Below are 60,948 nucleotides of genomic sequence, written 5' to 3'. Positions count from 1 at the left end.
GAGGTGGTTCTACTGGTTCTACACTGTGAGGTGACAATGGGATCTGCCCGATTCCACCTAATAAAATGCCTCTTAACCAAGTCGGTGGTCTTTCTGGTGGGGTTGGTGGAGACTGGTCACCTCCTACATCTGACGGAGTTGCCAGTGTGTCATTAGGTGTCATGAGGGCCGTGCCCTTGGTGTGACGGAAGGAAGGGTGAGCACTGATGGCGGGAATCCCTGCTGTGGGTGCCGGAGGGCCTGGGTTCAAATCCCGGCTCCAAAAAGTTGTGCAGTCTCTCTGACCCTCCGTCTCCATGTCTTAGATGGAAATAACCACACACACAAACACACACACACACACACACATGCACGTGTGTGCACTCACATGCACACAGGTTGTCTTGAGAATTCAATGAGTTAATTCACATAAGTGCTCAGAGCAATGCCAGATAGGTAATTAATGATTCAACAATGTAACCCATTTATCCATTGTTATAACAACCACTGTTATGTGCTGTGATAGTTAAGTTTATGGGTCAACTGGGCTGGGCTATGGTGCCCAGATATCTACTTAAGCATTATTCTGGATGTTTCCATGGAGGTGTTTTTTTGGATGAGATGAACATTTAAATCAGTGGACTTTGAGGAGAGCAGATTACCCTCCATAATGTGAGTGGGCCATATCCAATCAGTTGAAGGCCTTAACAGAACGGAGACCCGTCTCCCCCAAGCAAGAAGGAACTTTGCCAGTGGCTGCCTTGTCAGCGCTCCAGGCCGCTCCAACCACCATGTCAGGGGGGACAAAGGAAGTTTAGGGAAGCCCCCTCCAGCCCAAAGCAAACTTGGCCAGTTCCTTTCTGTAAGCACCCAGGGAAGCAGATGTAAGGCAAATGGGCAGCATCTCCCGGGCCCCTATTTCCATGGCTCGCCCCTGCCCCATGAACTTTGCATAAGTCTGTCATGGTTCTCCATCACCTTGGCAACCAGTAGCCACACAGGTGTGATCATGGGGACCTCGGGCCCTGGACTGGGCCATGAGGATGGCAGTGCGTTCAACCTGGGCCACCTTGGGGCATGTGCTCTGGGTGCAGCCCTGAAGGAGAACTGCAGGGCCTTGGTGTTCCTGGACATTTGTTCTCAGGGCAGCCAGTGCCCTAGCCTCACCCACTTGCCCTTCTTAGGTGATGTCAAGGCTAGAGGGGACCGTGGAGATCATCCAGCCCAGGGCATCTCAAGGGTCACGGACTGAGCCTTGTGTCATCCTGGATCTGGGCGCACGGCTGCATTTGTCGGTGTGTGCATTAGTGTCCAGGGCTTTCATCAGAATCTCAAAAGGATCCTTGCCCCTGAAATGTTAAGAAGCACCGAGTCCATTTTACAGGTGGGGAGACTGAGGCCCAGAGAATGGAAGCCACTTGTCTGAGGGCAGCCTTCAGGTTGGGGCAGAGCTGACCCAGAAGCCAAGACTTCTGACTTTCCATCCAGAGCTCCTTCTTCAGATTTTAGTCTTCAGAGAAGATCATCCATCTGGACTAATAGCCCCCACTAAGCAGGGGGACCCCATCATTCCTTCCTCATTGGAGCGCCTTGGTCAACACCATTCTCATGAGCCCCCATTAGGGTCTTGGATTCCTCCAATCCACGTACTTGCCATGTGGCTTTGAATAAGTTACTGTCCCTCTCTGAACCTCAGTCTCCTCATCTGAAAAATGGAGAGATAATAACAGCACCTCAAAAGGTAGTGAGAATAAAATGGGATGGCAGCCTGGCGTAGAATGAGCCCTCCAAACATGTTAATGATAGAAATAACTTGTGCTCATTATCACCATCCTCCTCCCATTCTTCGTGGCACAGACGCTGCCTCCCCCGTGGAGCTCTTGGCTGGCTCACACCTTCCCTCCTCCTTACCCCTTCTTGGCAGCCAGCACAGCGTGGGTCATCATAGAGCTGTCCCAACATGCTTTTGACTTGATTGGAGTCCAGGGGAAATCCACCTGATTTTCTGGCCCTTTGGCGACTGGCCCTCTCTGGGCCTCAGTTTCCCCATCTGTATAATGGGTAGGTTTGTGGAGCTCTGCAGACCCTCTCAGCTCTGATACAATACGCCACACTATGGATGGCCCTGGTGCCCCTGGCATCTTCCAGCATGTGCTGCTTTCATGAGCACATGGCCCTGATTTCTGTCTCCAGACGGCAAGCCATATCCCTTGTGTGTCCTGGCTGTGTCCCTTGTGCCCCACCCAGCCCTGGCACATAGTGGGCTCTGCTAGTGCCCTCTGGATGCATGGCTTTCTCAGCCACTCTTGTCCTCCACAACGCCACACCCAGGGGGCTCCAGTTAACTTAGATGCTCTTTTTCTCTACCATCCCCTTACCCCCAAGCTTTGCTAAATAATCTGACTTGACTGGGAGTCTCCAGAACATTCCAGGGCCACCCAGCAACTGGAATCTTTATTCTCTCTCTTCAAACTGATGTACACACTCATTGTGCCTGGAACTGGTCCTTCACCAGCACCTTGGCCTTGAGGTGGGACCTGCATTGGGAGAGGGCGGCACCAGTCCCCACCCCCATGGTGGGTGCAGGGTGACAGCTCCTGAGGGCAGAACACACCCAAATCAGACAGTACAGGGTTGAGAGCTTGGCAGCCTGGGTCTAAATTCTAGTGTCATTGGGAATTCCCTGGCGGTCCAGTGGTTAGGACCTGGTGTTTTCACTGCTGTGGGCCCGGGTTCAGTCCCTCGTCCAGTAACTAAGATCCTGCAAGCTGTGCGTTGTGGCCAAAAAATTAAAATAAATAAATAAATAAATTCTAGTGTCACTACCTATTAAATGTGTACTTTTCGGCAAGTTGCTTAACTGTTCAGCTTCAGTTTCTTCACTTTAAAAGTGGGAGTAATAATGGCTGCTTTGCAGGGTAGCTAAACGATATGATGCATAAAAAGTGCTTGGCGTTGTGCCTGGCATATAATACACCCCAGAAAAGTGCTATTTAGTTATTGTCCTCACGACTCCCTAAGAATCTGGCAGGGCAGAGGACAGTGGTCTCGGGGGCTCCTAGAAAGCCACCAGGGACCGCATTCCAAGGAGGCCAGTGTGGCTGTAGTTTGGGGCACACAGTGCAGGAGAGAGCAGGCGGGGAAGGATGGGTGAGCTGGGGCCAAGCTGGGGAGGCCTTGAAAGCCAAGGCCAGGAGCTTAGCTGTGATCCTGCAGCAACGTGGAGTCCCAGGGGCTGTTAGAGCCAAGGTATGATAGACTCAGAGCTGTCCTTCAGAGATTTAAACTGTCAACCTGAGGCAGACAGGGAGGTCCAGACAGGAAGTTATAAGGGTCTGAGCTTGGGGTGTGGCAAAAGGGGGAGGAGTCTGGAGGGAACCGATAGACACTGTGAATTAGTGCTGGGGCTTTTGACCTGCTGACACGGAGGGTGAATAAGGGCAGTCCAAAGAGGACCTCCCCATTGTACAGATGAGGAAACTGAGGTCAGGAGAGGGGAGAGCTAGGACCAGAACCCACACCTCCAGACACCCCGTGCAGGGCTCTTCCTTTCATTCTATGGGTTGGGTCTCCCCCACCCCCCACTGGTTTACATACACCCAGAGAGGGCCAGGGCCAGGCCCCAAATCACGCAGCAAATCCTGCATCTTTCCACAGCACCCAGAGGCCTCTCCCTGTTGTTTTCAATGTCTGTGGGTGGACTCCACCCCAGGGGAGGTCAGGGGCGAGGGAGGGGGTGCTCCCTCTGGAGTTGCTAAAGACACAGCCAGTATCTTTCAGGGTAACTTCAAGAAGATTTGGGCTCTTTCAGCTGGGCTCAGAGCCCGGGGTGCCCCCCGGGGCAGTTCATTTCATTACAAGAAAGGACAATCTCGCACTCTGCCAAATTCACCTTTCTCCAGGGTCTGCCCTGCACCCCGCAGTTCACACATGCCTTTTTATTTAATCCCCACACCGATCTCATGAGGCTAGAATTATTATTCCTATTTCAGTAGCAAACAGAGGCTCAGAGAGGTTAAGTAACCTGCCCATTCTCACACAGCACACAGAGCTGATGTCCAGTCCAGGCCGGCTGGAGTCATGCTGCCTCAAGGTTCCTCGAGTGTAGACACATACGTCAGCAGGAGCTGGTCAATGATGTCGGTCTGTTACCAGGGGCTCAGTGCTGATACAGATGGAAGAGTCACTGCAGCGCAGAGCAGAAGTGGTTCCCGTGAACTGGCACCAGGAAAGGGTTCTAGGAGGAGGTGAGGCTCCAACTGGCCCTTGAAGGAGGATCGGGGCTTGGCACGGGTGGGCAGGGGGACAGTACTGAGTTTCCAATCCCCTTTTTGTCCCTTGGAGCCTCCTCCCCCCATGAGCCTGAGCCCCAGGAGCAGCATTCAGACCTGTGACATATCCACCTAAGGCTGGGCATTTTAAAGCAGGCCCCCAAGGCTCCTGCTAAGCCATATTGTTGGGGCAGGAAAGGACCAAAACAGCATTCCGTGGACAAGGGTCTTTGATTAAAACAGGTCCCTGATTGGCTGGAACCGTCTCCCTCCATTCCACTCCTTGGGGGCAGTCACCTTCAACGTTAGGAATTTTCAACTTTCCTTTCTGCCAACACCCCTGCCCCAGGGTCCTGGATCCAAGGGGGGATACCTAGAGGGGGCTCCCTCTGCAGAGGTGATGATGGATTATTGGGCTGACAGATGGCCCCCCTTCCCCGCTCCCACTTCCCAATCCCTTTGCTGCTGTTCTGCTGCTTTTACCAAAAGCAAGGTGCTTGCGATGTAATATGGCATGGAGGTTAAGAGCCAGGCCCTGAGGTCTGGCTGTGGGATTTGAGTCGCAGCTCTGCTGGTTGTGCAACCGACACTGAGTTTCTATTTTTTTTTTTTGTGGTACATGGGCCTCTCCTGTTGTGGAGCACAGGCTCCGGACACACAGGCTCAGCGGCCATGGCCCACGGGCCCAGCCACTCTGCGGCATGTGGGATCTTCCCGGACCGGGGTAGGAACCCGTGTCCCCTGCATCGGCAGGCAGACTCCCAACCACTGCGCCACCAGGGAAGCCTGACACTGAGTTTCTTAACTTCTCTGTGCCTCAGTTTCCTCACCTGTGAAATGGGGTTACTAATAGTCCCAGTTATTGTGAGTGTTAAATGAGATGGTGAGTGACAAGCACTCAGCGTGATGCCTGGTTCTTAGTATCAGTGGCTGCTGTTTTGGAACAACTACTGTGGGTCAGGGGAGGGACACATGACCACGTGCCAGCCCCAACTTGGTCAGGCTCTGGCGTGTGGACTCCATTTGCCCCCCTACTCTGTCTCCTGATGGGAGCATCTATGTCCTTTACTCCCAAATGCTTGAAACATCAGGGAGATGTGACCTGACCTCATCTGAATGGCAGAAGGCGTAGGTGTGGCCAGGTTAGCAGGACATGCTCTGTACACTGCCAAATGGGGTTCTCCTGGACCACCCAGGCTCTGCTGTGCCCTAAGAAGGGACCATCCTAATCCCAGCCTCCTCCCCTTCCTTCAGAGCCCTCAAACCTCTCTACCTGTCCCAGGTGCTTTCCTGCTCCTTGGACAGAGACAGGACCCATATGTAAATGTCTGTGCAAATCCCCTGGTGTTAGGTTGCCAGCTCTCCAGGGAGGCAAAGCCACCTCTGGGACCTCCACTTCCCAGCCATGGGAGCCCAGGGCAGGGTGGTCTGCTCTCTGATCTTCCTGCTGCGGGCCCTGGCTGAGCTGACTGAGAACTCGGAGTTCTACTTGCTTGGGGATTACCTCCTGGGTGGCCTCTTCACCCTCCATGCCAACGTGAAGGGCATTGTCCACCTCAACTAGCTGCAGGTGCCCAAGTGCAAGGAGTGAGTCTCCAGTGTGAGGCTGGAAGTGATGGTGGGGTCCGGGTGGGAGCCGAGGATGGTCCTGTGGCCCTGGGGAGGCCAAGCCAAGACCAACGGGTCAGAATGTATCTCCCCATTCATTGCCAAACCCCCATCCTGGATGCACCCCACTGGCTCTCAGGGAGGCCCGGTACAGTCCATGTTATTAAAATCTATGGAGACTATGTCCTGAAATTTTGAAAACTGGTGTCTCAATGTCTCGTCTCTTACTAAAGAGTTATGGGATGTTTGAGCCTAGAGGGGTCTTAGAGACCATCAAAACCAACCCCCTTCCCTCTGGCAGCAGCGGGACTCCCCATGAGTCCATGCCAAGGCCCGGCTGTTATACCTTTGGGAGGCAGGTTCTCAGACTGGAAGGAAGGTTTGTATTTTCCCAGGGCTGTCGTTGGGTGGGCAGGGGTGTTTCCAGGATCGGGGGGGCTTTCCTCTGCGCTCCATCCCCTGTGAACCCACTGGGGTGGCAGCATCATTCAGAGATTGAGTGGGCCACCTTCGGGCAGGCATGAAGTCTGGGATACTGGAGCCAGTCTGGGATTATAAAATAGTGATCTTGTGCAGAGAGGGCGAGGCATTCTGAGAAAGAGAGAGAAAGGAAGGAGAGTGCAAAGATGATTAGAGCCTGACTATAAGAAATGAACCATTTATAAGATGTTGGGGAAGATTGTATGCTGGCTTGAGAATGGTGAGGGTGACTGTACTAAGCATGATGTTGGATATTTTGATGCTTGTGATGATGGTGGAGAGTCTAGTGAAATGATGGTGGTGATAGAAGTGATGGTGATGTTGATAATGTTGGTAGTAGTAATACTGGTGATAAGGAAAATGGAGTACGGTGATGATGGTGGCGGCAGTGGTGATGGTGATGGTGGTGGTCGTGGTGATAGTGAAGGTGGTGGTGGTAGTGATACTGGTGATGGTGGCGGTGGTGATAGTAGTGATGGTGGCGGTGGTGGTGGTGATGGTGACAGTGATGGTGGTGGTGGTGGTGATAGTGATGGTGGTGGTGGTGGTGGTGGTGGTGATGGTGATAGTGATGGTGGAGGTGGTGATGGTGACGGTGATGGTGGTGGTGGTGATGGTGATGGTGGTGGTGGTGATTGTGATGGTGATAGTGATGGTAGTGGTGATGGTGATAGTGATGGTGGTGGTGGTGGTGGTGATGGTGATAGTGATGGTGGAGGTGGTGATGGTGACAGTGATGGTGGTGGTGGTGATGGTGATGGTGGCGGTGGTGGTGGTGATAGTGATGGTGGTGGTGGTGACAGTGATGGTGGTGGTGGTGATGGTGATGGTGGCGGTGGTGGTGGTGATGGTGACAGTGATAGTGGTGGTGGTGGTGATAGTGATGGTGGTGGTGGTGGTGGTGATGGTGATAGTGATGGTGGAGGTGGTGATGGTGACGGTGATGGTGGTGGTGGTGGTGGTGATGGTGGTGGTGGTGATTGTGATGGTGATAGTGATGGTGGTGGTGGTGGTGGTGATAGTGATGGTGGTGGTGGTGGTGGTGATGGTGGTGATTGTGATGGTGATAGTGATGGTGGTGGTAGTGAAGTTGATAGTTGTGATGGTGGTGGTGATGGTGATAGTGATGGTGATGATAGTGATGGTAGTGGTGGTGGTGATGATGGTAGTGGTATTGATAATGATGGTCACAGACATGGGGTGACTGTGATGGCAGTGGTGATGATACCCATAATAGGAATAGTAGGTGTTGATGGTCACAGTGATGATAGTGATGATGGAGGCTATGGTGGGTAATCGTGGTCACATTGGTGGACATTGATAGAGTGATGACGGAGGTCATAGAGACGGTAGTACTGGTGGCAGTGGTAGTGACTGATGGTGGCCACAGAGGTCATAGCGTCAGAGGTGGTCATAGGGACGATGGTGATCGCAGAGCTGTGGGATGGTGAAAATGATGTGGTAAAAATGCCAGAACCCTCTGGAGTGGTTCCTTCTTGGGCGATGCCTTGGCTTTCCTACTGCAGGCAGGAGGGACAGGCTGGCTCTCCCCTCCCCGCACTTCCCCTCCCCTCCTCACTCTGGACCCATTGCCCACTCCATCCTACTGTGGCCTCTCCAGGTACGAGATGAAAGTGCTGGGCTACAACCTCATGCAGGCCATGTGCTTTGCAGTGCAGGAAATCAACAATGGCAGCAGCCTGCTGCCCAGTGTGCTGCTGGGCTATGAGATGGTGGACACCTGCTACATGTCCAACAACATCCATCCTGTGCTCTACTTCCTGTCACAGGACGACTATTTCCTGCCCATCCAGGAAGACTACAACTACTACATACCCTGCGTGGTGGCCATCACCAGCCCTGACAACTCCGAGTCCCCTATGACCGTGGCCCACTTCCTCTCCCTCTTTCTCCTTCCACGGGTGAGGCTTATGGGCCCTGGGGGAAGGGGCTGGGAAGGAGGGCAGCCGAGTGCTTTTCCTGAGGGCTCACCACCCCCACCTGTCCCTGGGGTGTTGGATCGGGGAGCAGAAGCAAGGTCAGGACATCCACCCCAGCCCTGGCAAGGTAGCCAGCCTATTGGTTAAGAGCTCAGGCTTTGGAGGCAGAAAGACCTCGGTGTGCATCTTGCCTCTGAGTCTTGGCCATTGTGAGACCTTGAGCCAACCTCTTAACTTTCCCAAGCCTCAGTTTCCCCATCTCTAAAGTGGGATGATGAGAGTCCCATCCTTGGACTGTCTGAAGATTAAAGCGTTCAATTTAGGTAAGAATTTCTAGTGCACAATAGGTAGTCAATAATGTTACTGTTGTTACGTAAAGCATCTTGCACGAGAATAAAAACTCAGAAAGTGCTCAATATTATCCTATATAATTGCCTAGCACAGAATCTGCATCACAGCAGGTCCTCAGAAAAGTGCTATAGAATTACTACTGCTATTCTAACTATTTTCACCATCATGATCAAAAAGGCATAGTCCAGAACTCGCATAAAATATATGCTCAGTAAAGAGCAGCTAGCCCAAGACTTGGCCCACAGTGGGTAGTTACAAATACTGTAATTTTTGCTGTTGATTTTATTATATCAAGCACCAAGGATCTGACTCAGAGTAGGTGCTCAATCAGTGTTAATATTCTTATGTGAAGAATCTAGTCCAGGACTGAAGTAATTCTTTCATTCATTTAACAAATATTTATTGAGCACCGACTGTGCCAGGTATTGCTGTAAGTGTTGGGGATGCAGCTGGGGAAATGCACAGAAATTTGCCCTCATAGAGTTTATCTTCCAGTGGGGAGAGACAGACGATCAATGTAAATAAGTATGTGATATAGGATGATAGGAAGTGAGAAGTGAAATGGATAAAAGGAAAAGTCAAGTCAAGGTTAAGGGAGGTGGGGCACGTCGATGGGCAGGCAGAGTGGGTACAGGGAGATTGGATGGAGACTTGAAAGGGGTGAAGGAGGAACAGCATCCACGACAAGCGGTCAGCAAATGCAGAGGCTGGGATGTGCCTGGTGTGTCCATGGAACTGGGTGAGCAGAACTGGGACTAGTGGGAGAGAAGGAGATGAAATCAGAGTGGTAAGGGCTGGGGTCAATGATGGAGCCCCTTGGGGACCACTGATGGACTCTGGCTTTTCCTGAGTGGCATTAGGAACTGTTGGAGGGTCTTGAATACGTGACTGGTATGTGTGTGAGCAGGATTGCCCTGGAGCCACACTAAGTGTAGATTGGAGAGGGGAGAGGGGAGAGGATATTGGGGTAACTCATAGCAGGAATGTTGGTGGCTGGACTAGGATGGTGTGGGGAGGTGTAGGCACTGAATGGACACACTTTGAAGGTAGATCCAATGGGATGTGCTGATGGCTTGAAGGTGGCATGTTTGAGAGAGACAGCCAATGAGGACTCTACAGTTTTGGCCTGAGTAACTGGCAGGATGGATTCACCATCAGAGGGAGATGGGGAGATTGTGGGTGAAGCAGGTTCAGGGGAGACAGGAGTTCAGTTCTGGCTATGTTAAGTTTGAAATGTCAAGGAGGCAGTTGCAGGTATGAGTCTGAAATTTAGCAGAGAGGTTCAGGGCAGGGCTATTGGGAGTTGTCAGCATGGATATGGTATTTAAAAGCCAGGAGCCTGGATGAGATCACCAAGGGAAGGGGAGCAGATGGAGAGACACAAGGACTGAAGGCTGAGCCCTGGGGTCCTCCAAGGTCAAGAGGTCACAGAGAAGAGGAGAAGAAGCAACCAGTGAAAGGGGAAGAAAACCGAGACTGTGCCATCCCAGAGGCTGCAGAAGGAAATGTGACTAATCTGAGGATGGTGATGGTGAGGAGGAAAGCTTTATGCTCAGGGACACACAGTAGGCACTCAATAAATGTTACTAGACTATGAGAATGATAATGATGGAAATCACCTAGCCTAGGGCTTGGCACACAGTAGGTGGTCAACAGTGCTGCTAAAGGATGAGGTGGGGCTGACGTCGATGAGAAGCATCTTGCCCAGGGCCTGGCACGTGGTGGGTGCTCACTAGAGGCTACCAGGCTGATGATCATCGTGAGATGGTGTACATCACTTAGCCCAGGGCATGGCACACAGTAGTGCTTGGTAAGTGTTACTACAAGGATAATCATGATGATGTTAACGTAAAGCACCTAGCCTAGGGCCAGGCACATGATAGATTCTTGTGAAATGTGATTTCAGTTATGACCATGGTGATGATGGAGTAAACCACCTAGTTCTGGGTCCAACACATAGTAGGTCCTCATTCATTGTCATTACTGTGACATCCATTGATGATGGTGGACTAAACCACTTAGCCCTGGGCATGGCTGGCGCTATGTGCTCCTCAAATGCCATAAGGATGATGGTGGTGGGTGGAACCCCCCTGGGGGGGGGACCCTGTGAGGCCCTCGCTAATACCTGCTGGACCCTCCCCTCCGGCAGATCACCTACGGTGCCATCAATGACCAGCTGCATTTCCCAGTGGTGCTGCGCACGGCGCCAGGTGTGCATCACCAAATGGAGGCCATGGTGCCGCTGATGCTGCACTTCCGCTGGAATTGGATCCTTGTGTTGACAAGCAGCGAAGACTATGGCCGCGGCCACAGCCAGCTGCTCAGCGAGTGCCTGGCTCACCGTGACATCTGCGTCGCCTTCCGGGAGACACTGCCCATGCCGCAGCCCAACCTGACGATGACGCAGCAGGAGCAGGAGCGTCTGGAGGCCATCCTGGACAAGCTACAGCAGAGCACGGCACGTGCTGTGGCCGTGTCCTCGCAAGACCTGGCCCTGTTCAACTTCTTCCGCGAGGTTCTGCGCCAGAACTCCACGGGCGCAGTGTGGGTCGCCTCCAAACCCTGGGCCATCGAGCCGGTCCTGCAGCACCTCACCCAGCTGCTGCGCACAGGCACCTTCCTGGGCATCCCCACCCTGGGCATCACCACCAGAGCAGAGTGTTCCCATCCCGGGCTTCAGCGAGTTCCGCGTGTGCTGCTTCCAGGTCAGCCGGCCCGCGCACAACAGGAGCAACCTGGGGGCCACCTGCAACCAGGATTGTGACACCTGTATGGACACCACTGAGTCCTTCAACACCATCTTCACGCTCTCCGGCAAACGTGTGGTCTACAGCGTGCACTCCGCTGTCTGCGCCGTGGCTCACGCGCTGCGGAGCCTCCTGGGCTGCAACCAGACCGGCTGCCACAAGGAGGTGGTCTACCCTTGGCAGGTGACGTCTGGCCTGTGGAAAGCCAGGGCCCCACGGAGCAGGTGCAGAGTCCGTGGTTGCCATGGAGACCACAGAGCTGCCCACTGCTCTGCTCTATCCTCCCCTTCCCTTGGTGGGTTCTGGGCAAATGGGTGGGAGAGGCCGTGGATCACGCCCTGCCTCCAGACACACAGGAGTCCTTTGTGGTGACAAAACAAAATTCCTTTAAAAAAACAAATTAACTTACTCATCACCATCCATGATAGTCTGTCCTTGGAGATTTGGGTGAAATCCCCTAGAATGAAGCCCCGCAGGCCGGAGCCCCAGTTCTCCCCGCAGCCTCTCCAGGGTGGAGGCCCTGGGGATGAGCTTGTGTATTCCCATCAGCTCTCAGGTTCATGGTCCCAGTTCTGCATGCATCACCTAGATTCAGACCTGGAATTTAAAGCTGTGTTTTCCTGGTTTATGCACAGGCACACACACACCCTACCTTGGGCCCGTGGAAGGTGTAGGAGGTTTTACTGAGGATCCAGAGAAGAGGAGATACACACCCGAGATGTACGCTTTCCACTCAGCATTACACATCTCTGCTTAAACGGTTCACTGACTTTCTCAGAGTTTGGAACCGGCTGCCTACTCTATCGCTCAGCCACCCCCCATCCCCGTCTTTATTCTCCCCTGATACCCCTCAGGCATCTCTGACACAGCCCACCTGTTAGGAGGCAGGTGGTGATGATCTGAGCAGAGCTTTGGAATCAGGCAGCCTGGGTTCAAGTCCCAGTTCTGCCACCACTAGCTGTGCAACTTTGGGCAAGTTATTTAATATCTCTGAGCCTCAGCTTCCTCATTTATTAAACAGAAGGAGTAATATGTATGCTGCTGAGTGATTATGAGGATTAATAATAATGTATGTACATTACCTGGTGCAGAGTAGAAGCTGAGTGTCTCCTCCTGTTTCTGACACCAGTGTCTGGCCTTAGGAGAGAGGCTGGGGCTTGGGGGTAGAGCCACTGCTGGGGTTGGGGGTGGGGCTAGGTGAGGAAGGGGAATCAAGGCTCAGACCCAAAAGGGGAGCCCGGAGAGACCCAGGCCCCTGCCAATAAAAGGCCCCACCTACTCAGGAGAATTACAGGGAAATGCTTTCTGGCCCCATGTATTGGACCCCTGGAATCCAGGTTCCTCAGCCCAGCTTGGCCAGGTCGCTGCAGGGGTGTGACATGGACACTAGTGCTGGCTCCCCAGGGGCCGTTGCCATCCTCATCCTCATCCTCAGGCTGACCACCGGCATGGAGCCTCCCCACTCTCAGCTCCCAGGACCATTGCTCCCAGACCCAGCCACCTGTGCACACGCGAAAGAGACTTCAGCCAGGTCCTCACTCTCCCGGCAGGGCAGGGAGAAGGTTAGAGATCAAATCCCTGGGCTATCTGTCTATCAGTTCCTGAGGTGAGGTGAGCTCTGGGCCCCCAAGATGTAGTCCAATAGACTCTCTCATTTATGGGGGAAAGACCTAGGAGCCAGATTGATTCGATAACTAAGCAGGAAGCCCTTTGGGGATCAGCCCAGAGAGGTTCAGTGACTTGCCCAAAGTCACACAGCAAATTTAGGACAGAGCTAGGACTGGAATTCAGGCCAAAGGATGTCCTAGCATGCTCTAGTTCATACCAACTTCTGCATAGTGAGAATGATGGGGGATGGGGTGGGGAGGGACTGAAAAGAGAGTTGGCTCCAAAGTGTGGGGCAGCAGGCAGGACCCAGGGGGCAGGGGAGACCCCAATAGGTGGGAGAGACAGTGGACTCTAGACCCCCTGTATTGGATCCCAGAAGGATGGCCGAAGTGACTTCTAGGGAAAAGGAATAATATTGACATCTCAGTAGAAGGTGAGAGGTGACTATTTTCCAAGCACTGTTCTGAGCCCCTAACGGAGATTCACTCATTTATTGCTTCAGAGCCCAGAAGGTCAGGCCATTTTGGCCCCCACTTTGCAGAAGAGGAATCTGGGGTTTATAGAGGTTAAGTGCCAGGTCCAAGGCCTCACGGCAGGTGGTAGATCTGATGCCTAAACCCAGGTGCATCTGACTCTAAAGCCAGAGCTCTCAGCCACTGACTCCAAACTGCCACATTTTTCAGAGTTTTGGAAATCAAGGCCCGTGGGCTGGTAGCATTTCTCCCAGGTCTGGCCCAACCTCTGATGCCAGCTCCACTTCCCTTCCCTCCGGCTCCTTTAGCTACTTCCGGAGATCTGGAAGGTCAACTTCACCCTCCTGGGCCACCAGATCTTCAATGAGCAAGGGGACCTGTCCCTGCACCTGGAGGTCATCCAGTGGCAATGGGACCTGAGCCAGAACACTTTCCAGAGCATCGCCTCCTACCAACCGTCGAAGCGGCAGCTGAAGGACATTTGTGACATCTCCTGGCACACCCCTAACAGCATGGTCAGCTCTCGGGAGGGGGTGGGGGAGGGGGCTGGAGGCCGGGCCCCAGAGCTCATGCTGGGGTGGCAAGGACCCTTTTACCTGGGATTCGTTCTCGACAGCTGGTGGCGTCTCTGTTTGTGGGTGTACTGTCTGGGGTACCAGCCTTTCTCCTCTGATGGAGAACTGTACAAGTTCAGGGCTTTCTGGCTTCTCAGGACCAAGGGGCTCAGGACATGTGTGTGTTAAAGACTTCAACTCTCATGCCAACCCTGGGAAATAGAGGCTACTCTTCTCCCTATTTTATGCGTTAGAAAACTGAAGGCACATGACCTGCCTAAGGGCACACAGCTTCTCCGTGTCTCTCTATACAGCATTCAGGCTACACCCTATCAAGGAATACTCACATTCTGAGAGATGATAACTCTGCTCTCCACCATGTCCGACATCTGTCAGTCTAAAGCTCCTTTGTTTTACCCTCTTTCTATAATAAGCTGTCAGAATGCTGCTGGGGAGGGGAGGATAGAGACCCAGCCCTGTGAGGTGAGGGAGGGAATCTAAAAACTTTTCAGAGTCTTCATCACTCTCCCCACCCCCACTCGACCCCTTTTCCAGAGGCATTTGGTGCTGCTAGTTTCTGAGCTTCTTGGGGATTTTTATGGAGTACATTGGATTGGTGTCTTTTTAGTGTGCTAAGGCTGCCATCACAAAGGACCACAAACTGGGGGGCTTAACCAAGAGAAACATATTGTCTCAGAGTTCTGGAGGCCAGAAGTCCAAGATCAAGGTGTTGGAGGGTTGATGCCTCCTGAGAGCTGTGAATGAGACTCTGTCCCAGGCCTTTCTTTTGGTTCCTGGTGATTTGCTGGTCCCTGTTGGCTTTCCTTAGCTCCTGCTGCATCACCGGATCTCTGCCTTCATCTTCACATGGTGTTCTCCCCGTGGGTGTGTCTGTCTCCCAATCTCCCCCTTTTATAAAGACATCAGTCACATTGGAGTCGGGACCCACCCTCCTCCAGTATGACTTCATCTTAACCAATTACATCTGCAGTGATCTTACCAATAAGATCACATTTTTAGGTCCTGGGGTTAGGACTCTAACATAGGAATTTTGAAGGGACACAAGTCAACAAATAAGTGTCTTAGCCTGGCTTTCCCCCAGAATGCAAAGCCTGAGACAAGGGCTGATGTGCAGATGGTTTATCCCAGGATATGATCTGGGGGAAGAGGAGTAGGAGGCTGGGGAGTATTTAACAGGGAAAGAGGGAAAGTCAGTATGAGGGAATGTTCTCAAGCTGGACGCTGCTGTGAGCCATGGGATGTCAGTCTTACCTGAACCTTCTCAGAAGTCACTTTAGAACGGTCCCCAAGGGTGGGCAGAGGATGGCACCGATCCATTGGCTCCGTATCTCTCAGTGGTCAAGGGTTGTGCCAGGGGGGATGAATTCCCTGGCATTTCCAGGTCGCGCTCGTGTGATGCCCAGCAGCTCCCTGCGGGCGTCTCACCCTGCAGCCCTTGGGCAGAGAGCAGCCAAGTTGGTCTCTGCACGAGGGGAGTTGAGTGAACCCAGCCACGGGCCCTGCTGCTGCCCTGGGCCCCGGGTGGACCTGATTCATCCCTCTCTTTCTGCCACTGTCCATTCTGGATTCCTTCACCCTCAGCCATTGGCTGCTGTAGGTCATTGGCATGTGGGGTGTTCCAGACATTCATCCCCAAGGTGTCAGAGGCTGTTGTCACCTTGTCCTTGCTGGCTTGTGGTCCAGTGGCTGTCTATAGCAGTCATCACTGGGCTAGAAGCACCAAGTGCCACCTTGGGGAATCACCTGGATCCCAGTCCTACGCCTTCCTACCCCTAGCAGCACTCCTAGCCCCTCCTGCTAATCCAGGTCATTTACCTCTCCTTTCTTGGCTTTCTCGTTCGCTGGCATGAGACCCCCTAAATGACCAGGTGGTAACCATAGAGCCCTATTGTGTCTGCTGGTGGGAGTATTCCCCCTTTGGAGACCATGCTTTATTCTAGCAGAATCTAAGGTTCTGGAGATGAGAAGCCCTGATTCTACAATGGGCCTCTGCAAAGAATGGTGAGTGTGGCCAATCCTTTTTCCACCCTGTGGTTGCTGGACCCACGTCTTCTAGAGTGATCAAGTTCCATGTGGATCCTGTCATGACAGACAGTAGCAGAGTACACAACTCTGCAACAAGGTAGTGAATGTGATTTGAGATCTTTCTTTTTTAATGTGGGCATTGACAGCTAGACACTTCCCTCTAAGTACTGCTTTCATTGTATTTCATAAGTTTTGTTACTTAAAAAACTTATATTTAATTATGGTAAAAAAAAAAACCCATAAATGCTACCATCTTAAAAGATTTTTCCCAATGTTTTAATTGTGGTAAAATACACATAACATAAACTTTACAGTCGTAACCATTTTTTTTTTTTTTTTTTTTTTGCGGTACTCGGGCCTCTCACTGTTGTGGCCTCTCCCATTGCGGAGCACAGGCTCCGGACGCGCAGGCTCAGCGGCCATGGCTCACGGGCCCAGCCGCTCCACGGCATGTGGGATCTTCCCGGACCGGGGCACGAACCCGTGTCCCCTGCATCGGCAGGCGGACTCTCAACCACTGCGCCACCAGGGAAGCCCCACAGTCGTAACCATTTTTAAGTTGACCGTTGAGTAACATTAAGTACATTTATACTGTTGTACAACCATCACTGCCATCCATCTCTAGAATACTTTCATCTGGCAAAATTGAAACTCTATGCCCATTAAACAGTAACTCCTCCTTCATTCTTCTCCTCCAGCCCCTAGAAACCACCATTCTACTTTCTATCTCTGAATTTGACCACACTAGATACCTCATATAAGTGGAATCATACAGTATTTGTCTTTTTTATTACTGGTTTATTTCACTTAGCATAAGGTCCTCAAAGTTCATCCATGTTGTAACATGCATCATAATTTCCTTCCTTTTTAAGGCTGAATAATATTCCATTTTATGGATATATAATATTTTGCTCATCCATTCATCCATAATGGACACTTGGGTTGCTTCCATATTTTAGCTATTGTGAAACTAATACTGTTATGAATAGGAGTATACAAATATCTCTTCAAGACTGCTTCCATTTCTTTTGAGTATATACCCAGAAATGTAATTGCTGGATCAGAGGTTAATTCTATTGTTAATTTTTTGAGGAACTACCATGTTTCCCACAGTGGCTGTACCATTTTACATTTCCAGCAGTTCACAAAAGCTCACTGTTTGAATTCCTCTATATCCTCACCAACACTTGTTATTTCCTGTCTTTTCAAGTCTATTTTTTTCATTTTTGAATCAGGTTGGGTTTTTGGTTGTTGTTGAGTTTTAGGAGTTCTCTGTATTCTGCGTATGAATCCCTTGTATATCTTATTTGCAAATATTTTTCTCCCACTCTATAGGTTGTCTTTTTACTTGGTTGATAGTATCTTTTGATGCATAAATTTCAAATTTTTCATTAAGTCCAATTTGACCATTTTTTTCTTTTGTTGCCTGTGCCTTTGGTGTCATCTCCAAGAAACCATTGCCAAAGTCAATGTCATGAAACTTTTGCCCTGTGTTTTCTTCTAAGAGTTTTTATAGTTTTAGATCTTCCATTTAGGTCATGGATCTGTTTTCAGTTAATTTTTATATATGGTGTTAAGTACAGGCCACTTCATTCTCTTGCCTGTGGGTATCCAGTTTTCCCAGCATCATTGGCTTTAAAAACTATCTTTTCCCCTTTGAATGGCCTAGAAACCTTTTTCAAAATCATTTGACCATATATGTGAGGTTTTATTTTTGGACTTTATTTTATTCTATTTGTCTGTGTGTCTCTTTAGTCTGGTACCACACTGTTTGATTACTGCCACTTTGTAGAAAGTTTTGAAGTCAGGAAATGTGATTCCTCCAGCTTTGTTCTTTTTCAAGATTGTTTTGGCTATTCAGTGTCCCTTGAGATTCCATATGAATTTCAGTTTTTGTATTTCTGCAAAAAAACCTCATTGGAATTTTGATAAGAACTACATTAAATCTGTAGATTGCTTTGGGTAGTATTGACATCATAACAATATTAAGTCTGCCAATCCATAAACATGGGATGTCTTTCCATTTATTTGTGTATTCTTTAATTTCTTTTAGAAATGTTTTGTAGTGTTCATTGTACAAGTCTTTCTCTCCTTGGTTAATTTCTAAGTATTTTATTCTTTTTGATGCTATTGTAAATAGAATTATTTTCTTAATTTCCTTTTTGAATTATTCATTGTTAGTGTGTAGAAAACAACTGATTTTTGTGTGTTGACTTTGTGTCTTGATACTTTGCAGAGTTCACTTATTGGTCCTAACAATTTTTTTGTAGAATCTTTAGGATATTTTAACATATAAGATATCATCTGTGAGCAGGTAATTTTATTGATTACTTTCCAGTTTAGATGACTTTTATTTTTCTTGCCTAATTGCTCTGGCTAGGACCTCCAGGACTGTGTTAATAGAAGGGGTGAAACTGCACATCTTTGCCTTGTTCCCGATTTTAGAGGAAAAGCTTTCAGTCCTTCTCCATTGAATATGATATTCACTGTTGGCTTTTCACATAGAGCTTTTATTATGTTGAGGTAGTTTTCCTCTACTTCTTGTTTGTTGAGTGTTTTTTTATCATGAAAGAGTCAAATACTTTTCCTTCATCAACTGAGATGATCATGTGTTTTATTAAATTTATTTTATTTATTTATTTTTGATTGAAGTATACTTGATGTACAATATTATATAAGTTACAGGGGCACAACATAGTAATTCACAATTTTTAAAGGTTATACTCCTTTATAGTTATTATAAAATATTGGCTATATTCCCTATGTTGTACAATGTTTCCTTGTAGCTTATTTTATACATAGTAGTTTGTACCTCTTAATCCCCTACCCCTATATTGACCCTCTTCTCTTCCCATTTCCCCATTGGTAACCACTGGTTTGTTCTCTATATCTGTGAGTCTGTTTCTTTTTTGATATATTCACTAGCTTGCTGTATTTTTTAGATTTCACATATAAGTGATACTATACAGTATTTGTCTTTGTCTGACTTATTTCACTAGCATAATACCATCCAAGTCCATCAATGTTGGTGCAAACAGCAAAATTTCATTCTTTCTTATGACTGAGGAACATGTGTTTTTTTTACCCTTCATTTTGTTAATGTGGTGTATTACATTGACTGATTTTCGTATGTTGAACTATCTTTGTATTACAGGAATAAATCCCATGTGATCATGGTGTATAATCCTTTTAGTATGCTGCTGAATTCAGTTTGCTAGTATTTTGTTGAGAATTTTTGCATCAATATTCATAAGGGATATTGGTTTGTAGTTTTCTTGAAGTCTTTTTGACTGATTTTGTTATCAAATTGATGCTGGCCTCATAGAATGAGTTAAGGAGAGTTCCTTCCTCTTTAGTTTTTGGTAGAATTCACCAGTGAAGCCATCAGATCCAGGACTTTTCTTTGTGGGAGATTTTTTGATTACTGATTCAATCTCCTTATTAGTTATAGGTCTATTCAGATTTTCTATTTCTTCATGATTTAGTATTAGTAGATTTTGTGTTTCTAGGAATTTGTTTCATCTAGTTTATCCAATTTGTTGGTGTATAATTGCTCATAGTACCTCTTACAATTGTTTTTATTTCTGTAAAATCAGTGGGAATGTCCTCACTTTCATTTCTGATTTTCGTAATTTGAATCCTCTCTTTTTTTCTTAGCCATTTTAGCTAGAGGTTTGTCAGTTTTGCTGATCTTTTCAAAGAACCAACTTTTGGCTTAATTGATTTTCTCTAATATTTTTCTATTTTCTAATTTGTTTCACTCTGCTTTAATCTTTATTATTTCCTTCCTTCTGCTAGTTTCGGGTTTAGTTTGATCTTCTTTTTCTAGTTCCTTAAGTTGTAAAGTTAGGTTGTTGATTTGAGATCTTTCTTGTTTTCCAATGTAAGTGTTTATAGCTTTAAATTCCCCCCTTAGCACTGCTTTGCTGTATCCCATGTTTTGGTTCATTGTGTTTTCATTTTCATTCATCTTTAAGTATTTTCTAATCGCACTTGTGAGTTCTTTGGTTCGTTGGTTGTGTAAGAGCATTGTTTAATTTTCACAAATTTGTAAATTTTCCAGTTTTCATTCTGTTATTGATTTTTAACTTCATCCTATTGTGGTCAGAGAAGATACTTTGTGTGATATCTATCTTTTAAAATTTATTCACACTTAATTCATGGTTTAACATAAGGTCTGTCCTTATCTGGAAAATGTCCCATGTGCACTTGAGAAGATGTATATTCTGTTGTTGTTGGGTAGAGTGTCCTATGTATATCTGTTAAATCCAGTTGGTTTATTGTGTTGTTCAAGTCCTTTATTTCCTTACTTATTTTCTGTCTGGTTGTTCTATCCATTATTGAGAGTGAGGTATGGAAGTCTTCAATTGTTACTGGGGAATATTATGTATTGAATTGTCTTTTCTCCCTTTAATTCTGATGGCCTTTGCTCCATGTATTTTGTGGCTCTCCTGTTAGGTGCATATCTGTTTGTAATTATTATATCTTCTTGATCTAGTAACCCTTTTATTGTTATAAAGGTCCTTCTTTTTCCCTAGTAAACCTTTTTGTTGGTATTCCCCCCCACCCCGGCTGCCTTTGAGACTTTATCTTTGTTTTTTTTACATTTTGAATATTGTATACCTAAGAGTAGTTTTTTAAAAGTATTTATCCCACTTGGTATTCTCTGAACTTCCTGGATCTGTGATTTGGTATTTGTCATTAATAATTATAAAACTCTCAGCCCATATTCCTTCAAATATTTCTTCTGTTCCTTTCTTTCTTCTCCTTTGGGTATTCTCATGATATGTATGTTACATATTTCACAATTGTTCTATAGCTCTTAGATATTCTGTTCTCTTTTTTTCACTTTTTTTTTTCTCTTTGCTTTTCACTTTGGGATGTTTCTATAGATATATCTTCAAGCTCACTGGCTTTTTCCTCAACTGTGTCCAGTCTACTGATGAGCCCATCAAAGGCATTCTTTATTTCTATTACCATAGGTTTTTTTTTTTTTTTTTTGCGGTACACAGGCTCCTCACTGTTGTGGCCTCTCCCATTGCGGAGCACAGGCTCCGGACGCACAGGCTCAGCGGCCATGGCTCACGGGCCCAGCCGCTCCGCAGCATGTGGAATCTTCCCAGACTGGGGCACGAACCCGTGTCCCCTGCATCGGCAGGCAGACTCTCAACCACTGCGCCACCAGGGAAGCCCCTACCGTAGGTTTTTAAAAAATGTGTTGCATTTCCTTTTGGTTCTTTCTTTCAGTTTCCATTTCTCTGCTTACATTACCCATCTTTTCTTGAATGTTGTTCACTTTTTCAGTTACAGCTCTTAGCATATTAATCATAGTTATTTTAAATTTCCTGTCTGATAATTGGAAAATCTCTACCATATATGAGTCTCATTCTGATGCTTGTTTTGTCTCTTCAGACTTTTTTTTTTTGGTCTTTTAACATGCCTTGTAATTTTTTGTTGAAAGCCAGACATGATGTATTTGTTAAAGGAACTGAGGTAAATAAATTTTAGCATGAGGTTTTATGTTTATTTGGGTAGGAGTGAGGCTATGTTTACTCTTTGCCATAGCTGTGGTGTCAGAGGCTAAAATTTCCTCTAATGTCTCCCCTTTTTGGTCTTCCCTGCTGGCTTTGGGTTTCCCTAGAGACTCCTTCTTAAACAGAATTTGAGCCTTACAGTTCTTTTGGTTGTAATCCCCTGTTATTATACAGGAGCCTGAATGATGTAGTGGTAAGATGTGGGAGGAGGGGAAGAATTCTGGAATCATCTGTGACCAGGTTTTATTCTTTTGGTAAGCCTGTGCCCTGGGCTGTGCCCTTCACACGTGCCTCTCAGCTCTCCCCACCTTCGGTGAGACAGGAAGGCTAGAGGGGGGCTGCAGTTGGGTACTTCCTTTCCCCTATGTCAATTCAGCTGTGATAAAATAGTTTCCCTTGAGGGCAGGCCTTTGTTAAGGAGAACAGAATGCTCTGGGTGTGTTTCAGAATGGTTGCTTTTTCCTCTCCCCTTGCTGGAGAGCAGTCTTTACCCTGAGAAGCTGGTGGGGCTCCTGAGGTTAAGGATGCACCCCTAGAGGTCTCTCTCAAGCTAGTCTGAGCTCAGTCCCAGCAACTGGTCATTTGCTCTCTAGCTGCTCCTACCCGTTGCTGCTTCCAGCAGCATTTCCTGCTCCTGCTAAGCTGTGACTCTTTGTGTGCACCTGTCTCCCCAATTTTGGGATCTGTAGTTTGCCCCATGACCCCAATTCTCTGATGGACCTAAGAAGGGTTGTTGATTTTTAGCTTGTTCAGCCTTTTCCTTGTTGTGAGGATGGAGGTGATGACTTCCAAGCTCCTTACATGCCAGACCAGAAACCAGAAGTTCCCCACTCTCTCCTGAATCTACACCAACAAGGCTTTCCACCACATCACTCTTCTGAAACTGCTTTTGTGAAGGTCACTGATGTCTAGATATTGCCAATCCAACCATCATCATCGTAGTCAACCTGTGAACAGATGTGACACAGCTGATTACTTCCTCTCTTTGGAAACAATATCTTTACTCGAATTCTGGGCCAGTCTCTCTCTTGGTTCCCCTACAGCTATGACTACTCCTTCTAGGTCTCCTTTCCTGGTCCCTCCTTATCTCTTTGACCTTTAAACCCTGGGGGGTACAAGAGTTCAGCCAATGGACTTATTCTCTTCTCTGTCTACAGGGCTGGAAATATGATCCATAGGTTTATAACTTCCAACTTTATATCTTCAGACTGGACTTCTCCCCTCAACTTTAAGTCAAATGTTCACCTGCTTATGCAAAGTTGCTCCCCCACGGTCTTCCCATTCCAGTAAAAGGCAACACCATCTTTCTGTTGTTTGACCAAAAGCATTGAGTCATCCTTGACTCCTTTCTTTCTCATCCAACCCAGCAGTAAATCTTGTCCAGCCTACTTTCAAAACACATCCAGAATCTGACCACTTCTCACCTCTTCCACAGCTCTCTCTTTAGTCAGAACCGCCACCATTTCTCAGCTGGGCTATTACAATAACACCCTGCCTGGTCTCCTGTTGTGCCATTACCCTTGTGCCATTACCCCTCTTGATCTATATTCAGGCAGGGCAATCCTGTTAAAATGAAGGTCAGATCCTGTCACTCCTCTGCTTGGGATCCTCCAGTAGCTTCTCATTTCATTCAGAGTAAAAGCCAAAGTATTTTGACTCCAACTCTTTGAACAGATCCACTGTTCTTCCTCTTGCTCATTCTGCTAGAGCCACGCTGGCTTTGCTGCTCCTCGACTATGCTAAGTCTCCCAACCGCAGGACCTTTGCACATGCTGTCCCTGCTGCCTAAACAGATATCTTCATAATCTGCTCCCTCCCAGCCTTTACATCTTTGCTCCAATGTCACCTGCTGGATGAGGCCTTCCTTCCTCTCTCACCCAACGTGAAAGTGAAATCAGCTCCTCCATCATTTTCCATATCCCTTGCATGGCTTTATTTTCCTTCACAATATTTATCACCATCTGTTGTATCACAAATTTATATGTGTGTTGTCTTTCTTCCCCATGAAAATATTCATTTCATAAGAACAGAGACTTTGTCTCATTTGGTTCACAACTATATTTCCAGTGCCTGGCATCGGTATGTACTCAATACCTTTTTGAATGAATGAATGTGTGCATATCAGGTTGAGACTCCATGGATAAGAGGTAGGATTAATTTGGTTACTTAGGGGCTCAGAGTTAGTGTAGAGATGAATTTGGAGGAGGGGGAGAATACATGGCAAGGGAGTGGTGGGGTGTAGGTCTGGATAAGGTGTGTGTGCGTGTGTGTGTGTGTGTGTGTGTGTTGGCGTGCATATGCCTGCACATGTGTGTGGTCCCACAGGAGGCAGAAAAGACCACAGAGGGAAGGCTGGCAGGGGATCAGACTTAACTTGGCTGATGGAGAGGCTCTTCCATGAGGTTTCAGGGAGCGAACAAGACATCCAGAAACATCATCTGATGCATGTGCAAGAGAGACTAGAGGGGTGGAACAAGAAAGCAGGTGATCTCTGAGAGGCCAGAAGAGAAGGGCTCTGAGGTCAAGTGGTCCTACCATGGCTCCTCTTGTCTGGGCCCTTGGTCCTTTATCTGTGTACTCTTGCAACACCCTCCTCATTGGTTGTCAGAATGATTTTTATACAACCTGAATCCAATCAGGCCACTCCCCACTCAAGAGCCATGGCTGCTTCCCACCACCCCTACATTTTTAGTGTCATAGTTCAGTCTTCCACCCTCTCCCACCCTCTCCCCATGCAGCCTGACTTCAGCCAGGCTCGGACACACCCTCTTCCCAAAAATGCCATCCCCATCCTCTCCTCCACCTCATTGCTTTTACTGTTTCCTCTATTTGTAATTCATTCACTCATTTAATAAACAATCATTGGGGCTTCCCTGGTGGCGCAGTGGTTGAGAGTCTGCCTGCTGATGCAGGGGACATGGGTTCGTGCCCCGGTCCGGGAAGATCCCACATGCCGTGGAGCAGCTGGGCCCGTGAGTCATGGCCACTGGGCCTGCGCATCTGGAGCCTGTGGTCCGCAACGGGAGAGGCCACAACAGTGAGAGGTCCGCGTACCGCAAAAAACAAACAAACAAACAATCATTGGAGGCCTCCTCTTTGCTGGGCACTCTTCTAGTTTCTAGAAATATAGCAGGGACTTCCCTGGTGACAGAATAGTTAAGAATCTGCCTGCTAATGCAAGGGACATGGGTTCGATCCCTGGTCTGGGAAGATCCCACATGCTATGGAGCAACTACTACTACTACTACTACTACTACTATTATTACTACTACACGTTCCACAACTACTGAGCCAGCGCTCTAGAGCCCACGAGCCACAACTACTGAGCCCACGTGCCGCAACTACTGAAGCCCGCATGCTTAGAGCCCATGCTCCACAACAAGAGAAGCCACTGCAATGAGAAGCCTATGAACCACAATGAAGAGTAGCCCCTGCTCGCCACAACTAGAGAAAGCCCACATGCAGCAATGAAGACCCAACACAGCCAAAAATAAATAAATAAATAAGTAAATTTATTTTAAAAAAAAGAAAAAAGAAATATAGCAGTAAAAGCAATAGACATGGCCACTGCCTACCTGCTCTTGCTCACCTGAAAACCCCTGCCCCTCCATAAAAGATGTGTTAATTAGGACTCTTGGTGGTAAGTGACAGAAAGCAATATAAGCAAAAAGTTAGTTTATTGCCTCACATCATTGAAAATCCAGGAGTTGACCTGAAGGGAAGCTTCAGGCAAGGCTGGATCCAGGGTCTCACTCTCTCCATCTCCCAGATCCTTCCACAGGCATGTTCTCCCCCAGAAACCAGTGGGCTGCTAGCAGCTCCAGAGTTATATCCTATTCACTCAGCAACCTCAGAAAGTCTCCATCTCAACAGCTGGGTAATGTTACCCGAAGAAGGTGGATTAGGTCTTTGCTGGGCGAAACTAAGAAGGTGCCTACTGAGGTCCAGTTCTAATGGCAATCCCAGCACCCTTCCCCCTCCCAGACAGAAGCCAGTTCCCCTCTCCTGAGCATCCTGCTGGGGATGAGTTAGAGAGGGTAAGGGAGCCCCCAGAGAGTGGGAAAGAGGACTCAGGGTCTTTTGCTCTCCTCCCTCCAGATCCCTGTGTCTATGTGTTCCAAGGACTGCCGTCCTGGGCAAAAGAAGAAGCCAGCTGGCATCCACCCCTGCTGCTTCGAGTGTATTGACTGCCTCTCTGGCACCTTCCTCAACCGAGCTGCAGGTATGATGCATGGGCCCACATGCTTGCCTTGCCACTGCCCTGCCCTGCGAGGGGGGTGGTCTCCAGGGCCCTTCACCTTTGGCAGGGTCTCTGGGGTCTCCCCCATGGTACGTAAGTGTCCAAAGGCCAAGGATTATGTCTTTCCCACCAGAGGGTGAGGTCTTGGGAGGAAGGAATTATAGTTATTAGACTCTGAGTCAAGGAGTCCTCGGTTCAAATCCTGCCTCTATAACTTCCTGGCTTTGTGACTTTACCTGGCTGAGCCTCAGTTTCCTCATCTGTGAAATGGGGTTGCTGTGAGGAGTTGATGAGTCAGGGGGTGTAAGGGACTCAGTGAGCACTGGTAGCCCTTAGCTCTCTCTCTCTCTCTTTCTCCTGCCGTGGCCTGGCCCAGTGCAGGCCCAGTGGATGTAGATGCTGAGAAGGCAGGTTCGGCTGATGGGAGTTGCTGTGGGCTCTTGCAGGTGAATTCGACTGCCAGCCCTGCCCAAGTTACGAGTGGTCCCGCAGGAAAGACACCTCCTGCTTCAAGTGGCAGCTGGCCTTCCTTCAATGGCATGAGGCACCCACCATCACTGTGGTCGTGCTGGCTGCCCTGGGCTTCCTCAGCACCCTGGCCATCTTGATAATCTTCTGGAGGCAGTTTCAGACGCCCATGGTTCACTCGGCTGGGGGGCCCGTGTGCTTCCTGATGCTGACGCTGCAGCTGATGGCATACGTGGTGGCCCCCGTGTGTGTAGGGCCGCCCATGGTCTCCACGTGCCTCTGCCTCCAGGCCTTCCTCACGCTCTGCTTCACCGTCTGCATCTCCTGCATCGCCGTGCGCTCTTTCCACATCATCTGCATCTTCAAGATGGCCAGACGCCTCCCACGTGCCTGTGGCTTCTGGGTCCGCTACCATGGGCCCTCCGTCTTCATGGCGTTCATCACAGTGCTCCAGACGGTCATCGTGGGGAGCAGCATACAGCCCGTGACCACCAACTCCACTGGCCACACTGACCCCGATGACCCCAAGGTCACAACCCTGTCCTGCAACCCCGGCTACCACCGGGGGCTGCTGATCAACACCAGCCTGGACCTGCTCGTCTCCGTGCTGGGCTTCGGCTTCGCCTACATAGGCACGGAGCTGCCCACCAAGTACGACGAGGCCAAGTTCATCACCTTCTGCATGACCTTCTACTTCACCTCTCCGTCTTCCTCTGCACCTTTGTGTCTGTCTACGAGGGGGTTCTGGTCACCATCCTGGGCCTCTTGGTCACTGTGCTCTACCTCCTGGGCATCACCCTGGGCTACTTCGGCCCCAAGTGCTACATGATTCTCTTCTACCTGGAGTGCAACACACCAGCCTACTTCAACAGCATGATTCAGGACTACACCATGGGGAAGGACTAGCACTCCTATCATCTGCCCATTGGGATGAGGGCCTCAGCGTTGGGAGGTGGAGGCCAGGGGCTTGCTTGTTCAACTCCAGATGGATGCAAGGAAGCCACCCCCAACGATTACCAGCATGCCCTGGTATCTGATTTGGCATTCCTCCGAGGTTCTCTGTGTCCTGGCCATTTTTACCCACCTAGCGATGGATGCCTAGAAACATTTGTCCTTCGTTCCTTTAGCTTGCCAGGCAATGCCACCCCGTTCTAGAAAAACAACCCAAGCTGACCTATTGGTCTCCAAGGACGGAGTCCAGTTTGCCAGCCTACAGGCGCCATCTGGTGGTCACTGTGGGTACCTGCAGGTTCACGGTGAAGGGACGCCTGCTGGAGGGCTGGGCTGGGGTTGGAGGATGTGAGCTCAAATAATGCGGCCCTGCCTCATTCACAAGCTGCCCGTGTGTCCGCGTCTCATCCCCGAGATTCCCCCAGAACACGAATCCCCGGCTTCTCTGTTGTCTCTGAGTACGGCTGAGCCCATAAATGCTCGGGAATAAACCTCGCTTGGGTGAAACGAATGAGTTTCCTTCTTGTTTTCCGGGGGTCCCCTAAGAAGATGTGGAATTGGAGACCTCGGTTTCAATCCCAGCATTGCCACTTCCGAGCTGTGTACCTTGGGCCAATTATTTACTGCCCCTGAGCCTACACCTCCCCGTTCCTAAAATGGGAACATTGAAGGATCAGAGATAAGGGGTGCAAAGTGCGTATATTAGGTACTCAGTAAATGCCAACCGTTGCAAATTCACATGTCCCTGGAACCATCAGGGGCAAAATAAGACTGTGTTTCCTTTTTACACCCTGATGTCCGTGGTATATCTTCTAGTCCATGGCACTAGCCTCTGTTGGAAACTGGCCCTCACTCAGTAAATTCTGGGTGTTGTTATGGGGTGCTTGAGCCTCTCACGTGCTCCAGAGCCACTGGGTACCATGGCACTGCCAAACCCGGGAGAGGCTGCTCTGCTGGGTGTGGCCGTGTGCATGCCAACCACCGCCGATGGAGGGCCTTAGCTGCAGGAGGGGCCCTGTCTCCCATGTTCAGGGGTCAGACCTGGCCTCTGACAGCTCACCAGGGAGCCACAACTTCCATCCTGAGGCCTCCAAACTGCTGCCTGCCCAGAGAGGTTGAGTGACCGGCTCAGGTGCACCCAGCTCCAAGTTGGGAGAGGGAGTGTCAGAGCCTCAGTGCACTCTGGCAGGGAGATGGGGGCCCTGAAGAATCCATAGCTGCGGTGATGGCCTTCTCAGAAATCCCCTGGGAGTGACTGAGAGCTTGGCCAGCGCCAACCCTGGCAGGAACAACTTCCCTAAGCTTATTTGCCGCTGGGAGGGCAGGACTGAGCCCTTGTCCTGAGTTTACCTCTTTCATGCTTCAAGGTGGTGGGTGGGGGCTTCCCTGGTGGCGCAGTGGTTGAGAGTCCGCCTGCCGATGCAGGGGACACGGGTTCCTGCCCCGGTCCGGGAAGATCCCACATGCCGCGGAGCGGCTGGGCCCGTGAGCCATGGCCGCTGAGCCTGCGCGTCCGGAGCCTGTGCTCCGCAACGGGAGAGGCCACAACAGTGAGAGGCCCGCGTACCGCAAAAAAAAAAAAAAAAAGGTGGTAGGTGGCAGGATCTTGGCTTGAACCATCTGGGATTTGGGGCAACGGCCTAAGCCTCTTTCTGGAGCCTGGCACAGAGCAGGTGCTCCGTGGATACTGATGAACCGCTACGTCACTGTTGGCTTCCTCCACCATCTCCTCCACCGTCCACCGCCCCTTCCCCAAACCATCACATCGTTCATTCAGTTCATCCTTCGTGGCCTGGGGTACTGGAAGGCCGCAACAAATATATTTGTACTTACAACTAATGAGGACAACAGCTAACATTTATTGCCCTCCCTAAGAACTGTACTGTAATTTTATCCATTTATTCCTCACCAAACTCTATGCGTTGAGTGCTGTTAGGGTCCTTATCTTACAGATGGGGAAAAAAAGAGACTCAAAAGTGTTATGAAGCGTCCTCAGCCCCACACAGCTCACCCCCGGAACCACGGCCCTCTGTGGAGTGAGACCCAGACAGCCCTGCCTGGAAAGCTGGTGCAGGGGAATAGCAATCACGGTTGGGTGGAGGGGATGCAGTGTCCCCGCCAGGGCACTGTGGTGTGCTGTGGGGGCTTCAGATTTTAGAGAGATGGCTGGTGGATGCAGTGACCAGGGAAGACTTTGGGGGAAGCTGGCATTTGAAAAGAGCCTTGAAGGACAGAGAAGTTTGGGAAGGCAGGAAGTATGAGTGTTGGGGGAGGGGCGGGGTGGGTGGGACAGGCAGCAGAGCAAAGGCAGAGTGGAGGGAGGCCCCAGGAACAGGCGGCTGAGGGTGGCTGTGTTGTAGAACCGAGCGTGGAAGGACAGCTGGGGTTACATGGGGGGGACCCTGACCTAGGTATCTGGACCTTGTCTTCCCTGGTGGCCACTGTCGGCGTCCCCTGCGCAGGCTGGCTTGCCCAGCTCCTGGGGTTGCCTGAGGTGCTGTCCCTGGATGTCCCTGACCTCTGTGACCCCCTCCTCTCTGGCTCCATCCTCTTCCCACAGTCTTGGGTGTTGGCCTGGTGGGCTGGAGACTTGCTGGGACAAGCCCCCAAGGACGGACTATTGGTGTGACCATCCCTTTTCTGTAGCCTCCGCTTGCCTCGCAGGGGAGCCCAGAGCCTCGGCTGAGACCCCATCCAGCCCTGAGTTTCTGGGCAGCAGCTCTGTGCAGTCTGTTCCTGAATGTGCCTGTGTTCCGTCCCACCCCCGCCCTTGGGACCAGCTTGTCAGAGGCTCAGGGAGTTTTAAGCTCTTAATTCTCTTTTCTTGCAAGCTTCTGATGCCTTGGTTTAAACATTTTTTTTTAAGAGATAATGACCTCATTTTGCTGGTTCTGCCTCACAGACCACCATTAGAGAAAGAATCCTGGAATCCCACTGACCTCAGAGGCATCTGCTCCGCACCGCCTTCTATAGCCACCGCGAGCGGAGAGCTTAATCCCTTCTTGTTCCCCTCCAGTGACAGGAGGCTCACTGAGTACAATGCCAGTTACTATGTTGATAAAATTCTTCTTAGATCAAATCAAAACCTAACTCCCCGGGATTCTGAAACATCTGTGGCCACTAGTTTTACTTTTGGGGACCACAAATTAAATCTCATTCCTCTTTCTCATGAAGGTCTTTTATATGTAACAACAAAAAGCATATTGCCTTTGAAGGAGCACCTACTGTGTGCCATGTGCTTCATACACATTATCTCTAATCCCCATGATGACCCTGCCTGATGGGTACCTGTGACCCTCGGTGGCCACGTGCTGATACCTCCCAGCATCCCCTTCCTCCCTCCCTCCCTGGCAGCCCCTGGTTTCCCGAGGGAAATCTACGTGGTTATAGGGAAGCTGCCTCCCGTGTCCTGGCTGCAGGGGATGGAGCAGGTGACCCAGGCCAAGCCAATCCACACACACCCTTCCTTTGGCTGCAGTGATTGGCTCAGGGGTGGGCACATGACCTGGGTTGGTCCAATCAGAGCGACTTTCAGGATGCTTGCTGGGATAGCTTCTTTCTGAGGAACCAGCAAGGCTGTTGACTGAGGAGCTGGGGGCAGCTCCTGCAGGACCACAAGGCAAGTCAGCCTTAGAGGCAAAGTGGAAGGATGGAAAAACTGGGTCCTTGGAAACCTTTCAGCCCCACCTCTGAAATCTCCCAATTCACGAGTCCATTAACGTCCACTATTGCTCAAGACAGTTTGACTTGGATTTTCTGCCCCTTGCAACCCAATGCGTCCTTGCCCTAGGGAAGAGGAAACTGAAGCTCAGAGATGCTGATTAACTTGCCCAGGGTCACCAGCTCATAAGTGAGGGAGCTAGGATTTGGGTTCAAGGGGTGATTGGGGTGGGGTTCAGCTATTGTGCTCTCCTCGGATCATTTCTTTTTTTGGTCTAGACGTTCTCAGTTGCTCTTAGGACCTGACTGTGACCACCGACCCGGACCTCTCCTTTGGTCCTCTCCTTACTCTCTGACCCGTAACCATCTCTCCTAGAGCACCTCTCCAGCTTTCCTCTCCAAGGCCCCTGTCATCCTGCCCGAATCCACACTCTGGCCAGCTGATTGACGTCCCCTTATTCCAATCACAGTCACAGGTCTTCCCTGCTCAGAAACCTTCTGTGGCTCCCCAGTGCCTACACGATCGTGCCCCACCCGCTTCGTGTGCCAATCAGATCCTTCAAAATCTGGACCCTGCTCGCCTCTCCAGCTTCATCTCCAGCAGCCCCCAGCTAGTCCCCAAACACACTGCTTGGTTTCACACCTTTACTCAGGCCCTTCTGTCTTTTCCCCAGTGGACTTACATTTGTCCCCTAAGGCCCAGTTCAAATGCCTCCTCCCCTGGGAAGACTTCCCTGCCTTAGGCAGAGGGCTTCCTTTGTGCTCCCATAGCTGCTTGAGCTTAAGCTCTGTTGGTCCAGCACTTGTGACATGGCTGCTGCCTTTCTGGTCTGCTACCGCCTGCGGGGGAGGGCAGGAACTGTTCTCTGTGCAGCCTTTTTCTCCCCTGTGGTCTCATCTCCAATGCTTTCATTGCTCAAGGCATTGTTGGCTGAGCAGTGAGATGCCCGGGGCCTTACGCAGAGCTGGAGTGGACCTGGTGGGAGATGGCTGTGATCTGGGGCCGGGCCAGGAGAAAGGTGCTGCTTTCCCCAGTGGCAGGGGCTGCAGGGGGAATGGAGAGGGTGACAGAGGGGAGCCAGCAAGCTGGGACTGAGCCTCCCAGCCAAGCACAAGTCTCTAGTGCTTCCTCGTCTCCAACAGTTTACTTACCTCAGGTATACTTTATATAACTCTTAACTTGGAAAGAGAAAATCCCGAAGACGAAATTCCATTGTTTTAAGAAAGAAAAAGCAAATATCTGTTCCAGTTTCACCAGTTAACAGTTTTACTTGGGAAATTTCATAGAAAGAGTAGGATATCTTTCTCTAAATCTCACTTTCTGAAGAAAAAAAATGGCAGCATCTCCATCACTCAGACCAGAACCCTCTGCATCATCCTGACTTCTCTTTATCTCTCATCCTACATCCTATCTGTCAGCAAAACGGTTGGCTCTACCTTCAAAATCTATCCTGGTTTAAACCTACGTTCCAGCAACAGCCTCCTAATGGCTTCTGCCTTCGTCCCCATAGTGCCCCAAATGGTTCTCTAAAAACCTAAGTCAGTTCATCGCCTTCCTCTGCTCAGTACCCCATGGCTCCCCAGCACCCTCAGAGGAAGAGCCAGAGTCCTTATGTGGGCGTGTGTCAGACCCACAGGGCTCCCCGCCACCTCCCTCCTACACTCCTCTGCAGCCACAGTGCCCTCCTCAACATCCCCCAAACATGTCATGTTTCTGCCTCAGGACCTTTGCACTGGCCGCTCCCTCTTTATTTTTATTTTTAATTTTATTTTAATTTTATATTTTTGGCCACGCCGTGCAGCACGCGGGATCTAGTTCCCTGACCAGGGATTGAACCTGGGCCCCCTGCATTGGAAGTGCAGAGTCTTAACCACCGGACTGCCAGGTAAGTCCCTGTTCCCTCTTCTTGAAATGTCCTTCCTGATAGTCACATGTCTTGTTCTCTCATGTATTTTGTCTTCCTGTTTAAATTTTTTTCCTTAACACTGGCCACTAACACACTATATATTTTACTTCTTTGTCTTGTTTATTGTGTTTCTTCCCCAATAGACTATACATTGCACAAGGGCAGGGAGTTTTGTCTGTTCTGTTAACGGATGTATCTCAAGCATCTAAGTAAGTGCCTGGTACAGAGTAGGTGCCCAACAAATTCTGGTTGAATGAATGAGTGAAAGAAACAGAACTATAATGGGCTGTGAGGTCAGAAGCCAGAGAAGCAGGGGCAGGTCGGGAAGTGTGGACGGTGATGGTCAGGCTGAGCAGTTCGGGTCTGTGAGTGAGGTGCATTCACTCGTGCACCCCTTCTCTCACTCCCTCATTCATTTATTCACTCCACAAATGCCTACAGAACACCACGAGGGTCAGGCACTGTGTGGCCCCGAGGAGACACCACCCCAGGCATCAGTCCCTGCTCCCAGGCACTCATGTTCCAGTGGGGGACCCAGGACTCCATGTGACACTGTGTGAGGGGTAGGCTCCAGGTGCTGCAGGGGCACCCAGAGTAGACGCCTCGCCTTGGGACGGGGAGGAAGGTGCCCTGAGAAGGTGACATCAGGCCAAGACCTGAGGGGTGTGCAGCCGTCGGCCCAGAGAGGGGGGCTCGGAGGGCGCACCAGGCAGGGGCCAGCCTGAGCAGAGGAGGACCCGGTAGGTCCAGAAAATAGAGAGAGGGGACGTGGAGCCGAGCTTGAGAGTGAGGGTGAGTTGTGGAGGGGGGAGGGGAGAGGAGGAGGGAGGGAGATGGAGAAAGAGAGAGAGGGAGAGGAAACTAAAAGGATAGACGAGAGGAGGGGAGGAAGGGAGAGAGGGAAGGAGAGAGAGAGAGACAGAGACAGAGAGATAAAGATAGAGAGAGATACAGAGATAGAGAGATAGAGAAAGAGTGAGACAGAGATAGAGAAACAGAGAGACAGAGAGATAGAGATAGACAAACAGAGGCAGAGACAGAGACAGACAGAGACAGAGACAGAGAGAGAGAGAAAGAGTGCACCTATCCAGCTGTGTGGCTCTGGGAGAGTGAACTCACCCCTCTGTGTTGCAGTTTCCTCTTCTGTGAAATGGGGGGATGATCACAGGACCGCTGTGAGGATGACACGAGCTGCCCTTGTGAAGCACTCAGCAGGCTGCCTGGCACAGAGTGAGTGCCCGGCAGGGGTAAGCCGTTTGGTCCTAAGAGGGAAGTTTGAAGGGTTTCTGAAGGGACAAAGCAGGCCGTGTGGTGTGAGACAGGAGGCGGGGAGGCCCCTTGGGCATCAGGTCCAGGTGAGTGAGGACACAGGTGTGGACCTGCGGCGGCCGTGGACGTGGGGCGGCCGTGGACCTGGGGACAGCTTGGCCCTGGAAGGAGGAGGGGGCTCCTGATGTGGGCAGCCACTGGCTGGGGAAGCTGTCAGGTGGGTGGGTCTGGCCCACTTAAGAGTCAGAAGGGACCCCAGAAGGCATTCACACCACCCCCTTGCTTCTGGGAAGGCCTGGGGCCCAGCCTGGTGGCCAGCGCTGACCCGCTTTATAAAGGTCTCCTGGGCAGGCTTAGAGCACTAGATACAGAGAACTGGCAGAAAGAAGCTTGTAATATCCGGGAACTTGGGACCACTTGGGTGGGTCCCCATCCTGGCTCACTGCATAACCAGAAGCAATATTTCCTCCATCTCTCTGGGAGCAGGAGATGAGGCGGACTCTCCTTGGGCCTTAGATCTCCCCCGTAAGACCCCCAAAGGAGACCCTCAGAGCAGCGACCATGGGGGATGTCCAGGGTGGGCCGGGCCCCTCCTGCCCCTTCTGCAGGGAAGATGGGAGTGTGGGGTTTTCCATACAATAACGCATAGGCCCATCTGCTTCCAGTTAGCAGCTCCGGGGGAGCCTAATTGGCAGATCAAACCATTCGATGTTCCACATTAGATAAGTAGTTAGAAGAGCCCCAGCAGAGTCTGATACTTTTTGGACAGAGCCCAAGCCCTGTGTTGACCACCATGGGGCCTGGGGTGCTAATGCAAACCAGATCCTCATGCACAGAAGTGGCAGGATACTAACAAGTGTCAAAAGGCTTTGAAGAGCCTGGGCAGATGCGGCTGTGCCTCTGCCCCTGTGCTGAGGAGGGGCTCCTGGGCTCCTGAAACTTAAGCTTGAACTTCAAGGAGGAGGGAAGGGCTCTTGGAGAGTGGCGTCCTGACCCTGGCTGTGGCAGGGATGTCTGAGAGCCAGTGGGTCCTGCCCTGGCAAAGACACATGGTGGAAGGCTACAGGCTCAAACAGGGGAGACCTTGGTTCTCACTCCCTGCATGACTTGCTGTGGGCCACATGACATAAACGGACTGGCTTTAGCTGTGTGACTTTGGGCAGGTGGTGTTACCTCTGAGAACCTCAGCTTCCCCATCTGTAAAATGGGAGAAAACCGTCTAGGCTTATTCAAGGTGGATGGATTCCATTCAGATCCCAGCTTTGCTCGTTACTACCTTGGACATGATACTTAACCTCTCAGAGCTTTACTACCCTCATCTGTAAAACAGGGTTTAATAACTGGAACCATCTTATCGGGGTTGCTGTGAGGGTCAAATGAGATTTACACATGTAAAGTACTCAGACTGCGCCTGGCCAATGGTAACTGCTGTATAAATGTTAGCTGTTGTATCAGTCAGTGTGTGCTAGGTTATGCTAGCATGACAAACATCCCCTGGATCTCAAAGGTTTACAGAAGCAAAGATTTCTTTCTTTCTTGTGTGGGCTCACTGCAGCGCTTCTCCATGCGTCTTCCTTCCAGGACCCAGGCTGAAGGAGCAGGCCTGCCTTGAAACACTCTGCTCTCACAGCAGAGGGAACAGAGCCATGGTAAAGGCACATCATGCCTCTGAGGCTTCTTCTTGGGGTGTCATATGTCACTTGTGCTCACATTTCTCGGGCCAAAGCAAGTCACATGACCTGGCCTGATGTTGATGGGCAGGGAGATAAATCCTCTCAAGGGGTGGGGCAGTGAAAGTGAGGACAGGCAATGTGATGGATCACGGTCATGACTATGGTTAATTCAGGGGCCATGGGGATGTGGAGGCGGGGATTGTCGTTACCCAGATGTTTCATCTCAGTTTGGTTCGAATTGTGGCAAAATGGTGAGTTTTTCAAACTTTGTTGTTAGCGTGCCTCCCCTCCCTTGTTGGTACCCACACCCAATCTGTCTGATCTCTCCTGCTGAAGGGAAAACCTCACATAATAAATTCACAAAAGGTGAAAGTCAGTATTCATCTGAGAGGAACACTGAAGGCGATGCTTGACATGCTGCTCATGGTGGAATTAGGCATCAGCCAGAAGGAAGATAGTTTTGCCAAGGAGGTCTCTCAGCACATGGGCAGAAGAACAAGCCTGAAGAGGATTGATCGGGCCTGGTTACACCAGGCATCTGGCCTCGGAGCTGTACCATCAGTAACAGTAAGGCCTGATTGGAAGGGTCACCCCCTTGATTTTGCTTTGAACCATGAGCCAGACTGTCCCAACCAGAGACTTTTAAGACCTGCCTTAAGGGGGACCTCTGAAATGCACCTGTGCATTCTGTAGCTCCTTTCCCTATGGCTGGAATCTCAGGCTCCTGGGGAGGGAAAGACTTGCCCACCCGTGGGCTCTGGACTGTGCTGGTCCTGCCTGGTGCCTGATCCCACCCTGGGGCTCCTGCCCAGCTGTGATGTCGGTGCAGGTTCCTTGAACATGAGTCATGAGCCCCCACAAGTGGGGGTGTCTTGCATCCCGCCCAGCACATTTCCAGCCCCAGGGAGGATCTAGTTCATGGCTTTCTCGCGTTGGTGAACTGAAGGTGTTTGATGAAGGTAAACGGCAACCATGATAGTGACAACAGGTGCCATTTATGGTGTTTCCTGTGACCCAAGAGCTGTGTGGAGCATTTTACACCCATCATCCCATTTCATCCTCATAGTCGCTACCTGAGGGTTATTATTATTCCCATTTTACAGATGGGAGAACTGAGGCTCAAGGGAGTCTTGAGTCATTCATTTGATAAAGGATGGAGTTGGGATTGGGATCCAGGTCTTCTGACTCTAAAGTAAAAGTGGAAGTGACGCTTCTAGTGGGTAGTGTGGGGATAACATTGTAGTGGCCTTCGTAATGATGCTGTGTTAACAGGTAATATAACAGCAGTACAAATCGCCACCGAGGAGACAACTCTGGATTCAGAGCTGGTGGGGAGGTGTGGAGGAGGGCAAACCTTGTATGTTAATACATGGGGTTCCTTCACACATACATCATTTTGTTTCATCCTTATGACATCCTTGCAATGTATACAAAATTATATATTATAAATTACATACTTTCTGAAGAGGAAATTGAGGTCCAGAAGGGTATAGTGACATGTCCAAGGTCTTAGAGCAAGTGGGTAGCAGAGCCAGGGTTGAACCTGGAGTTGAACTTGGTGTTGGTGATGGTGGACACAGTGGTTATACTGTTGTCAGAATAGTAATGTAGGTGGTTGTTACTCAATTGGGGTAAAGGAGAGTAGCCTACAACAAAGAGACCCCCCGAATGCTTATACATGGCAGAAGTTGTTTCTCTGCCATGTAACAATCTGGAAGTGTGCGGGTGAGAACTGGTGGGCAACTCTGCCACACTCCACATGTGGATCCAACTCTGGGCCCAGCGTGGCTGCTCCAGCTCCCACCATCACATCTGCATCGCAGCCAGTGAGAAGGTAAGTGGGAAGAGGATTACATGCTCATTCCTTTTCAGGCACAACCTGAAAGTGGCAGACGTAATTTTCTCTTACATGGCATTGGCCAGAATTTAGCCATCTAGCCACACCCTGCTACAAGCGAGGGTGGGAATGTGGTATTTAGTGGCATCTTTGGTGAACACGGAATGCACCACCCAGATCCCCTTTCAGGACTGAAGAACTTCTTCCCCCCTGCTTCTGGGAGGGCTACTGGCTGATAGTCCTCAGTCCTCCCTAGAAATGGCTCTTGGCTGGAGAGAGCTGTCTCGCCTAAAGTTACATCCCCATCCAGTGAGGAGCTTACAGGCAACAACTGTAGGCTGTGGGAATCTCGAGGAATGTCAAGGCCAGTCTCTCAACTGTAGAAAACCATCCAATCTTCAGAGGTCCTTGTGGGATCAGCCAAGGCCTTTGCTGAGCTGGCTCTGCATCCAGCTTCTCCCTCTGCCCAGTCCCATTTCTTTTGCTTCCTTTCCACAGGTGTCAGCCTCGAGGGCACTCCCCAGTAAACCTGCCCACTAATCTCAGAGTCTGCTTCTGGGAGAACCCAACCTGCATCCACCAAACATACTTGGGAGCGCTGTTGTAAGGGAAGTAGGGGAGAAGGCCTACGGATGGGCAGCAGAAATCTGCTTTGGGAATGGTGGTGTCATGGCGGGGCTAATTGTGAGGATGTGAGAGTGTTGATAGCTAGGATGGTGTCATTCATGAGGCTTGTTGCCATGGTGATGGTGGTCATGGCCATGATAGAGAGTGGGAAACCATGGTGTTACTATGTTGATATTCATTCACATGGGGGTAGGCTTACCTGCCTGCTGGACCCCAACTCTGAGAAGCTGCCCCCTCCTGGCCTTCACCTCACGAGCGGGCTCCTGTAGGGGCTGCTCTCTTCCTCTCTCGGGCGTTCCATGTAGATGACGGTCAACCTGCTTCTTGGTTCATCAGACTCCCTAGTCCCCCTTTCTTCTAGCCGGGCTGGAGGATTGCCCTGCCCTGGATGGGGCCCTGTCTCCTGCTTCTAATCTCCCATCCCAACTCTAGGTCCCTCCAGCCCTCCCAGCTCTACTTCCCTGATGACTAACTGAGCCGTTTGGCCCTCTCTGGGGGCTGAGACTCAGCCTCACTCTCTTCAGCTAGATTTCTGAGTTCAATGTCAGCTGCAGGGGATCCCCTTTCTTCCCTGGTGTAACCCAACCTAGATCTGGCTCAGTGGTGATGGTAGAAAGGTTGGCGAGGTGTGGAAGGTCGTGATGGTGTTGGTGGTGGTGGTGTTGATGGTGGTAGTGGTGGTGTTGGTGGTGGTGATGGTGGTAGTTATTATGGTGGTGGTGAAGGTGTTGGTTGTACTGATGATGCTGGTGATGGTGAAGGTAGTGAAGGTGGTGGTGGTGATGGTGGTGGTGGTGACGGTGATAAGGATGTTACTTCTGGTCCTTTCCTTTCCAGCTGAATGCCTCCATTAAGTCTCCTTTTTTAGAGGCCAAAACCAAGATCACCTGTCCTTTCTTATACCAGCAATACGTAGACCTCTCTCTTTGTCAGATCTGGGTCATTAGGGGGTCCATCCAGATTCTGGCTGAAGTGGAGCAGACCGTGGGATAGAATAGAGTGGGGATGGAGTCTGGCAGATAGAGCTATGTTCCTCTTCAACCCCTCATCATCCACCCCTTTCTCTAGAAAAGGGTGGGCGGGTCTGACCAGGGCCCTAACCCTCTGTCACCACAGTCCTAAGGGGCAGGCCTTGGGCTTGTGGCACAATATAGAGAGAGCACTGGACAGGGAGTCGGGAGACTGGGTCCGGTTCTGACTCCCTAAGTCACTGCGGCCGAGTTTGCTACTCTGAGCCTCAGTTTCCCCACTTGCATAATGAGGGGGTTGAACAGGAGCTGAGGGTTTCAGCTATTTCTTACAGCGGCACAAGGACTGCTTCTGGGGCCTCAGTGAAGCAGGATGTCCACACCGGGGTCCCTTAGTGACCCAGCCTGGGTGGGTCCAGCTGGCCCTCCACCCTGTGTGCAGTTTGATCACCCAGGGGACCAGGTGGGAGAGCATGAATGGTTTGGTGTAGCTGACTCCTTTACAGCTGAGGGTGGGTTCGCTCACAGCTTCGCACGTGTGTGTGTGTGTGTGTGTGTGTGTGTGTCTATCTTCAAAACAGATCACAAATATGACCTCTTCCGGCCTGACCCATCCTGATCTTACCCTGGGTTCCTGGGTAGCCCCCCCCTGGTCTCCGACCTTCTGCGCATGCCGCCTCTATGGTTTATTAACTACATATTGTCCAAAGTGCCCTTCAAAACGTAAATCAGATCTTGCCACTTCCCTGCTCAAAACGACTCCCATCCCATCAGAGGGAAAGCCACAGTCCTGCCAGGGACCCACATGGACCTGCCCGGTCTCCTTGTTCCCTCCCTGACCTCCCCCTTCCTCCTCCCCCCTCTGCTCGCCCTGCCCCAGCCACAACGGCCGCCTCACTATTTCTCCAACACATTAACCTGCATGGCCCCACCTCAGGGCCTTTGCACAGGCTACTGGCTCGGCCTGGAAGACACATCCATGTACCTGGTTCCCTCACCTCCTTCAGGTCTCTGCTCAAACATTCCCTCTCAGTTACACATCCCAAGCCTCCTTCTGTTCCTAGCCGCACCCTCCATCCCATACACACACACTCCTTATCCTGCCTCTGTGTTCTCTTTCTCTCCACAGCCTGTATTTGAAATCTGGCGAGATGTGTCTTTTGCTAATTCACCTTATTTATCTGTTTTCTCAGTAAAAGGGAGTTTTTCTTTTCTTTTCTTTCTTTCTTTTTTTTTTTTTTTTCCGTATGTGAGCCTCTCACTGTTGTGGCCTCTCCTGTTGTGGAGCACAGGCTCCGGACGGGCAGGCTCAGCGGCCATGGCTCACGGGCCCAGCCGCTCCGTGGCATGTAGGATCTTCCCGGACCGGGGTACGAACCCGTGTCCCCTGCATCAGCAGGCAGACTCTCAACCACTGCGCCACCAGGGAAGTCCCTAAAAGGGAGTTTCATTTGTTTTATTCTCTGCTGTATCTTCAGTATTTGGGATGGTGCTTGGCCTATAGTAAGTGCTCAGTAAATACTTGTTAATGAACTCCTGGGTGTTTTCGGATCCGTGTTGTTGTGGGCCGTCAACACTGCTGAATGGATTCAAGATGCAAACACTGCCCTGGCCAGTATCTGGTAGTGGGGGCAGAGGAGAGGGGCTTGGGCTGAGGGACACTGTCCCAGGGGTGAGGCCTGGGGCAGTCACTTGGGGGGGATGTGAAGTTGGGCAAATTAGGGCACTAAGTTGAGCCTTGTTTCCCTCATCCGTAGATGGGATAAGAAGGATCCATCCTGCAGGAGGATGGCCCCAAGCTCCTTAATAAACTGTTAATAGGGGCTTCCCTGGTGGTCCAGTGGTTAAGACTCCATGCTTCTACAGCAGGGGGCACGGGTTCCATCCCTGATCGGGGAGCTACAATCCCACATGATGTGTGGCGCGGCCAAAAAACCCCAGAGAAAACCATAATTCAAAAAGACACACTAGGGACTTCCCTGGTGGCGCAGTGGTTAAGAATCCACCAGGCAATTCAGGGGACACGGGTTCGAGCCCTGGTCGGGGAAGATCCCACATGCTGTGGAGCAACTAAGCCCGTGCACCACAGTTACTGAGCCTGCGCTCTAGAGACCATGAGCCACAACTACTGAGCCCGTGCCTAGAGCCCGTGCTCAGAGCCCGTGCTCTGCAACAAGAGAAGCCACCACAATGAGAGGCCCGTGCACCACAATGAAGAGTAGCCCCCACTCGCCACAACTAGAGAAAGCCTGCACGCAGCAATGAAGAACCAACGCAGCTAAAAAAAAAAAAAAAATTTAGTTAATTAATTTAAAAAAAGACACACGCGCCCCAATGTTCATTGCAGCACTATTTACAATAGCCAGGACATGGAAGCAACCTAAATATCCAATGACAGAGGAATGGATAAAGAAGATGTGGACATATATACAATGGATTATTACTCAGCCATAAAAAGTAAAGAAATTGGGTCATTTGTAGAGACATGGATGGACCTAGAGAGTGTCATACAGAGTGAAGTAAGTCAGAAAGAGAAAAACAAATAAGACATATTAACACATACATGTGGAATCTAGAAACATGCTATAGCTGATCTTATTTGCAAAGCAGAAATAGAGACACAGACGCAGAGAACAAATGTATGGATACCAAGAAGGAAAGGGGGGAGGGTGGGATGAATGGGGAGACTGGGATTGACATATATACACTATTGATACTATGTATAAAATAGACAACTAAAGAAAACATACTGTATAGCACAGGGAACTCTACTCAGTGCTCTGTGGTGACCTAAATGGGAAGGAAATCCAAAAAAGAGGGGATATGTATATATGTATAGCTGATTCATCTTGCCGTACAGTAGAAACTAACACAACATTGTAAAGCAACTATACTCCAATAAAAATTAATTAAAAAAAATAAAATCTACCTCACTGCAAAAAAAAATAAACAGTAGCTACTAGGATCTGACCATTACTATTATGAAGATCTATGACATCCATGACTGAAAAGGAGGGAGGCAGGGGTAGGGGTTGGCCTAGGGCTTGGCTAAGGAACCTGGTAGAAGCCACCTTGTCCCAGGCATCCTGCGCCTCCTGCACTGCCCTCTGCTCTGGGAGGAAGGCCTGACAGACCCTTTCAGCCACATCCACCAGGGATGTGAAAAGAGCCCCCCCACCTTAGAAAGGGTAATTCTGGGCCCAAGGGGATGAAGGAGCCGGCCACGGGGAAGACAAGAGTGCTGGGCTGGGACACAGAGGACCTAGACCAATTCCTAGTTGGCCATTGGCTCCTGTGACCTCGGGGATCCCTCCTCCCTCTGGGCCTCAGTCTCCTCATCTGTAAAATCGTGGACAGGTCACCTCCACTCTAAGGCTGCTTCCCTCCTGCATTCAGCAGGTGTCCGCACGGTGGGACGGGAGCATGGTGCCAGAGCCAGCCAGGGCCACCTTCCCAGCCAGCTGTGGTCTCCCTGAGAGCCCTCATCCCTTTGCGGTTTCTCGCCTGGGCCTCCCCGCCTCCTCAGCCCCCTTTCACAGGGGGTCAGGTGTGGGCATTTGTGTGGGAGAACACGTGATCTGTACAGTGGGCCTTCCCGTCCTGGGCAGGACTCAATGTGTCTCCCATTGCTTCACCCCAAGAATTTGAGAAAAACAGTCCATTTGTGAGATGGCCGTGCCCCTCTTCCTGGGGCAACCAGTGGATCTCATCATTCCCTGACTTAGGGCCCCAACTTGGGTACCAACCTTCCCAGGAGGTTCTGACCAGGAGCCCCATTCTGGACCACAGGACTGGGGTGTCCCTGTAGTCTCAGCTTGTTCTCAGGATCTCAGGTCCTTAGGGAAAGCCAGCTGAGGGCCAGGCACGCTCTCTGCGGGGCAGTTCCAGAAGCCGGCGGCAGGTGGTGCTGTTGACCCCGTTCCTGGGCAAGGGGAAGGCCAGGAGTCTCCCGGGCTCCCAGCTCCAGGGCCTGGCAGTGCTGCTGGGGCCTGGGGTCCCCTCTCCTAGGAGGCCGGACTCTCGGGCACACCCTCCATGACCCATCACTTGCCCTGGGGAAGTGCAGACTCACATAGACACATGCGCACACCAGACACAGAGGCACACACAGGCTGTTCACCTCTGACTGCCTGGTGCCAAATGCCCAGCCTGGCTGTCTTCACGGATCACACATGTGCTTCCGTGTAGCCCACGTGGCAGGGGGGCCTGCCTGGCTGGGGGTGTGTGAGGGGAGGAGGGCTCATGGCAGGGGATGCTTGTGTGGGCTCCTGTGGGTCAGCGTGAGTGCCTGAGAGCTTGTGTCTGTGGTCTGTGTGTCTGCACGTGCACACGTGAAAGGTGTAGCATGTGGGTGTGGGTGCACACGTGTGTGAGTGGGTGTTGTGTGTGTGTAAGCCCTCCAGCGCCCTGTCCCTCTGGGCACGACTATTCAGCTGTGTGTGGGGAGACGTGTGTGTCTACAGCTGCCCATACAGGTATCTGTGCACACGTGTTTGGCTGTGTGTATGTGCTTGTGTGGGCGAATCTCAAACTCCTGGCAACGTCTGGGCTGGGCTGATGGATGAGAAGGAATAATAAGCGGTTTGAGGAATAGAGAGGGTACAGACAGACAGGCTGCAAAGACGAATTAACCTCTTTGTTGGTGCCCAGAGACCCTGACCCGGTGGGGAGTGACCCAGCGGTTCTCAGGCTGGGAATAGGCAGCGCTGCCACCATGATGAAGTGCACTGAATTGTGATGAATTGCCAGGCTCTTTCACACACTGTCTCACCTAATATCCTCCTAATGTCCCCCTTTTACAGATGAAGAAACTGAGGATCAGAGAGGTAGAGGAACTTGCCTGTGGTCAGACAGGGCTGGTGGAGCTGGGTCTTGAGCAAAAGTCCAGCCCTAAGACTTGTCACTAAATCTCCTCTACGCCAAGTAGGCCTGGGTGACGGGCCGTGACGCTGATGAGTGTCAGGCCCCAAGCCTGGGATGGGACCAGAGGACATTTTCAGGGTCAAGGGCGAGATGAAGGAAAAGAGCCACGACTCCTGATGTCGAAGGAGGCAACTCAGACAGTGGAAAATTCCCAGCTCTGTGGCAAGAGTGGCCTGGGAGCGTTGGCCTCTGCCTGCAGCGAGGGGTCAGCCTCTGGGAGCCTCAGTTTCCCTGCGTGCTGAGCTCCGACCTGGTGCAAGAAGCCTTGTTGGGTACTGCCCGCCCCCATTCATTCAGCAAAAGTTTATTGAGTACCTGCTATGTGCCACGCGTGGTTCTAGATGCTGGAGACACAGCAAGGAACAGGAAAGACATGGTCCCTGCGCTCGTGAAAGCTAAGTGCCATGAGAGACAGGAAAAAACCCCCCAGCATAAATGAGACCTGTTCAGACCGAGGTAAGTGCCAGGAAGAATGGAACTGGCAACGTGACAAGCAGTGGCCGGGCTGCTCTGCACAGTGTCGTCAGGGAGGGTCTCCAGGGGACGGCCCTGGGGCTGAGGCGGGGGGAGGGGCCAGGAGGGGCTGAGCCGAGGCAGCAGCAGGTGCTTGACAGGGGCTGTTGGGATGGTGGCTGGAGGATGGAGCAGGCCTTGCAGGCCATGGCGAGCACTTGAGATTTTATTCTCAGAGCAATGGGGAAGCCATGGAGAGGTTTAAGCAGGTGAGATCTGATTTGCCCTTTAAAGCTGGTCTGGATGCCATGCAGAGAATGTTCCATGGCAGCTGATGATTCTGCAGAATGGGACTTGCATAGGTGCAGCAGAGACTCCCTAATCCCTTCCCTGGGCCCACAGGTTTGGAACACAGGAGGCCTGGGAAGTTGTGGTTTGAAATTTGGAGCAAGCCCTCCTCCTGCTCTCTTCCTTCCCATAGGTCCTGTGTGTCCTGTGACTTCCAGCTCTTTCCCTGAGCCGGGAATTTTCTTATGCCTGGAGATGTTTTCTTCATCACTGTGGACCCTGGGAGTGAAGTCTCCAGGTGCAGACTCTCTATCCTGCACAGAGGTCAAATCCCAGCTCGTTTCTTATTGTCTGGATGACTTTGGCCAAGTTACTTCTATGAAAGCCTCAGTCTCCTTGTCTGTAAAATGGGGATGATGATGCTTCTTAGAGTATCAGACAGTGCTGAGGCTTAGATGTGATGGAGCACGCAAAGGACTCAGTACCGGGCCAGGCACGTGGCCCTCAGAGCTCCGTTAGTGTTCGCTGTTTCTATGGTGTTGATTACTTAGTTACCTGAATGCCTGGCGTGGGCCCCTTAACACTCTGAACTGCAGTTTCTCCACCTGTAGAATCAGACCCACTTTGAAGGTATAGCCAGAAATTCAAATGAGATGTGGGAAAGTGCGTGGCAGACTAGGTACTTGGAAATGTGGCTTTGAGGTGCTGCCCAAGCTGGCCCAGCCTTCTTTGGGGGACAGGTACCTTGCCAACTCTGCACAGAGGTGGCTTCCGGGGACAGGGGCATGGCCAGGAGGGCTCCACGAGCCCTCCTCTGACTCACCTGGGCTCTTCCTCTATCTGCCCTCCCTCCAGCCCCCTCCTTCATCCTCCAGTGTGTCCCCGGGAGTGAGCCTTTGGCAGTCTCCCTGAGTCCCTTGCCTTCCCCCAATTTGCATGTTTAAAATATATCTGTAGACACATCTTGCAACTAAGGCCCAGCCTCTCTCCCTCCCTCCCTGCCGTGTCTCTGGGAGCTGAGCTATCTGCGTGCACAAGAGCCCAGAAAAGCATACCCACTTGCTTCTCCATGTCAGCATCTTCTGAGATGCCTTGCTCTTTTTGGGGGGTGTCAGGTTTTCTTTAATCTCCCCGTCTTTGCCTGCACCCGTGGGCCGTGCTCACTCACTGGCTGCTGGGTGATGCTTTCAGATCACAGGCCTGACACTTCAGTGTTTGTGTCTCTGTGCTAGGCAGGCACAGGCCCGAGCAATCGATTCTCCCTGCCTAATCGCCAAGCACCGTCCATAACACTCCATCAGCCCCCATCAGCCCTTTGGGCTGCTTCCTCTGGGCCTCACGCTGGGTTACCCATGCCCTCTCTGCTGTGACTGGGTGCTCTCTTTCCAAATTCCAGAAAGAACCACCCCCCCTGCTCCCTACTCCATCCTCCTTCTACTCCCCATGAGGCAAGTGGGGATGCCTCAATTTCTGGTCATCTCCCCCTTCCTCTGTGTCATCTTGCACCAGCTACATTGTGTTCCCTTTAATTCCTCTAAGAGGAGGTACCATCCCACCTCAGGGCCTTTGCACGTGCTGTGTCCTTCACCAGAACTCCTTCCCAGTAGCCTCAACACAATCTCCTTTCTACCTAGCTCACTGCCACTTGGCATTCAGGTCTCAGCTTAACTGTTACTTCCTTCAGGAAGCCCTCTTGGATTTCCCAGCCTAGGTTAGGTTATTCCATTCCACTCCTTTTTACACTCAGCCCATTTCTTTCGTGCTCTGTCCCTCCTGTAATGATTTATTTGCCATCTGTCCTCCTCACTCCATTTGAGGGGGCCTTGCCTCTGTTTTGTTTGCTTGTGTATCCCTTTGGCTCCCATGGTGGTGCTCAATAAATGCTGATTGAATTGAATGAATGATTGAATGAATGCTTATTGAATGCAGTCTCACAAAGGCCTGAATTTTTGGCCAAGAAAAATTTCCTTCTGTAATCATGGGGAAAATGCTCCTCTCCAGGCCATCCTTCATATAATGAGGCAGCAAGGCTGGGGCAGGAAGAAGTGGTCCTGATGATGGATGCGATCATGGCTCCCAGGGCTTACTCCTCTGTCTTAGGCTAATGTTCGCTGAGCTGAATCTAAAAATGATGATGTGGCTGGTGGTGATGGTGGAGTCAGTGATGGGGAGGTTAATGGCCATAGCTCTTGGCAGTGATGGTGCTGGTGATGGCAGTAATGATAAGACCGATGCTGATGTTGGTTACTTTTATGGTGGTGAAAACGATAACAATTTTGCTGTGGTTTTGGGGTGGTGATACAAAGCACGTTTAAGAAGATGGACTATGGAGTCAGACAAGCCTGGATTCCTCCCTTGTCTCTATCACTTTAGAGATTCAAGAAACCCTTCAGTGTCTTGGTTTCCTCATCTGTTAAATGGGTACAACAAGAGTACCTACCCCATGGGTACAGGGCTGGGACTAGGGTTGTCATGAGGATTAAATGAGGGGATTGTGTGGAAAACTCTTAGCACAGAGCTTGGCCCACGTGAGGTTTTGGGTAAACATGTGTGGAAGGAAATCACGGGGATGATAGCTCTGTGGTGACAGCCTCTGGACTGTTGCTGTTGCTGACGAGGACGATGGTAGCATTTGTGACAAAGGCAATGAAGACGGCAGCGCTGGTGCCTTTCCTGCTGCCGGTGTAGTTGTTGGTGGTGATGGTGACAGAGGGGATTACAATGTATTCATTCAACCTGTCAGTTAAAGAGACAGCGATGTGTTTTGTGCCAGCACATTTTTGGGAAAAAAATAAATAGAAGCCTTGATTTTCAGGCATCATCAATAAAGTAGCAACTACACACACACACAAACACACACACACACACCATGGTATAAAACAGGTGGCCAGATGTCAAGTGGATGTTTTGCATCAGAGGAAAGCCAGCCAGGGGATGGAGGATCAGAGGAGGCACCAAGCAGGAGGTGGTTTCAGGGCAGGAAAGGTGTGGTGCTCAGAGACTCAGGGGACAGTGAGAGGCAGGGAGGAGAGGGAGTGGAGAGGGAGAAAGAGAGAAGGCTGGAGAGATAAGAGCCATGGCCAAGGTGTGAAGGGTGACAGTGCCTTGTGTCCCCACGACGTGCCAAGTGCCACGTGAGAACCCCAGTCTCTAGTCTGGAGCCCTGGTTCCAATCCCAGCTCTACCACGATCCTCTGTGTGATCCCGGGCCAGCTCTTTCCCTCGAAATAGTCCCTGGGTTCCCTGTGACTCCTAGGGGATTTAGCTCCCATTTTAAAGATGGACACACTAGGTGCATTTGGACTCTTGGTGCAGAAGGCAGGTGGTGACCTTGCAGAAGGCACCCTCGGGGTATCAGGACCACACGTTTCATGGCAGGGTTGAGTCAATTTGTGAGGAATGTCTGAGCATCCTTCCCTTCCTCCCATTTGCATGTATGAAAGGTATCTGCAGATGCATCTTGGGCTGCCAGCCCCCCTCCCCGCTCTGCCTGCATCTCTGGGGGCTGAGCTTTCTGCACACACAAGAGCCCCCAGAAGCGCTTCTTCTTCACTCCTCCGCACCAGCGCCCCCCCATTCTGATGTTCGCGTCCAAGATGTGAGTCACAACCAGCGAGGGCAGTGCCTTGCCCAATGTCACACAGCTAGGGGAGGCAGAACAGTGGCTTAAGGGGCACAGGTGAAAGCCATTGTGTGACTCCCACCTTACCCAGGGCTCTCCCCTCACTGGATTGACCACAAGGGTGGGGGGCAGGTGAGGAATGGGGAAATAGGGATGAGGGGAACTAACCCTTATCTACCAGACACTGTAGTGTAATTAAGCCTGTGGACTTTGGAGACAGAAAGGCCTGGGTTTGAATCCCAGCTTTGAATCCCATGGACTAGCTGTGTGGCCTCAGACAATCCACTCAGCCTCTCTGTGCCTCAGTTTCCTTGTCTGTAAAATGGAGGTGATGATGATGGGACCTACCTATCTCTGAGGATTCTCGTGAGGATTAAATAAGTTTGTACATAGCCCCTAGGACGGGACTGCCCAGTGGTGAAGGTGGTTGGTGTTATGTGCCCTGTACTTCCTAGATTCACACCTGCCTCTTTGGATGTCCCCCTCTTTGACGACCCTCGTCTCTACTTTACAGGTGAGAAAACCGAGGCTCAGAGAAGGGAGGTGGGAGATTCGCCTGGCCAGGATTCATGCCCGGGCCTGACTGGCTCCATGCCCCCTGAGCTGCCTTGGCAGAGGGACGTGCAGGGGTGGGTCTGGAGAGCTGGTGGCGGGTGGAGGGGTCTGGAGAGGGGAGTGGGAAGCATTGAGCCTGACATAAGGCCCTCAAGAATGTGATCCACTTCCTCTGGGGTCCCTGGGAGCCTGGTAATCCTGGGGCAGCTGGGATGTGGGGAAACAGCTGTGCTGGGTAGGGTGGAGCGGGGGAGGCTCGAAGACCATGGGCCCCGCTTCTCCGCTTTTCCTGCAGGGGTGGAGGCTACGGGACAATTTACTCTGGCAGAGCTAGAGCCAGGAGGTGGGAGAGGAAGCAGGGAGAGGAAAGCTCGAGGTGGTGGGAGAATCAGCCAGGTCTGAACTAGGCCAGAGGTGAGCCCACCCTGGCCAGCCTGGTCCCAGCTGTGGCCAGCTGGCCCTCCCGGGGAGGCGCTGGGAGACCGAACTTCTGAGCGTGACAGAGGAGGAGGGGAACAGGCTTTTAACAGTGTCTCAGCTGGAAGGGCCATTGGGAGTCCTCTAGCTCAATCCCCTTGCTTTACTGAAGGGGAAACTGAGGCCCAGAGAGGGACAGCAACTGGCTCAAGGTCACACAGGACCCAGTGACTAAGCTGGGAAGAGGCCCAAGGCCTCCTGGCTCCAAAGCTGAGAAATTCTCCTCTGGCCAAGCGGCACCCTATCCCTCCAACCTGCCACAGGGCAGGAGGTTAACTGGACGGTGGACGCAGAATCCTTGGATTCATCTGAGCTGTACCAAGGGTGCCTCCTGCAGGGTCACGTGTCCACCACACTGAGCTGAGTCTAGAAGGAGGGAGACGTGTGGTCCAGTGGAAGTGGGCAGGGAGGGGATTTCTGGCAGGAGGCTAGGTGAGCCCGGGCGGGAAGGCAGGGAAGAGTAGTCATGGCGGCACTGAAAGTATTTTGTTGCTTTTTGATTTGATACATGGTTTCTAGTTTTTCTAGTTTCTATTTTACCGTATTTTCTGGTTGAGCAAGCCCTTCACATCCTTTGTCTCATACAACCCTCGCCACACTCCGTGTGAGTAGACGTTCTCACTCCCATTTTACAGATATGTGAACACTGAGCTTCAGAACGGAAGTGTTTTACTCAGTCACACGGCGACTGATTACAGCAGCGAGCCTTTATAGACACTTGCTGAACACAGGCTCCCACCTGCGAACTCGTCCACAGACCCCGTGGCTCCTGCGGGCCGTGGGCATTTGTCCTTCATTCCTCCCTTCCCTGCGCCCTCACACCCCATCCAGCAGCCAGGGGATGGTGCCTCCTGCACGTTTCCCAAATCTCGGCCCCATCTCGTTAGTGCCACCGCGTCCTTTCCCCTGGATGACACCTACGGCCCCCTTGCTGGTCTCTGCCTCTGTTCTTACCCCCTGCGGTCCATCCTCCGCAAAGCAGCCAGGGGCAGCTTGCCAGAGTGGGAATTCGATCCTGTCACTTGCCCCCCACCTCCCGCTACAGCCCTTCAGGACTTCCCATCCTCTTAGAAGAAACTCCGTTTCCTGAACACGGTCCCCAATGTGTCCCTGCTTGCCACTGCTCTGATCTCTGATCTCATCTCCCAGGGATCTCCCCTTCACTCTCGTCACCCGCTCCTTGCTTCAGACTCAGGGTCCTCCTACCTCTTCCTTGAACCCGCCAAGGTTGTTCCCACCACAGGACCTTTGCACATGCTCGTCCTCCTGCCTGAACTGCTTTGCCCACATCCAAACACGGTTGTCTCCTTGTCAGTTCAGCTGGCCTTTGCTCACTACCCTGGCTAATGCTGATCTCCAATAGCCTCACTGGGCTGGACTTTCTTTATTATTATTATTATTTTTTTTTTGCGGTACGCGGGCCTCTCACTGCTGTGGCCACTCCCGTTGCAGAGCACAGGCTCCGGACGCGCAGGCTCAGCGGCCATGGCCCACGGGCCCAGCCGCTCCGCGGCATGCGGGATCCTCCCAGACCGGGGCACGAACCCGTATCCCCTGCATCGGCAGGCGGACTCTCAACCACTGCGCCACCAGGGAAGCCCTGGGCTGGACTTTCTTAATAGCACTTTCCAGCATCTGAAATCATCTGGCTTGTTTCTTCTGTTTTGGGGTTTATGATCTGTTTCCCTGACTTAGAATGTAAATATTCTGAGAGCAGGGACTTCATCTGTTCTGTTCACTGCTGTAACCCCACTTCCTAGAGTAAAGCCAGCACATAGTAGGTGCTTGATAAATCCGTGATAATTGACTGACTAGGTGACCAAGGTTGTTGGGATCTGAAGTGTCAGACATTTCCTCTCTATCAGCCTATCTGGCTTTGTGACCCTGATTCTCTGTTGCTGTCAGAGAGCTGAAGACACGTTGGGCCCAAACCCTGGTGCACTGGGACTCATGCTTCTTCATGTAATATTCAAATTATGGACTCCTTGTTATGCACCGGGTGGCCTGTGAGGCCCAGAGGCAAAAAAGGCAAACAAAAAATAAGACCCTGCCTTCAGGGAACTTAAAACGTAAAGCATAAGATAAGAGAGGTGGACAAAGGATTCTAACAAGATGGAGGCCTTTAGTGAGCACGTACTATGTGGTAGGTCCATTGCAAATCTTGTTACATTGAATCCTCACGGAATGAATAACTGTTCGAGGGAGGATGGGATAAAGCCTCACAGAATCCCAGCACAGTGGGGACTCGCCTCCGGTGATGGCTGGGGAAGGGGAGGTATGCCGAGGAGTGACTTGCCCAAAGTCACTCAGCTGGTGAGCGGCAGAGCTGGATTCAAATTCAGCTCTACTGAAATCTACTCTGAAATCTATATCTACCAGAGAGCAGTAGGTCAAGCCTGATTGGAATGGGGAGGGTGCAACTGAGCGGAGTCTAGGAGGGGAAGATGTGGGCCAGGGGAACTGGGCAGGCAGGGGATTTCTGGCAGGGGGCCCAGGAACTGCGGCGGGGAGGCACGGAAGAGCGGGACAGTCATAGCAAAGGGAGTGGCTTTCCTGGGGCATTTAGGGGAGGAAGGAAGGGAGACGAGGGGGGAAGGTGGCCTGGCCAGACCCTTGTCATTTGTCTTAGCATCACAGTGGCACTGTGGGGTGACAAAGGGAGTGCAGGGTAGAAGTCAAACCCCAGAAACTTCCCAGCAAATTGGTCCTGAGGGTCAGATGCTGGTGTGTTGGGGGGTGTCTCCTCTAAACTCAGCTCCACTCCAGGGGTTTGGGGGAATGGGGAGGACAGGAGAGGCCGACGAGGAAGCGATGTGATCGGGAGAGAATTTGAGGCTTAAATCTGTAAGGCTGGGAAGCAGTAGCCTTGCTTGGTGCTTTGAACAAGAGGTGGTGGACGCTCTGGCTTTTGGAGTTGCCAGACCTGAGTTCTGATCCTGCCTTTTCTGGACTGTGGTCTTTGTGTGCCAGACGGCTCTGAGTCTGGAATCTTCATCAGGAGAATAACAGGAATTCCCATTGCCACGAGGACTAAAGATCTTAACAAACGTAATGTGCCCAGAGCAATGGCTGGAGCAGCGTTTAAACAGTCAATAAAGATTAGTTTCTAAGTCCACCCCCCATCCCCTCCCCTGCCCCATGGGAAACCCTAAAGGGGCTGCAAACAGACTGACAGGACTGAGGAGTCCAGGTTGCTCCTGTAAAGGGGAAAAGTGGTTGGGTGGAGCTCTGGGGAACTATGTAACCTGAACATTTTTTTCAAGAGAGGCTGGAACTATGGATTTTAAACCTCCCACAGCTGCGGTGCGAGAAACCCCTCACCTCCCCAAATAAAGCACCCATGGTCCCCGAGGCTGCCAGTCTGCAAACCCTCTCTGAGCACCTGGCTGAAGAGACTTGGGGGCACCTTCTGAGATTGGGGTGGGGAGCACGGGGGTTGGGGGATGGATCAGTCCAGGGTGTTTGAGGCATAGAGGACTGTTAACTGATGACTTAATGAGGGAGAAAAGCTTCATTGACCTGGTCAAGGTCACAGTCAGAGCAAGTCACGGAGTGAGATTGGGACTGAAAAATGATGAGGTCTGGGAGCAGAAAGCCGGAATCTGGCCTTGGCTCTGGACAAGATTGCTGTGTGACCTTGGGCAAGCCCCTTGCCCTCTCTGAGCTTCTGTGACATGAGCGAAGAGGCTCTATCAACCGTTCTGGCATTCTAGGCTTTGATGGGGTGGGCACCTGGTCTCTACCCCTGAGCGGATGGTAGGTGAGGACTCTGGGGAGAGAGCCCCGCCTCTCTTCTTGGGTCCTGGGAACAGCAGGAGGTCTAATCTGCTGTTGACATTCCGCTGGGTCTAGGGGCTTGGGTTTCTCCTGGCCTGTGTGACCCTCCGGCCCCTCGCAGCAGGCAAATGTTGGGATGGAGCACTTGCTCCGTGTCACTCTGGGGTGGATTAGGGACCCTGGGGCCAGGGGATTGGGGGTGCTGAGAAGAGAGGAGTTGAGGGTAGGACTGAGGGCCAGCTGCTGGCTGGGGGCTCTTCTTCCTTCTTAGTGTGTTTGTGGGGGATGTGCCCAGATAACCTGACGGGGCCTTGGAGATAACGATTGCTCATACAAGTCAACAGATGCTAACTGAGCACCTACTATGTGCCAGGGTTAGTAGGAACTCCATGGTCTGCACTATCTCACCATTATTATCGCCATTTAACAGAGGGAGAAAATGAGGCTCAGAGAAGGGAGATGACTCACCCAAGGTTGTTAGGTGATGGTGGGGTTTGAATCCGGGTAGCCAGGCTCTCAAGCCCACACATTTAACTCACGTGTGCTCACGCGGACCAACGCCAAAGGCAGAACACAAGAGCAATGGACGCAGCCAGAGGGGCGTGGCCTGGGCTACGTGGTGGGCATGTGATGGGGTGGTCGGTGTAGCCCTGAGGGGCCCCCCGGGGAAGCGGGCACTGGTGTCCTGGTGAGCTTCAGCGAGGGGTGGGGGACACTGAGGGCTCTTCAGTGGGGTCTGGTTTGTGCTTTAAACAGCTCTCTCCCAGCGTGGTTCCAGAGGCAGGCCTGAGTGGGGCTGTTCTGAAGGCCAAGTCTTGCTTTTTCAGGCACTGACCCAGGTGTCCCCATGCTGGGTTCTGAGCATCCGTGAAAAGAGGACCCGCAGTGGTCTGCAAAGACAGTTTCTCCTTGGGCTGCTGAGCTCCGCGGTGTCCTCCTTTTCTCTCCCCTCCTCCTTTCTCTCTCTTCCTTTCCCTTCATCCCTCCTCTGGTCTTGGTGCTAAATGAGTGACCGGAGGGCCCAGACACAGGTGGGTACCACCTCTGTCCCCAGGAAACTCATGATTGGCTGGGAGGGCAAAGATGGGGACTTCAGTTATGGGGGCGCTAAGTCTCTAGTTGAGGCATGCAGGAGGCTGTGGAGGCTGCTGAAGAGCCTGGGGCATGTTGCTTCCTGAGACTGAGTTTCTCCGCATCACACCTTCACGGTGGGAGTGAAATGAGATGTCCTGTTGAGAGCACCTCATGCAGCCCGGCACACCAGCTTCATGCATGCACTCATTCACTCATTCATTCATTCCCATAGAGGGCCAGGCACTCACTCTTCCAGGATCTGAGAGCATCACGGGCAACATGACTTATTTAATTACTCGATGCCAGGCATGATGTTAAGATGTTATATTCATTACCTCATTTGCTTTACACCAGTACTCCAAGTGGCAGATACTATTTTCATGCCCATGCTATAGATGGGGCATGGAAAGGTTAGCTCCTAAGTGGCAGAGCTGGGGTTTGAGCCTAGGTCAGCCTGGAGGCAGAGCTCAAGCCCCATCTGTACTTCAGCCTTGACCTGGCCCTCAATCCCACATGCCCTGTGTGGGATTGAAATCTCAGAGTTGGTCTTTCCTGGGCCTCTAGACTGAAAGCTCCATGAGGCCAAGGACTGTCTGGTTCTCCTCACTTCTGGAGCCTCTTGACCAGGCACAGTAGGTACTTGAGAAATGAATGGATGGATGGATGAATGGTTGCACAGGCCAAGCCTCTCGGGAGTCCTGGAGGGGACCCTGTGGGCCATTCTCAGGGCAGGCTCTGGGCCCAGGGACCCTCTGCCTTGTGGCTTGGCTGTGGAGGATGATCTGTCTGGCCTCTCCACTCCCCAGCCTCCTCCAGGACTTATGGGGCTTGTGGATATGGGCCCGTGGCGGGATCCAGAGGGCCTCGGATAGAATATCGGTGGCTGAGCCCTTGAAAATCTGATCTCACCCCAGCCCACCTCCCCAAGTTTCCCCCAAGACCATCAATCAGCAGCAAGACACGATCGTATTTTATAGCCAGGCCGGGGTGGGGGGGGCATGAAACCCAAGCCCCCACTCTGCCTGGGGTCCTGCTTGCTTATAAGGATCAAGGCAAACCCGGGCAGAGCCTTAACCCTTTGTGATCCTGTTCCTACCAGTGGTGGGCACAGCTCTCCCACAAACCCTGCCAAACTAGGTCCCTCGGGGTAATGGAGGGACTTAACGGAAAGGTGGGTAGGTGTTCTGGCATCTTGACTGCCCCCAGGGACTTGCAGGAAGGCCTCTGGGTTAGAAGCTGGTTTCTGGCTTAAGGTCTGCCCATTGGCAGCTGTGTGACCTCAGGTGGGTTGCCTCCCCTCTCTGGGCTCACTTGTCAGCTCTAATCTGGGAATCCCAACAGCTCCCTGCTTATCTTATTAGGGGTTATCCTACTGTCTTTAACAAGGGCAAAAATTGATTCTTGGTCTTGGGCCCCATGGTCTTTACAATAGGGTCCTTCCTGGACCCCTGGAATAGTTTATCCATAGTAAGAAACTCTTACCTCTCTCAAGGATTGGTATTTCCATTTTACAGACAGGGAAACTGAGGCCCAGATAGCAGTTTCCATTACCCTGGATCACAGCCAGTTGCACAGCTGGTGGACTTGGATTGAGGGCGTAGAGAAGCTTGAAGCTGGCCTGAAGGTGTTGCCCCAGTTCGGAACCCTCGGGAGTGACCTGGGATGAAGACCACAGGGGCTTCTGGAGAACCAAGGCTGGTGGGAGAAACCCCAGGGTGAAGGGACTTGTTAACATTACAAAGGAGGTCTGTTGACACCCCCAGCTTTAGGATGAGCCAGTCCTCAGCTGGGAACCTTGCCTAGGTGACCTTGGAGCCTAATTTTATCATCCTTGAGTGAGAAGAATAATATCACCTTGCCTAGTTATCTTGAAGCTTAAAATAATGACCACGCCCAATTGCTCCCTGCTCAATGGACCCTCAGTTATCACGGGGCTACGCCAGTAGGGGCTGAGCGCCCTGTCACTGAGGGGTATTCAAGCAGACTATGGTTATGAGGTAGGGAGGCATCTTGGGGAAGGGGGTGAACGAGGTGACCCTGAAGACCCCTTTCAGTCCTGATGGGGGCAGCGGTGTGAGTGGCAGTGGAGGTGCTCTCTCTGGTGTCCAGTTACCAGCTCCTGGAATTGCAGAGGTCATTTTGGCAGCAGGGGGCGGGGAGGGCTCTAGGAACAGTTTCCTCAGGTGGACGAGGCTCTGGGGACGCGAGTGTCACACCAACAGCTGGACGTGCTGGGTTGATGGATGGCTGTTAGAAAATCAATTTTCTGAAGCCCAGTCAGTGGGGTGGGCGGCTGGCCTTGGGGAGACCTGGGCTGGTGTCGGGAGGGGCTCTGTGCCCTGCAGGTGGAGTTCAGCCCCCTCCCCAGCTCCAGAGGCCCTCCTAGGGGTCACCTCCCCTGCCTTTTCACTGGGCTGGGCCTCAGGCTTAGAGACCCTCCCCTGCCCCCTTTCTGGGCTCATGGGGAGGAAAAGAAACCAAGTCCTCGTGGGAGGGTCAAGCCGTCTGGCACCTAGTTCCGGCTCCACCTCTGATGGGCTGTGTGAGCTCTCTGGGCCTCAGTTTCCCCATCTGTAAGTAGAGGGAATAGGGCTAAATTTCCCCCACTTCCCAGGGACCAGTAAGCCAGATCCTCCTTATGCTTCAGTCTCAGTTTAAACATCATCTCCTCATTTTAATTTAATTTAATTTAATTTTTGGCCACACCGCACGGCATGCAGGATCTTAGTTCCCCCACCAGGGATTGAATCCGCGCCCCCTGCAGTAGAAGTGCAGAGTCTTAGCCCCTGGACCACCAGGGAAGTCCCATAAACATCATCTCTTTAGAGAGATGGCCCCTCCCCTCCAACCACCCTAAGGCAGCCATCCTTAGCAGACTGCTCGCTTTTCCCTGGCTCTCAGCACAGCCCCAGGGGCTTTATCCGTGCCTGTCCCTCCCATGAGGAGATGAGCTCCATAAAGAAAGGAGCCATGTTGAAGGAGATGCTGTTGTGTCTCCAGGGCCTACGCTGTTGTGTCTGGCACATAATGGGTCCTCAATCAATGATTGTTGAAGGAAGGAATCAGTGGCAGCCCCTCTGCTAGGCGCTCTGGAGGCCCAAGAAAACAGTGACAAGTTTCTGTCTTCAAGGAGCTAAGGTGGGGGTGGGGTGGAGGTTTCCCAAAGTGCTTTGATTCTGAAGCAGCGAACAGGCCAAGGAGGGAGGTGACCTGGAGCGTGGTGTGGGATGAGGGGCAAGAGCTGACGGGGATGGGCTGGGGGGGCCGCTGCATCTCGGCCCCTGGGGTTTTACAGGAGCATGGGTATTGCAACGGCCAAGTGGAAGTTCAGCCCTGGATGCAGGGCCGTGAGTCATAGGTCCCTCCTGCTGGACCAGGTGCTCCTGGCTTTCTTCCGCTTTTGCTCAGAGCCTTTGGCCTTGTTTGAGTTCCTTCTTTTAGGAGGCCGCGGGATAGGGCATAGTGTCTGGCCTGAAACGCCCAGGTTTCAATCCCACTCACTCTGGGTGACCCTGGGGCAAGCTGTTAATTTCCCTTTTACACCCCCTCTGTGACCCCGCAGGGGGTTGTGAACAGGGATCCAGAGATCCACGTGTAAACCATTGGCAGGCATTGTCTCTGGCACTTAGCACTCAGCGGTCCAGTTCGCAAGGATCAAAAGCACATTCACACCCATATCTCAGCAGGGAAAAGTGAGGCCCAGGAAGAACTCCTGCATTTATGCAATAGTTACTTGAATGCCCGACTCAGTGGCACATGAGTTGGGGAAAAGCCCTCCTCCCCCTCTGCCTAATTTCTCTGCTTTTGACTCGGTTTTTCAGCAACTCCACTGGAACCCCGCCTCCGCCCTTGATAAACCCAGGCTTGTAGAAAACAGACCTGGAAGGGGCCTATCTTAGAGGTCTGTGGCCCATCGATCCATTTGGCAGATGAGCAAGTAAAGGCCGGAGAGTTCCGCCCGGCCAGAAGTGGACAGAGCCTGGGAGAGACAGAGCAGGTCCCGATGTACCCTGAGCAGGAAGCCACCTCGGGGAGCTGTGGGTGTCTCCTGACCGTGCCTGGGGACAGGCAAATGAAGGGGGGGGGACGGGCAAACGAGACGGGGGCGGGGGCCGGACAGCACTGTGGAAGGTCTTTTCTTCTTCTCTCTCTCTTTTGTCCTAAAAAAGAAAAAAAAAGAAAGAAAAATCCCGGATCTCCCACGACTTGGAAAAATGGCCTGAATCCTGTGTCTGGCTCCGGAACATTTTATGGCCCTTTCCAGCCAGGGATGTGAAGCCCCTGGTGACATGAGCTCCCTTGTTCCACAGCCCTGGCCGGGGAGGGCCCATCCATCTTCCCCAGCTGGCGGCCGCGTGTGGGAAAGGCCCCGCTGGCGGGGATGCCACCTGTTGCTCTCACTCTCCCTAAGCTGGCTGTTTCAGTCCTTCGTGGAGGCCGTGATGGGGGAGGGCCCTGGGGGGACCTCTGTCCCCGTTGCAGACTCTGAGCACCACCAGCATTGCCCGCGTGATGAGGCTGCCATGCGAGTCAAGGTCTGTCCAAGGCCCGGGCTCTTCGGCGGCTGTACCACACTGCCTCCCTCCCAGAAAAGGTGGTGGGCCCTGGAGCGTCCCCAGAGGGGGAGAGAGCCAGCCCTGGCCGGGTAGGGGAGGCAGACATGTCGGTGGCAGTGACAGTGCAGTGGGAAGCACAGGCAGTGAGGGAAGAGCAAGCTAGGCTGAAGGAACAGCCTCTGTGAAGGCCAGAGACCCAGCAGGGCAGTATGTGTTTGGGGAACTTTGTACAGGGTGTGAGGCAGGGAGGGGCGCAGTCTCGGCCGGGGTTGTAGGAGTGGCCTTGATCACGGAGCCAGGACCGTGCACTTGGACTAGTCCTGAAGACAGTGGGAGTTACTGAGGGTTCTAAGAGCAGGAGAGAGACATGCTCAGATCTGCACCAAGAACCGCTCTGCTTCCAGGGTGGATGAGGGATTGAAGATGGACAACGAGGCAGAGATTGAATGGAGCCAGATGTGCATGGGCTCACGCCCAGCCTGGACACCCCTAACCGTTGTCCCCTCGGCCAGCCACCTCTCCTCTTTCCCCACCATTGGAGTGAGGGTTTGGACAGGCAAGATGTGGAAGACCTTGGACCAATGCAAGCTATTCCCCAGAGGGGCCGTCACTCGGCGCTGGGAACAAGTGTCTTGCCTTCCTGAGCCTCAGTTTCCCTGTGTATAAAGCATCAAACTCACAAGCAAGTTGGAAGCACCAGCTCACTGATTGGAAGGTGCCTAGCACCGGGCTTGGCACTTACTAGGTGATCAAGGTTGGAGAATTTCTTCTGCTTTAAGCCCCTCCCAGGTTGAAATTGCTCTATTTCTGTGATGACTGTTATTGGGGCTTTCCTAGGGAAACAAGGCAGGGGCGTTGAAGGAAAATGGTGCCCCAGGGAGCCCTGAGTGGGGTGGAGGGAGAGGGCCGGAGCTCTGGAAGGGCCACTCAAGTTTCAGAGATCCGGGGACCTGCAGAGCGCCTAGGAATTTTCCCAGGCCAGGAGGCAGGCAGCTGGAAGCCATCCGTCCCAGGGAAGGAGAGAGGATCAGGGGTTCTGCCAAGGTCTTTCGCTGGGAACAAGAACTCGGGAGGGGAGCTGGATTCTCCCGTCCAGCCTGGAAAGACGAAACCCTTCTGCCGGGGCAGCTGCTCGTGGGGATGCCAAAAACCCAACGGCCGGCCCCTGGGCTCTCCTGGGGCTGTGACCGAGTTAAGGGGGCTGTTTGGGGCCCTGACAGCCCTGACAGCCAGGGGAGCAGACCTGGACTCTGCCACCTTCTGAGTCCGAACAGCCTCTGGCATAGACCTGCCCTGGGTGGAGGCCCAAGGACATTGCCCCTGGGGTGCTGAGGTTTCTCTTGGGTAGCCAGGGTGCCACAGACTAGGAGATGGGGAGGTGGGAGACAGTGGGGGTGAGAGTCCCACTTTGGAGCCAGCCAAAGTGGGGAGCCCAAGTTCAAGGTCATCACAGGGTCAGTATTCTCTACTCTGCAAGGTTGTTGTGAAGATTAGAGATAATACATGGAAAGCACCAGCACATAGTAGGTGTTCAATAGATGCTAATTATATTACTGGAGGGGATATAGACTAGTGATTAAGAGTGCAGGTTGAGACTGACTTTCTGGGTTCAAATCTTGCCCCGGCCACTTCCTCACTCTGTTAATCAGTTACCATTCCTGAGCCTCAATTTCCTCATGAGATGCACTTGAGACACTGCCTGGCAAGGCAGTGAGCCCTCCGTAAGCACTAGCTGTTATTATTATGCTTGTTGCTACAAACGCCCTATGAATACTTTGGGCCCAGATCTACAGACTGAGAACATTCTTTTTTTTTTTTTCTTGCCAACCCTAGTAACACTAACAGCTGCTACCCACACCTTGCCTTCTGGGTGCTGGGGGCCCTGCCTGATGACTTACTTACCTTATCGCAGGAGTCTGCTTACCACGCAGGGATATAATGATTTACTGTCACATTTGGACAGGGGAGGAAAGAGAGATCTTAGGTCTGGAGAGGCTCACCTAAGGTCCCACAGCCAGGAAGTGCCAGGGAG

The 60,948-nt window shown here is 51.6% G+C and overlaps 1 protein-coding gene across 1 annotated transcript; it reads left to right on the top strand.

Moving 5' to 3' along the window:
- Positions 1-5,655: 5,655 nt before the first annotated feature.
- Positions 5,656-27,205, top strand: TAS1R2 (taste 1 receptor member 2; the record flags this gene model as incomplete). The annotated part of the gene is given in 9 exon segments (XM_079720067.1): positions 5,656-5,811; positions 5,815-5,837; positions 7,960-8,260; positions 10,779-11,279; positions 11,281-11,559; positions 13,766-13,972; positions 25,690-25,813; positions 26,278-26,997; positions 27,000-27,205. Coding segments are annotated over 9 exon segments (2,517 nt in total).
- Between the last annotated feature and the right edge of the window lie 33,743 nt (positions 27,206-60,948).

This window comes from Hyperoodon ampullatus (genome assembly GCF_949752795.1).
Source record: "Hyperoodon ampullatus genome assembly, chromosome: 2".
NCBI lineage: Eukaryota > Metazoa > Chordata > Mammalia > Artiodactyla > Ziphiidae > Hyperoodon > Hyperoodon ampullatus.
The sequence above is the reverse complement of the archived record's forward strand: the minus strand, read 5'-3'. Positions and strand labels throughout refer to the sequence as shown.